Source organism: Lycium barbarum, chromosome 1, assembly GCF_019175385.1.
Source record: "Lycium barbarum isolate Lr01 chromosome 1, ASM1917538v2, whole genome shotgun sequence".
In the NCBI taxonomy this organism is placed as follows: domain Eukaryota; kingdom Viridiplantae; phylum Streptophyta; class Magnoliopsida; order Solanales; family Solanaceae; genus Lycium; species Lycium barbarum.
Genome location: NC_083337.1, coordinates 11,404,915 through 11,465,862, shown reverse-complemented (window position 1 = coordinate 11,465,862; position 60,948 = coordinate 11,404,915). Strand labels below are relative to the sequence as shown.

General features: G+C 38.2%; 5 protein-coding genes across 6 annotated transcripts; 2 read left to right on the top strand and 3 right to left on the bottom strand.

Moving 5' to 3' along the window:
* Positions 1-276: 276 nt before the first annotated feature.
* On the bottom strand, positions 277-949 carry LOC132609537 (uncharacterized). The gene is made up of 2 exons (XM_060323582.1): positions 770-949; positions 277-675 (listed from the first exon to the last, which is right to left on the bottom strand). Exons 1-2 carry the CDS (start codon positions 947-949, stop codon positions 277-279), a joined length of 579 nt encoding a protein of 192 aa, XP_060179565.1.
* A 6,546-nt stretch (positions 950-7,495) lies between these two features.
* Positions 7,496-11,278, top strand: LOC132628482 (uncharacterized). Its single transcript, XM_060344281.1, has 3 exons — positions 7,496-7,636; positions 9,049-9,724; positions 9,923-11,278. Exons 2-3 carry the CDS (start codon positions 9,050-9,052, stop codon positions 10,979-10,981), a joined length of 1,734 nt encoding a protein of 577 aa, XP_060200264.1. The 5' UTR covers positions 7,496-7,636; position 9,049; the 3' UTR covers positions 10,982-11,278.
* A 1,434-nt stretch (positions 11,279-12,712) lies between these two features.
* On the bottom strand, positions 12,713-23,262 carry LOC132631842 (polyadenylate-binding protein RBP45-like). 2 transcript variants are annotated; one of them, XM_060347557.1, is made up of 7 exons: positions 22,881-23,262; positions 20,235-20,703; positions 17,692-17,747; positions 17,487-17,617; positions 17,315-17,411; positions 17,044-17,223; positions 12,713-13,061 (listed from the first exon to the last, which is right to left on the bottom strand). In XM_060347557.1, exons 1-7 carry the CDS (start codon positions 23,169-23,171, stop codon positions 13,059-13,061), a joined length of 1,227 nt encoding a protein of 408 aa, XP_060203540.1. In that variant the 5' UTR covers positions 23,172-23,262; the 3' UTR covers positions 12,713-13,058. The 2 variants fall into 2 exon arrangements, with proteins under 2 accessions (XP_060203540.1, XP_060203531.1); XM_060347548.1 differs by having other exon boundaries at positions 17,044-17,226; positions 22,881-23,260.
* Positions 23,263-24,399: 1,137 nt separating this feature from the next.
* On the bottom strand, positions 24,400-29,822 carry LOC132631834 (tobamovirus multiplication protein 1-like). The gene is made up of 11 exons (XM_060347536.1): positions 29,540-29,822; positions 27,557-27,647; positions 27,421-27,473; positions 27,075-27,167; positions 26,926-26,997; positions 26,554-26,626; positions 26,406-26,451; positions 26,242-26,305; positions 25,509-25,562; positions 24,971-25,048; positions 24,400-24,886 (listed from the first exon to the last, which is right to left on the bottom strand). The coding sequence occupies exons 1-11, from the start codon at positions 29,669-29,671 to the stop codon at positions 24,794-24,796; spliced, it is 849 nt and encodes a 282-aa protein (XP_060203519.1). The 5' UTR covers positions 29,672-29,822; the 3' UTR covers positions 24,400-24,793.
* A 27,866-nt stretch (positions 29,823-57,688) lies between these two features.
* Positions 57,689-58,459, top strand: LOC132609524 (uncharacterized). The gene has a single exon (XM_060323559.1). The coding sequence runs from the start codon at positions 57,689-57,691 to the stop codon at positions 58,457-58,459; it is 771 nt and encodes a 256-aa protein (XP_060179542.1).
* Positions 58,460-60,948: the final 2,489 nt, after the last annotated feature.

Here is a 60,948-nt window from a genome sequence, read left to right as displayed (position 1 = left end):
GAGAAAGCCCTACATACCTCGTCGATGGAGTTATACATGTTTCCCGAGTCCTCGAACGCCTTACGAACGATTTCCTACATAATACGGACTATTCAAGATCAAAACCAAGGTCATAGCTTATAGACATCTTCATTTAGACATTTTGGTGAACGGAAAATATTTTATTTATTTGTCACCTACAGTCTATTACAAAGCTCTCCCTTTAGTTTTCTATTCATAGATTTGCTATCTCTTTCTCATTACTTTTCCTGTGCGCATGCTCCTTTTCCTGCAAGGTTAGGTAAGTAGTCTATCTATCCAACTCCTCTCTTTTTGACTCATCTTTTTTCCCATCAGCCAGCTTTTCCTCATTTTGCATTCTTGTTTGAGTTGTCGCATCCATCCTTCAATTGTTGGCACTTTCAGGTCCCAGACTGCTTTGTTTTGTGCTTTCCATATCCAATATACCAGTGTTGCTAGTGTGGCTGTAGCTATCCCCCTACACCTTCTTCCTTGTATGCTTCGTGCCACCCTTTTCCATATCCCTTGTATATCTATATGTTGCACCCCTGTACCTATCCACTCAAGAGTTGCTTTAAGACATTTCTTGGAGAAGTTGCACTCAAAAAATATGTGTTGGACGGTCTCCTCATGGTCTCCACACATAGCACATTTATCATCCGGGCTAATGCCAAGCTGGTACAATCGAGCTTTAGTCATTAGCCTTTGGTGCATGACTAGCCAGCTTACAAAGCTGTGCTTTGGCTGGTTATCTTTGTTCCATACCCACCTGCCCCATTGCCATGTTTCCCTCTCTCCCATTCACCATTTGTACCCACTTCCTATAGTGTATTTCCCTAGAGCTTTCAAACACCCATTCTGCACAAATCCTGGACCATAAATTTCTCTCATCTTGCATATCTTTTTCCAGTATGAGCAGCAGTCCACTGGTGGGGCATACTGCCACCATTCCTCTCTTTTTATGTATATATGGCTTACCCACTTCACCCAAAGAATGTCAAGCTTTCTGAGCAATGTTCCACACATATTTTACTATTGCTGCCTCATTCCATTTAACACAGTCAAGTATCCCCAGACCCCCTTCTTGTTTGGCTCGACACACCAAGTCCCATGCTACTAGTGGATTTTTGTTTGTAGCGGTCTTTCCATCCCATAGAAAGTTGCGGGATAGTGCCATTATTCCTTTGAGCACCTGCTTGGGGAGGATAAATATTGAGGACCAATAGCTGTGTATATGCATTAGAACTGAATTTATCAACAAAGCTCTGCCAGTGTATGAGAGGTGCCTGGTTCCCCAACATTTTATTTTTGCTGCCATCTTGTCCAGCAACATTTCGCAGTCGAGTTTAGATATCTTTTTTGCTGAGATTGGAACACCTAGGTAACTGAAAGGGAGGGACCCTTTTTGATACCCTGTCAATTCTACCAGGTCTGCTAGGCTTTGGTGTGGCATATTAGCACTGAAAATGTTTGATTTGCTTGCATTGGTGCATAATCCAGAGGTGTTGGAGAATGTTTTCAGTCCTCTAAGCATTAGTAGCACCGACTGGAAATCCCCTTTGCTAAACATTACTACATCATCGGCAAAACAGAGGTGGTTTAGCTTCATACTCTTACATTTTGTGTGGAATCCGAAGCCTTCCTGCTCAGCTACTATGTTCATTATCCTTGTGAAGTATTCCATACAAATGACAAAAAGTAGAGGCGAGATTGAGTCTCCCTGTCTTAATCCCTTTTTTCCTTGTATTTCCCCATAGAGTGCATCATTGATTGCTATTGTGTATTGGACCGAGGTTAGGCAGTTCATAATCCATTTTATGCATTTTTGTGGGAATTCTAGTGCATGCAGCATTTCTTTTACAAATCCCCATTCGACAGTGTCGTATGCCTTCTTGAGATCAATCTTGATCAAGCAGCTGCTGGTGGTCTGTTTTCTATTATATAATCTAACGAGGTCCTGGCATATCAGTATGTTTTGGACTATTGTTCGGCTTGCCACAAAGGCACTCTGATTTGCTGAGATGATGCTTGGGAGGGCTAGTTTCAATCTGTTTGAGAGTACCTTTGATATTACTTTGTAAGTTGTATTACAGCAGGCTATGGGCCTGTAGTCACCAACAGTTTTTGCATGTTCCGATTTTGGTATAAGAGTTAATACAGTGTTATTCCACACCTTGAGTATTTTCCATGTTTCAAAAAACTCTTTCACCCCTGCTATGAGATCTGTGCCTACTATGTCCCAGCAGTCCTTAAAAAATTGGCTCCCATAGCCATCTGGTCCTGGTGCCTTGTCACCTGCTATACCCCATAAGGCCTTTTTCACCTCGGACCCTGCTACCTCCCTTATTAGCATCTCTTTGTGATCTGCTCCAAGGACAGGCCCTTTTTTAACTGTGGCACTGCACACATGAGTTCTTTCAGCGTTTGAAGTACCTAATAGCGCAGTATAGAAGTCTAGAAATGCCTTAGCTACCTCGGGAGGGTCCGTCACAATCAGCCCACTGTTGTCTCTTATGTTGAACACTCTATTTTTATTCCTTCTTACTTTTAGCATATTATGGTAAAACGCTGTATTTAGATCCCCTTCTATCAGCCAGTGGAGCTTACTTTTCTGTTTAAGGAATTGAATCCTTGCTTGATGTAATTTGTGGTATGTTGTCGCTAACTGTATCTCTGTTCGAATTAAGTCTGCATTTGTAGGATTATGCTGCAGTGCAGTTTGGCATTCCTCCAGCTCTGTTTTTGCTTTGTATGCCTTGATTTCCACCTCATTGAAGTGTCTCTTATTTATGCTTCGGATGGTACCCTTCAATCTATTTAGTTTGCCCACCAGTTGGAACATTTTAGTTCCATCAATTCTTTTCGTCCAGTTCTCCCTTACTTTTTGTTGAAAGTCCGAGGCTTGACTCCACATATTATTGTTTTTTGGGTGCCATCTTCCCAGTTTAGCATTGCTGGGCAGTGATCCATAAGGCCTTCATTCCCAAAGTGAACCTCAGAGCTCGGGAGTGTAGTGAGGCAGTCTCCATTAACTAGGACCCTCTCTATTCTGCTATAAACCCTTTTATCATCCCTTTGTTTATTGTTCCAGGTGTAAAAAGCACCTGATGACCTCAGTTCAACCAAGGAGCAGACAGCCACACATTTTTTAAAATCCCTGATTTCAGCTGTTGTGACAGGACGTCCCACTCTTTCTTCTTTTTTTAGTACGCAGTTAAAGTCCCCCATAACAGCCCAGGCCCCTCGTATTGAGCCCTGAATTTGCTCTAGGTCTTGCCATATATCCCTGCGTAACGACTGGTCATTAAAACCATACACAATTGTTATACTAAACTTGTTTCTTGTACCCTTGTGCTCCACTTCACAGTGCATTAGTTGAGCCGTTGTCTTTAGAATGTTTACATTAAATATTAGATGTTTCCACAGTATCCAAATCCTCCCCCCTGGGTGATGGGACAAATTCGAGCTAAAAGCCCATCCAGTACAAAGATTAAGAGCTGCTTGAGTAGCTCATGGGCGTGAATTTATAGGCCCTTTTGTAGCATAATTTTCCCGTAAAACACTACCAAATTCTACTTTTCTACTTCTTCTCTTCAATATGATCCCATGAATATCACCACAACTCCAAACAACACAACAAAACCATATAAAACAGCCCAACAAATAAGCTAAGTTCATGAAAGTTTCATAAGAATATAGAAGAGCTTGTTCTATGGGTTTTTTCACCAATTTCTATGATCAATTACTTGTAGAAGTTCAAAGAGATCAAAAGGAAGTTAAAATATACCTTAGATCATGAAAATCACTTCAAACCCCAAGTTACTTCAAAGCAAGGTTTTCCTTCGAAAGGTGAAATAGTGAAGAAATCACAATTTCGAAATTGCCATGTTGTTCTTCATGTTAAAGTTGATAGATTTTCTCTTGGTTTTGATTGAGATTGATGGAGGATTCATTAGAGAGAGTTTGAGGGTTTTCCGGGTTGGGGATGGTGAGAAAACGGAAGAAAAATTCATGCAAGCTTGGGCAAATTTAAAGCCGCCGACTTAGCACACTGTTCCCACAGCAGTTTGCATCCCTGGACGGAAATGCGAATATCTCTCTAGTCTGATGTCGTATCGAAGAAGGTAAAATGCGCTAGAAACTAGACTCGTAGACCTACAATTTGATAGGTGGATCACCCTGTAACTCCAAGTAGATTGAGACAAAAGCTCTTCGACATCTGACCCAAATTTCAGTGAAATTTACAAACTTAACTTGCGACGCCCTTTGTCGACTTTCGTATTACAACTCGTTTGACTTCCAACTTAACAAGAGATCATTATACGATTCAAATACTTCATATCATTACTTTCTTAGCATGTGAAGCACTTCTATTCTCACCCAAAAGTACAAGTTATCATATTCCCAACTTGCCGACTTTTGACGAAACTCATGCTTCTTTGATTCATTCACCCTCCAAATCTTCCGCCACTTACTAATCTTATTTATAGACTCTTATAACCATTTATATTAATAAGCTCAATCCCTTTTAACCTCAAGATAATTTCTTTTGAACTTACGTCGACTAACTCATGTTGCGACTTTAACGTGCGAAAATCCTGGATGTAACACTATGTATCTTGAACTTGAACTTGGAAGTGGAATTCAAAATTGCAATAATAAGATTCAATAGAGCAAATTCTTGAACCTAAGTATCGAGGAACGTAATCACAATTAGGATTTGCATGATTAATTCTAGGGTTTATTATCTTGTTAATTTTAATTTCATATAGATATATGAATTAAGTAAACTTGAATAGACAAATAAGGACTCGAGAGATTCTTACGAGCAACATTGACAATCAATAAACCAGATAAATCAACTAGTCAGTTCAGGTGGATAACTCATTAGGATTTTTAGCTAATCCATAACCCTAGAGTATTCCCTCTAATTGAATAAACCCAAGTTTGACTATTCGTGTTTGTTCAAATGTTTGATTTTAATAGTTTCTTTTGATATTTTTTGCAATAGTAGTTAATCACTGACAACTTTGTAAAAATTGTTTGAATGAATAATTCGTATTAATTTAATTTTTAGTCAATTGTTGATAATAGGTCTCTGTTGGAAGGATACTCTACTTCATCATTTTATTACTTGTCGACTACGTATACTACATTTGGACCCAACACCAATCATGAAACCACCATCAACTACACTTTTGAACATCAATAACCAAGGCGAACCACTGTCACAGAGCCATCATCTCTGGTCACCACAACACAATGACCACTAGACACCATTATACAACTACTACCATCTGCTATCTCCACAACCAATCATCACCGCCAACCACCTCTACTGCATGCCAATTACCAATGCCAACCATTATTGCAGAGTCATCATCTTTGGTATTGACATAAGCATTTGTGTTTTGATGATTGACAAAGTAAATGAATAAAGATAGTAAACCAGCTTTAGAGACTGTTGAGATAAAGCGAATGAACTAGACACAGAAAAATGAACATTTCAAAAAATGATAGTCAAAGCTACTGAACCAGGTCTGGGGACATGATCTAGTCAAGAGAGTTACAGACAAACAAAATACCTAAACACATGAACCAGATCTGCAAACATTTTCCAACACAGAGACAAGTGCAGTGAATAGATCAGAGACATATACAAAACAAGAGAGAATAAATCAAGTGAAGGAACCAGGTCCGCAGATATGCGTGAGTAAGCCAGAGATTGTTGCAGGACAAAGATGAATGAAACAAGGTTATAGAAATGTTCCATCTCAGACAGTAAGAAGATTCAGAGGAAAAAAACTGGGAGCTTGAACCATGTACACGAACAAGTTCGAGCTTACAGTTCTACTGCGAGTAGGATTTGTATTTTATGGTAAAGTCTTGGTTGACAAGTTTACATGATTTCCTGCCATAATTATCAAGATACCTCAGACTCATACAAGGTCACTGAAGACGCGTGAATGCAAGAATTCCAAGTCAACTTAAATCTTAACTGTCATTATGGGCCTTACCTAGTAGGGATTGAGTTCAACCGACTTGAGACAAACCTAGAGCTATCAATATTCAAGTCATGCCATGAAGAAGATTTGCGCACCTACAAAGAGAGAAAATCAGAAGTTGACCAAAATCTATAATTGAGAGGGTTCTGATTACAGTAGTGCGACCCTGATACTGTGAAGAATATTAAAGAAGTTGTTCTACAGAGTTTATATTTTACAGTTCTTGAGTCTAGATTTGTGTATTAGGTTGTTTATCGAGGTGTACCTTTATCCGCTTTCATAGAAGCATAAATTATAAGTACAAATTGTTAGTCAAATTCAACTTCAAGTTAGGATAACATGGAGTGGGCTTACTAGTCTAGGGAGATCAATGAGATAGGAATTAGAGTTTAGTTCCTAGGTTACAGAGTTTGTAACTTGAATTTGCACTGGCTCACAGTTGTAGTGGAGTTTGAGAAAAATCCTACAGAGGTGTAGGTCGTGATTTTTTGGCCCTTGTGAGCCGGGTGGTTTCCACGTAAAATTGTCGTGTCCTTACTTTACTGTTCTTTGCTATTCCACAAACGCTAGTTTGGAACAGGTAGAGAAAGGTGTTCTATCCCATAGGCGAAAATCTGGTATTACTTAGGATAAAAAGTAGGCAATGCAACCTAACATTTGGTCATCACAGCACAATGACCACTAGACAACATTATACAACCACTATCATCTGCGACCTCCACAACCTCCACCAACCACCATTTCACAATCATTTTTGCTGGCAACCAGTGGCGTACGCAGGATTTTTTCTAAGCGGTGTCACAATTTAAAACGGGAACAAACAAATAAAACACTATAACGTCATATTAATAAAAGGACACAATGTAAATAGAACACACCTAACCAGGGAAGCATAAGTAACAAATATTTTCTTGTCACAAAAGCTTACATATGCTAAGCATATTGAACTAATGACCTAAGATTAAAACTAAGAGCCCTAACCAACTGATCTACGCTTTTTTTTATGTGCGTCATTTTGAAAATTATATTCTATTTTCATTTCTTACTTTCAATTATATATACATATTTAGTAAAAAAATTCGACGAAGCAGTGTCACGTGCCCCTCGGCATAAAGTAAATATGCCCCTACCGGCAACCACCATCATTAGTTGTTGTGGCCGCTAAATTTTCTTCATTAAACAAATCAATTTTTACAACATCATGCAAATTAAAATACTTTTGAATATTATGTGGATACAATATTTTGTTATTGTTTTCTTTGAGTTTAGTAATATTATTCATTAGTTCTTAAACAACCCTTCAAATACCGAGAAAACAATATTGATTATTTCATTTCATATTTAGAGATAATATCCTAATAAATAGTTGTATAGTCGTAACTGACATTTTGATCTTTAAAGTGAAAAACAAACCGGGCCTTTGTTTGTATCGCTACAATCCCAATAAAAGCTCGCCTTTATTTTATCTTTCCTCTCCCATTATTCACGGGCTCACCCAACTCACAAAAATTTTAATAAAAAAGAACCTCAAAAAACAAAGGAGAAAAGAAATTCCTTCTGAAAGCAAAAACATAAATTTTTAGATCTAGAAACGAATTTCTATCGCCATCAATTCTTTGTTAGATATACAGGTAATTCTCATTTTCTATATGGATTATACATTAATTTTTATTAGTAAAACAACTAAGGTGCACATGAACATTAATTCATGTATACAATGAATTGACGGATTAACATTCTTGATGCATGCAAACGTGTTAAACATGGCATGCAGATCTAATGTAAATTGAGTTGTTTTAGGAAAGAAATGGTAGAAATGTATCTTTGGGGTATGAATTTATAATCCTAGCACAAGGGTAACAATGGTTGTTTAAGGAAACTATTCCTTTTTTTATCTCATTTCTTTATTTTCTATTTTCAAGATATAATCGATGTGATTCTTTGTGAACGTCATATAGATTTTTTCGTTCAATAAATTCATTAGCCAACGTGAAGAAGATCCCTACTCTATCCCCCCTATATGCGAGACACTGGAAGTGGTGTTTGTTTTTCGATAGAACCAAGAACCCTACCCTATCCCTCCCTCACCTCTACCCCGATGTGTGAGACGCTGGAAGTGATGTTAGCTTTTCGATACAACCAAGAACCCTACCCTATTCACACACCCCTCGCCCGCCCCACCCCACCCTCGATGTGCGAGACGCTGGAAGTGGTGTCATCTTTTCGATAGAACCAAAGTCTTTCCACGACTGCTCATGAGATTATGACTAGTATATGGAAAAAAGTAAAAATCATGATTTGTATAATTCTAACATCTTTATCATAGAATTCAACAAGTATAATTATAAGTAACACATATCAAGATTTTACTTTATTTTGAGAACTAATTACTCATCCAAATCCTTCTGTTCTATTTGTGCACTTGAACTCTTTTGCAAATCAATTTTGTTTATCGGTTTGTGACATGCTTAAATTAAACCGGACTCCAATTAGCAATGCTACCAACTTGCTGCTTCTCATAAGATTGCGTGATCACTATTCATGAAAAGATTTTTTTTTTTTCTGGATAACTTGATTTTTCAACTAACGACCCTTAATCTTAATTTGAAAACGGGTTCAAAGAGGCGTAACAGATATTGAAATTTCATATAGTCGATCCCAACTAATTTGACACATGTTTTAGTCCATGGTCTACTTATAAAGGAGTTGATCAAGAATTCACTATTCCCAAATTCTTTCAATTTCTATGCGTTCTTTTCTTATCAACACAATAATTGTATTTACTTGAAATTTGCATTTTTCTTTATCTTATCTTTCTGTGAAAATAAGGATTGAAGGTGCAGTGTTGTCTCCACTAAAGATGATTTTTGTGAAGTATATACTATGCATCTTGATTTCCTTTATGTTTGTTCGTAAGCTTCGTCTTTTTTCTTTTAAATGTTATAGTCTATATATTGACAGTTTCATACTGGTCCTGAGTACAACAACATACTCAAGTTCTTGTAAAACATACTCAAGGTTATAATTTTGATATACTTCTCAGGATGAATGAGCAAGCTACACAAGATAATAATCCCAATGCTCAAACAATCCTTCCAGCAAAGCGAAGGCGTGGTCGCCCGCGCAAAGATGGAGGTGTTGCTAAAAGAGGCAATTTGCAGTCCACAATCATGACTCCTCCAGCACCCGAAAACATCAAGAAAGTTCAACAAAATGCTGTCGAAATGAACCAAAAAGATGGAGGCATTATTGGTAGCAACAACGTTGTAGGACAGATGGTTTCCGGTGTCGTTGACGGTTGTTTTGATGCAGGGTACTTCATCTCCGTTCGAGTTGGTAATAGTGGGACCACGCTCCGTGGATTAGTCTTCCAACCGGGGCGATTCGCTCCTATTACACCAGCAAATGATGTTGCCCCATCAGCCATAATGTATCACAGAAATCAAGTTGCTCAGCCAAATGTGGCACCAGGACAACATGCAATATCTTCTAAGCCAATGTCAAGTGGTCCATTTGTACCTAACAATAACCAATTTGCTCCTGTCATGGCGTCTCAACTTGGCACGATTCACGAGGCACGATGCAACTCGGGTTCTTCCTTGGGTGAAAAGTCCGTCTTGCAACCAAATCAAGATCAAAGAGTAGTCCAAATCCAATCCCACACGACTAGCCTTCCAGTGGAGAATCTTAGAATGGTTGAACAGAATGAAGTGATGCAGGTAATATGTCTTATCTTCCAGGTTACTAAGCCTCATTTGTTTGTACTTAATGAAATATCTTAATCTTTATTATTCAGATCTCAATCATTAAGTCTGTTTGCTTTCTAGGCCAAAACCTGAATTTCAGATCTTAGTCATTAAGTACGTTTGTTTTCTTAATTTTACAACCACTTAATGGGTGAAAAAATCATGCTGCAGACAAAACAAGAACGACTAGTCCAAATCCACCAATCCCACACGACCATTCCGGTGGAAAATCTTAGAATGGTTGAACAGGACGAAGTGATGCAGGTATTTGAAGTCGTGGACCCATCAGAAGGGACGACTAAAATGTTTGCAGAATCCATATTGGTTGAAGCGAAAGCTAGTGAAGGAACTACCAGCGATCAGGGACCTAATAAGGCTCAAAAACAACTCATGGGCTCTATGTATCAGTCTGACATTCTTTTTCAAAACAATCACAACAGCTCAGGTGGCGAAATCCATCATAATCCGGCTGCAGACAACCAACCGACTGAACTTGAGTCCAAGAACGATAAGCAACCAAATCCTGAGAAGTCGTATATGCAAACTTTACTTCAGCCGGGTGAGTTAGTTCAATGTGAAGCAAAGAAACTTGAGATTCACCGAGCTCCTATGAACGCGCAAACTCAACTCCACTCCTCCCAAGGACTTTCTCCAATGAATGCAGAGATTCAGATGAAAGAATGGACTCATAGTGGACAAGAAAACCAACAGAATCAGTTCAACCAAAGTACTCTATTTGCTGAACTTAACTCTGTTGGCCAAGAAACACAAGCTGCTGCAGAAACTCAGATATTTCAGCCAAGCAATGAGCTAAAAAGCCCATTTCTTGAACAGAATTATGTTCAGATGACTAATGAGAACCCGAATCCCGGGATCAACCAAGTACTGGTTACTGGTGAAACTCAAGCTGTGGCTCCAGAATCAATTAGGACTACTTCAGTGGACTTCATGATGGAAAATCTGAATTATCCAAAGAATGAGGAATCTCAAAATACTCATATTGGACCCGAAGTTGAGTTATCAAGAAATGCTGAAATGTCGAACGAAACTAAGGGTGCAAGTGATATTGGTGAGAAACTTGTGTTAGGTTCTCAATTAGCACCTCAGCAAGAAGAGGCAAAAACTGAAAATTCTGATCATTCAGCAAAAGTTGAAACTCAAAGTACAAGTTGTGATGGTGGCAACATCAACCTGGAAATTTTTCACCAAGGCAAACGAAACCAACCTTGAAGCTGCTCATAAGTATAATAGCAGCAATGGTTTGGATTTATTTTCTATAAGCAGCTGATAGTGTAGGGCCTTGACTTCAAGTTTTAGACTTATGGTGTTTTTTTACTTTTTATTTTGCAAGACTTTTGTGGAGTCACCGGACTTAATCATCCCAATTATGTATGCTTTCACCATCAATATGGCATGTCCCCTTTGTTGGCTGATAGAGACGGAATTAGGATTCGAAGTTTATGGATATTGATCGTGTTACCGAACCCATAGCTCGTTTTAGTTACTGGGTTTGCAATTAGATATTAAATACAATACTGGGTCTAAACAAAGCTACTCCGTACATAATACAATAAAGGGTCTAATAAAAGCTAATTCGTCGTCCGTACCTAGTATTATATCTCTGCCCCTACGGGAATAGCAGAGTTAAAGGTGACACCCTTATCGAGAAGGATTTTAACTTATACCTTGACAACGTAAACATTTTTTTACATTAGCATAACTTATATCCCAGCGTGAACTGGGGAGCTTACAAACCCGTCAAAATCTTGACGCGACGAATTCCACCTTCGACTATGTTTTTGATGGCGACACATGATCAGTGTGAATTCATGTGGTTAATCTCAATTTGTTTGGAATTGAAATATATTTGTGGTTGTTGTGTATTTTAACTTAGTATAGCAGGGAATGTGTCTTATCTTCTAGGTTACTAACTTCACTTGCTATAGACAGCTACATGTAATTATTCTCTAGGTGGCTTGATAGTGAAAAAATTATTTTACATTGTCCGCATATAGAGGATTAGAAGTTATACTTTATCAAAAAGAAAAAATAAGCAGAAGGAATAGAAGTTAAAAACAGGCTTTGGCAATTTCAGTGAGATTTTTACACTACACAATAGCTCAATAGTCATAATTAAAATAACTTTAATCTTTATCTTTGTACAAATTTTAGCCAGTATGTGGTGTATAATCCATGTATAGTCACTTTATCTTTTTACACATTTTAGCATAGTCACTGCATAATTTGTTATTATAAAGGGAAGGCGCCTGGCTAAAAACGTTAAGATCCTAATTTCAAATTCCAAACGTCTCTTTCAGTCTAATTTTCTTCTATCTTCTTTTATGTGCTTTATCTCCTTCCTGCTTCATTACCCTTGTTAAGTTCTTTGGCTCATGTTCTGTGACTATTGACCGTATAACACTGCTCCCAATAATTGTTCTCGTTCATTCTAATCATTGGAAAATCTTGTTTATATTACTAATTAGTTCAGAGATTTTATATGGATCTCGAGTATCTCAGCATTTATACCCACTTTATCATTTTTAGATTTATATGCTTGTTAATCCTACAGCATTTTGAAAATTTCTAAAATAATGTATAAAGGGAAAGAAAAGAAAAAAGAGTGACACCTTAAAAAGATTACATATTTAATTATTTATCATTGCATTTTTAGTTTTCATCATCCGGTGGAAATTTTCAAACCATTTTCCAGATTTTGTACAATAATTATTTTCAAACTACTGTTGATCCCGATTTTCCAAATGTAAGCATTTTAAACAAAATACAACATACCCGGTGAAATCCACAAAGTGAGGTCTAACATGTTAAACAGAATAGTACCACCTAAACACAAAATCGACTCAAAACTCCAGCAGCCAACCTTATTTCATCAAATGGAAATAAAACAGGCTTTTTCTGATTGAAAGAAATGGTAAACAAAACCATATCTAAAAATGAAAATTCGAAAGAAAAGCACCATAATATATCAAAATAAACATCTGACAAAACAAAACCATGGAAGTATTAAAAAGATGTCCTTGATCTCTCTGAGGTCTTTAACATAACTAGACCACACATAACCAAAATGGCCACATATGAAATAGGCCGAGAAAAAAGGAAATAGAAAAGAAGGCAACTACAGAAACAGACAGTTTGACCAGAACCATAAATATGTCTCCAAGAACTAACCTACAGATAACAAACTATACTACCTCCATATTCAACTGAAAAATCCAATTGTTCCGCGTTCCAACATCAATGCTTTTGCCATGTTAGGAAGCTCTCAGCAATTCCTTTGACCAGCAGATTACTGCAAAATATAAGTCAATTTCTAGCCGTGAGGAATCGATTGCAATATGATGAACGAATTGCTGCTGAGTAATTATTTTAAGCTCTACTTCTCTTAGCAACTCATTTTCTTCACCTAGTGTCACACCGGTTGAGAAATCGGATTGGAGAAATACAACAACATACCCAGTGAATCACACAACGTGGGGTCTGGGGAGGGTAGAGTGTACGCAGACCTTACCCCCACCTTAGGTAGGGAGGCTGTTTCCGGAAGACCCTCGGCTCAAGAAAAAGCATAAAAAAGGTCAGATACGGGCAAACAAATCAAAGCAATTATGAAAATGAAAACAATGAAAGTAAATAAGTCATTATAAACCAACAGATACTCCCAGAAATCAAGAGACAAGAAACTATAGAGCAACATAACTACTCGTGCGAAAGGATAAACGCGACTACCTACTAGCCTTCTACCCTAATATGAGTCCTCCATACCCTCCTATCTAAGGTCATGTCCTCGGTAAGCAGGAAATGCGCCATGTCCTGTCTAATCACTTCCCCCCAATACATCTTCGGCCTACCTCTACCTCTTCTGAAACCGTCACTGGCCAACCTCTCGCACCTCCGCACTGGGGCATTTGCATCTCTCCGCATCACATGCCCAAACCATCTCAATCCCGCTTCCCGCATCTTGTCTTCCACTGAGGCTATTCCAACCTTGTCTCGGATGACTTCATTCCTAATCCTATCGCTCCTAGTGTGCCCACACATCCATCGCAGCATTCTCATTTCCGCCACTTTCATTTTCTGAACATGAGATTTCTTGACTGGCCAACACTCCGCCCCATACAACATAGTTGGTATAACCACCACTTTGTAGAACTTGCCTTTAAGTTGCGGTGGCACCTTCTTGTCACACAACACTCCAGAGTCAAGCCTCCATTTCATCCACCCTGCACCAATACGGTGTGTGACGTCATCATCAATCTCCCCATTTCCTTGTATAATAGACCTAAGATACTTGAAACTATCTTTCTTCTGTATGACCTGAGTGCCAAGCTTCACTTCCACGTCAGCCTCATGCACTATATCACTGAACTTGCACTCCGAGTACTCTGTCTTGGTCCTACTCAACTTGAACCCTTTAGACTCCAGAGTTTGTCTCCAAACCTCCAGCTTAGCGTTAACCCCGCTGCGAGACTCGTCAATCAGGACTATGTCATCCGCAAATAACATACAGCATGGCACCTCACCCTGAATTTGCCGCGTCAATCCATCGATCACCAAGGAGAATAAAAATGGGCTAAGAGCTGATCCCTGGTGCAACCCTATCACCATTGGGAAGTGCTCTGAGTCTCCTCCCATAGTCCTTACCCTGGTCTTGGCCCCATCATACATGTCCTTGATCGCCCTAATGTACGCCACAGGTACACCTCTAGCCTCCAAGCATCTCCATAGAACCTCTCTCGACACTTTGTCGTATGCCTTTTCTAGGTCTATGAATACCATGTGCAAGTCCCTCTTCCTCTCCCTATATTGCTCCGCCAGTCTCCGTACAAGATGAATAGCTTCTGTAGTTGAGCGCCCCGGCATGAATCTGAACTGGTTCTTTGAGATAGACACGCCTCTCCTCACCCTCATCTCCACCACCCTTTACCACACTTTCATAGTGTGGCTTAGCAGCTTGATCCCTCTATAGTTGTTGCAACTTTGAATGTCGTCCTTGTTCTTGTACAATGGAATCATTGTACTGCATCGCCATTCTTCGGGCATCTTAGCCGTCTTAAAGATGACATTAAAGAGTCGAGTCAACCACTCTAAACCTGCCCTGCCTGCAGTCTTCCAAAATTCCCCAGGAATCTCATCGGGCCCGGTCGCTCTTCCCCTACTCATTCTACGAACAGCACCCTTAACTTCCTCAACCTTTATACTCCTACAATATCCAACATCACGACACCTCTCGGAGTACTCCAAATCTCCCAACACAATATCTCTGTCCCTTTCGTCGTTCAAGAGTTTGTGGAAGTATGACTGCCATCTCCGTCTAATGAGAGCGTCCTCCACTAGTACCCTGCCATCCTCGTCCTTGATGCACTTCACCTGATCCAAGTCACGCGCCCTCCTCTCCTTCACCTTGGCTAGTCTGTACAACTTCTTATCCCCGCCTTTGTCCTCTAGTTCTGCATACAGGCATTCAAAAGTTGTTGTCTTTGCCACCGTAACCGCTAACTTTGCCTCCTTCCTCGCCATCTTGTACAATTCCCTATTCATTCGCCTCTCCTCATCATCCTTGTTGTCTACCAACTTCGCATACGCCACCTTTTTTGCTTCCACCTTCTCTTGAACTCCTCCATTCCACCACCAGTCCCCTCGGTGCCGACCACGGCTACCCTTCGAGACCCCAGCACCTCTCTAGCTACTTCCCTAATGCAACTGGTCATCCTATCCCACATGTTGGTCGCCTCCCCACTACTCTCCCAGGCTCCCATAGCCCTCAACTTCTCCCCCATCTCCAGGGCACCCGTCATGGTCAAACTCCCCCATTTGATCCTAGGCTTGTCGGCCACGACCCTCTTTCTCTTCATCATCTTGATTTCCAAATCCATCACCAAGAGCTTATGCTGGGTCGTTAGATTCTCACTCGGAATCACCTTGCAGTCTTTACAAAGACCTTTATCGTCCTTCCTAAGGAGTAAAAAGTCTATCTGCGTCTTAGCCACCGAACTACGAAAGGTTACCAAGTGCTCCTCCTTCTTCGGGAAACTCGAATTGGCTACCACCAGCCCAAAGGCTTTTGCAAAACCCAACAGCGCAACTCCTCCTCCGTTCCTGTCCCCGAAACCACAACCTCCATGCACATCGTCATATCCCCCTGAAATTGACCCAATGTGCCCATTGAAATCTCCTCCGATGAATAGCTTCTCAGTGGACGGTATACCTCCCATCATCTCGTCCAAATCCTCCCAAAAACGTCTTTTCTCCTCCTAGCCCAAGCCCGCTTGCGACGCGTAAGCACTAATAATGTGCAAAATAAACCCTCCAACGACCAGCTTAATCGTCATCAACCTATCACTGACCCTCTTAACCCCTACAACCTGTTCTCGTAAGTCATTATCTACTAAAATGCCTACCCCATTCCTATCCCTCGACCTACCTGAGAACCATAACTTATACTCATCCACATTTTTAGCCCTGGATCCTACCCATTTAGTCTCCTGGACACAAGCTATATTAATCCTCCTCTTCTTAAGAATCTTAACTAGTTCGATTTACTTCCCCGTTAGAGTCCCAATATTCCAAGACCCTACTCGCAGACTAGAGACTCCCTTAACCCACCTACCCCCTCTAACCCTCACCCCCGTCCGAGAGCATGACCCTAGTCCACCATCGTCTACCAAAGCCAGTAAAGCAAATATAAACTACTCGACCAGGCAGGAATCAATACCAAAACACAAGTTAGCAATAATCTAGATGAAAGTGTAACTAGTACGACAAGAACGAAACAAGTAATGCAAGAATGCAAATTAGCTGCAAGGATAAAAGACAGAGAATTAAAAAAATAAAAATAAAAAAAACCGGAAGTACCAACTCCAGTTAGACAGAACCTGCTCACGCCGGAATCACTGTTCACGCAGGAAACATTGTTCACGCTGGAAACACTGTTCACGGCGGGAAGCTCGAATCTGTCAGACCAGAGAGAAGGAGAGAAGGAAGGAGAGGAGAGAAGAGAAAAGAAGAGAAGGAAGATAGGAGAAGAAGAGTGGGGGTGGAGGTGGGTATAGGGCTGTCACAAACCCTAGGAGAGAGAAAACTTACCTAGGGAGGCCACCGGGAGGTTGCTGGCCGGAGTTGGGGGGTGAGGGTGGGGGTAGGCGAGGGAGTTGGGGGATGGGAAGAAGACCGTTAGGTTTGGTTGGTTTTCCGAGAGAGAGAGAGAGAGAGTAAATACAAACTATGATAAAACAAACAACCTATATTGCCAAAAGCTCAAAGGTTTTGGCAAATACCTGGGGCTGTTGCGGCATTTGTTGCTGTTGATGTGGAGGTTGTGCATAATTTCCATACCCTGCATAGCCCGCATAGTACATATTTGGATCCTGAGTAGGTTGGGCATAACCATAGGCTTCATATCCTTGTGTATACCCATAATAACCACCACCACTCCACTGGTTCGGATCACCTTGAGACTGCTGAAAAGTTGAATATATTATTTATATCAGATTCCACACAACGGATACCGCAGAAATCAGAGAAGAACATTTAGGCAAAACTAATAACCTGCTTGTTTGAAGGACTACGACCCCATGAAAGGCGGATGCTTTGTCCACCCAGCTGAGTTCCACTTAAAGCTCGTAAAGCTTCCTCAGCGCAACTTCTGCCAATATAATGGCCAGCATGTTAGTTTTCTTATCATTGAATTTGACCAAGTTCAAAAGGCATGTTACTGTACCTATCAGCGAATTGAACAAAACCACAACGTTTGCCTAATGGTATTTTTACATGAAGCAATTGCCCGTAGTTTCCAAAAACCTGCCTCAGGTGATCATCTGTTACATTGGCATCCAAGTTCCCAACGAAAATCTGCAATTAAAGCTGTTTAATATGAGTATGTTTGAGAGAGACCATTGAATGCTGATATAAAGAAATGTACTAACAGTCGTATTAGTAGGGTCATCCTCATTTTGAGTTCCAGTACTTTGATATGAAGAAGCTGCAAACGAAAGAGCAATGGTGAGGGGTACGGTGGAAAGCGTTAATGATCCGTGCAACAGAAGATATATTATACTACATCAAAGCAAAAATAAACATAGCTGGAAAACAAAAGTAAAAACAAAATTCCCCATAAAACAGTAAAATCAGGAGCACCCACAAATCTGAAATTTCAGAATTTGCAGCACCCACAAATCCAAAAGAACAGTTATGCATGGGATTGATGATATGTCATGTGTGATTGTCCTTTGACATGTACAAAGGCCAAGAATCAGGAACAATTATTGCAACCAAATTTTGACAAAGGATAATAATTTAATAACTCCCTTAGGCCCAATAAAGCAAAATGCATCAGACTGCAGTGCAACACACATGCTGGACATGTATTTAGTTCACACAAAAGGTCAAGCATGTCTACTACTTCAACATGTTCTCACTGTCGCCAAACTTGTGAGTACTCAACTCTGCATTCCAGATTAAGCACGCAAGGCCTGATTGTCTGGAAAATAAGTTAAAAATAGCATCTCAACTTTCTCAAGTATATGTTCAATTTTTCCTTGGGGGTGGGGGGTGGGGTTGGGGATGAAAGAGAAATTGTATAAAGATGAAGATCACTATTGGTAGGGTAATAGAAGTATTGTTCACAATGCAACATTTTAGAAAATAAAAGAGCAGAATAAAAAGACATCTTAGATTTGGAAGAATAAAGCACCCTACAAGGTGGATCCTCTCACTTGGTTTAGTGGTATGAGATGCTTGCCTAACAGGAAACAGATTAGAAAAGAGAGGGCAATCACATGCATTAGGATATCAAGATGCCAATCATCTTTTCATCCACTGCAGATCAACTTATTAGCTGTCGACCATTTGAATATATGTGAGCTGAAGTTGTGCAGGAAAGGAAACCCAGACAACTGTTCTTATGCTGAGACACAAGAGGCCTCAACATCTGAAGCCCCTTTGTCTTACTGTCCCTGCAGCAATATGCTGGAGAATTTCTAGGGAGAGAAACCAGAGATTTTCAAAGGGAAACAAGAAAGCATAGTTAGACTAAAGTTCAAATGTATTTCTGCAGTAGCTTTTTGTTCCCCTAGACACTTGTCAAAAAAGAAAGACATTCTAGAAATGTATTTAGACCGTATTAAGTGCTGCATTTTTCTGAGCAATATCCGCACGAGTTTTTTAATCAATGACCCAATCTGCTCAGAAATATCAGATATTATCCTGACTATGATACTTTTAGCTCTTCAATATATGTCCATATAACAGAAGACAGAAATCAAGGTCAAATTTTTCATAAGCCATAATCTTTTGAACCATCTTTCAGTCGTTTTTACGTCAAAGCACAATAAATTAAGGATCTAAGGCATTATTGAAGCACAATGATTTGCAATCCATTCAAAGAACAATTGCGGTCAATCTAGAGATACTGGAAATGTATCCTAACACCACACTTGATATCTTTTTAAGGCTCTGGATGACTTGTTATCTAATGAACTTCAAAAGATCTATTCAAAAACAAGAGAAGAAATATTGAGATATTTACAGATCACATACAAATTATACACACTTGAATGTCAATGTATTTAAAAACTCCGGCAGAAACAAACTATACGATGTATCGTGTATCAGAAAGTGAGATGATGGATTAGCTTGTAATTGTAAGAAGAAACTTCCCCACCCCCACACACACCTTTGTGAGGGGATTTCTCAAAGACAAATTCATGAGGCAAATGAAGCAGATAAAGGGCCAGTATCTTAAGTTGACAATTGAGACTAACAGAGAGCTTAGAGGCACACTGAAGATCAAAGTGACACTGGTGGCTGATTAAATCATATAAAATAAACAAGAATAAAATGGTTGAATAGTAAAGATAAAGTAATCTGAAGAAACAAGAGCGGAGTAAAGTGAAAAACTGGAGCTGTTAAAAATTAACACCGAAAGGATCTGATAGAGGAAATTTAACCACATTTAGGTAGACTGACTTACGTAACACCATGCCCTAAAAGGTATTCATTTCAGCTGAAACAAGCTCCAGGCCACTAAATGATAGAGCCTGCCTCCCATTTACCCTGCTTCGAGACAACCGGAGTTTTATGAGATTTAATATTTCAGAGAGAAGTTTTTAGTACTCGAAGGAAATGACATCATAAGCTGGTGCTTCTCTTCAAAAACTCAAGAGCATAACGGAAGGAAAGCAAAACAAAAAGGCACCGCTTATCTGAGTGAGGCAAAAACAGATAACTCGTGATCCCTGATAGCATCCTCAAGCTATATAAATTGAGACCAGAACAGACAACTTGTGATGCCCAAATAAACCAATAGCATCTCAATCTATCTAAATTCAAACCTCGAGCTCTTTATGACAAATCACCACAAAATCAAAGATTTCAAACTCTAGGAATAACACAAGTATAAAACTGCAAGCTAGATGAAATGCATTGTTCTTAACTACTCGAGAACATTAAAACATGAAAGTGGATATACCTTGCATCGGACCACCAGCATTCTTCTTGTTAGCTGCAGGACCAATGCGCATGGCCCTAGTGGAGCAAAACTTTCCATTCATCTCAGTCATAGCACGTATTTGCTCACTCTCATCCCCAAATCTAACAAACCCATAACCCTTTGTGTGCCCTGTTGCCCTATCGGTTACTACCTTAGCACCCTTGATTGAGGGATAATTAGCCCTGAATGTCTCCTGAAGCATGTAATCAGTGACATCAGCTGCCAAGTCTCCGACAAATATTGTGTATTCAGGAGTATTATCTGTACGTTTTTCACCCGAACCGAGTGATGCCCAGTTGAGCCTAAAATTTTGCTCAATATTAGGCATCAAGCTGCCATTGTATGCTTGTAGATTCCTTTCTGCAGCTGCATGACTATTAAACTCAATAAAGCCGTAACCCTCTGATTGTTGAGTTTGCTTGTTACGGATAACTTTAGCAGAGACCACCTACATAAACAGCTAAGAGTTAATTCTTTCTCACTCCACCAGAAGCAAAGGGGAAAAGCAGAGAAAAGGAGAAGAAGAACATTGTTAGTAGTTTCACTCATATGCACACTAGAGCAGAAGAAGAGAGTAAATTATGTATATGCTTACACGCAAGCACATAAAAGCTATGTTGCTCAGACTCTTCAAAAATATCAACTGGTGCGTGTCAGACACTCCAAAAGTAGTGCACTTTTGGAGAATCCGACACGGGTGCGGCAACGGAAGTGAAGAGTCATAAAAGTATCTATTACAGACTCAAGCACAAATATAGAGCACAAGTTGCATCTCCGGATTCTCAAAATCTCAAATGTAGTGGCAAGACATTCAGAAAAACAAATTTTGGTAAGATACACCCCTCAATCCCCATGGGAATCCACATAGGCTGTGTAACAGTAAGTATACCCATCAATTATTGATTCAAAGATACCAAATCAATGATAGGATTAGCACCATACAAATAATTTGAAGCTCAACATTTTGTCTCATAACACCATACCCCAGAACAGATAGGACTGGCCTTCTCAGAAAATTAATAACAATTGGTTACCAAAAAATGTGCACTCATGGTTAGAGGAAAATATTATAAAGGTACTACTTTACAGCTCACAATAAGCTCTGCTTAAATTAATATATGGGAAATGCCTCTTCACTTGTCTTAAAGTTAACTGTTTTGTACCAAAAACATACTACAAGTCACTGCATATAATCTCCATTTTTTGAAGTGGTACAGGATCCTGCATATGAACACCATTGGAAAAGTATTCACTTTCCTGAAATAAAAATACAGAACACTCTGTAGAAATCAATCGAAAGCATATGACCACAGTCCACAGCAAAACCCTAAAAATTCTCAGAAAAAGAAAAAGATCCAATCTTCCCCCTTAAGATTTAGTTTTTCACAATAAATAACAAGAAAATGTCTTCTCCATAGATGTTCAGTTGCTTATATTTTCTGATATAGCCTACACAAACAGCTAAAATCTACCTATGTGCAAAGCATAGCCCGTCGCAAGCTCGAGTAAGAGAAGAGTCACTACAAGTGGACGCCAGAGTAAAAATAGTCTAACTATGATAAAACCTAAGGGGTTCTTTGGTAGTTGGTTTGGAGGTCAGATATTAAATCCTGCATAAATAATACCACGTTTCGTAGCTGGTCAGGACTCGGGAGGTAAGTTATTCATGTATAATACGGCGTTTGTTTTGCAATTTAGAAGCCTGCATAACTAAAACATGTACTACAAGTTATGAGGGAATCTATGTATTACTCTATGCAGGATCGAACGTGGAATAACTCATACATGAATAGCTAATCCCTACTTAAAATAATAAGTAGGATCCCTCATAAATAATCCATTTATTACTAATGGATGCACAACTCTAACCAGCGACCAAACGACCCCTACATGAATACACAGAGGATTCATATAGTCTGCCAGCTAGTTTGCATTGAGGCACAGTTTCTAAACCCGATATACTTATCTGAATGTCTTAACTAAATCATTAGAAAACATATAAACCTGCCATTATACGTGCATATATAGGCTAATAATAAAAAGATGACAACAATGTACTCCCTCCGTTTCAATCTTTTTGTCTTTCTTTCCTTTTTTGGTTTAATTCCAATTTTCCACATGGTATGTTTAAGACCACAAGATTAAAGGGCATTTTGATACATTCTACATATCTTTAATTTAAGACCAAAATTCAAAAGTCTTTTAAACTCCGTGCCAAGTCAAAACCACACAAACAAATTGAACGGAAGGAGTATAATAATCCCTCCATTTCAATTTACGTGAACCTATTTCTTTTTTAGTCGGTGCCAAAAAGAATGACCTCTTTCCATAGATGGAAACAATTTACCATTATGCAATGATATAGCCACACAAATTACAAGTGCCTTATTTTACACCACAGGTTCAAAAGTCTTTTCTCTATTTTCTGTGTACAGTCAAATGGGTTCACATAAATTGAAACGGAGTGAGTATATATTTTCTAAAATTGGTATAATACTATATGCTGACACCCACGCTCCGTCGAATGTTCAGTGAAGTGTTGTTATAGAGAGGTCTGACCGTACCTATATAACCTAATAACGAAAAGTGAGCAACAATGTAGTATATGAGGAAGTTAGTTAATACCTCTCCAGTTTGAGCGAAGCAGTTATAGAGGTATTGTTCATCCATCCAAAACTGTAGATCTCCAATCCAAAGTGTCCTGACCTCATCAGCACTTGTCGGCTGAGCCGCCGCCGCCGCCGTGTACTGAGACTGTTGTTGTTGCTGCTGCTGTAGTGGTACACCGCCTTGTTGCGGGTAGTAATAACCACCGGACTGCGGCGGCGGAACCTGATATTGCGGCTGCCATTGCTGTTGGTATTGTGGCTGGGCAGCCATTGGTGGTGGAATTATTGAGGTTGGTGGTGGTTGCATTGTGTGTTGAAACCCTAGCGGAACACGAGAGAGTATGTGGATGATGTGAGAGAGCGACTGAAAGGAGTGGGGGGATCAGATATTTTTTGTAGTAATAAGTGATAATGATGCGACTGAAAGGGTACTATGGGTATACGTGGATACGCAACGTGTTAGTCTTAACCGTATAAAATTTTAAACCTTCTAAATTTAGATATACATAAAAAATTCTTGCAACAATTTAAGGGGTCATTTGGTTGCTCGTCAGAGTAATGCAGCTATTAATAATACAAGAATTAGTTATGAGGGAATATTATTCTATACAAATATTAGTTATATAGGGTTTATTTATTTCACCTTGTATTACGCATAAAATAATACATAAATTACATCATAACTTATACATCTATTAATTGTGGGGATTTCTAAATTCCAAACTAGATATTGTATTAATGATATACATAAATAACTTAATACCTCCTAACAAACTAAGAAACGTGTTATTACTTATGCAGGATTTAATATCTGCATAACTCACTTCCATAATGACTCCTAAAGATTGATTGATTCACGAACTGATTAAGTGGGAATTATATGCATAGATTGTCTATGTGACAGATAATAACGTATGAATTGCTATTCGATGAATAATGTTATACAATTAGATATTTTTATTCACCGATTATTAATAAACGCAATCTTATTTTATATTTATTTTGCATAAAATGAGTGTATTAATTCCATCATAAATTGAGATGGTAGTTTATTAATGTCAAATGTTACTCTGGATTAGTCATGCTCAATAAAATATATAATCTAAAGTCAAATCTTAATAAGAAAAGTCTTAAACTAAATTGAGTAAACTTATATGTTTGTAGTTGAATTTTGTTCTATTAATGTTCCACGCAATCAATGCCACAAACTTTAGCACTACGCTAATCCCAATGGCGTAAGCTTGTATAGATTCACCAAGACCTGGATATCTAGTTCAAGAGAAATCAAACCTAAGAGAAAACATCTACCATTCAAAGATTGTGATAGGGTAATAAGTACTCCTCCATCTTTATATATATATATATATATATATATATATATATATATATCGGGTTCGAGCCCTGAAAATTGAGTCGCTTTAGGCGGTGGGTGTGTTCACAAAGGACTAGATTAGAAAGCAAAACGGAACTGACAACAATCAAGCAAAATGGAACTGACAACAACAATCTGAAATGAGTATCAAAGTCACTTGAGGGATACCATAATTATCACTAGGTTAATTGTGATGACATATACAAAGGGATCCTATAGTATAAGACATGCAGCAAGGCACTAACAATGACACGGTACAAGAGATGAAACCAAGGGCAAAACCAAGCTCATGGAATTGATGAGAATAATTATCCTGATTTTCTTTGTTCAATTAATATACAAAATTCTAAAACTTCCGTCTTCAAACCTCAAAAACACAAAGAAATAGAAATGTAAGCATCTCTGCAACTGGCAAAAAGAATTAAGATATTCCGCGCCTTCCACGATTTATACTCCTGGATCGTTTTCTGCAGGTCCATACCTCCTTCAGAACTCAGCTAACTTCAATTGCTGCAACCATCGGAAGTTGTAGGATCGAAGATACATGTCCGCTGCAGCTAACGGATGGGGTGGTATTGAGCAGATACTCTTTTTGGGGGCAATTTGCGCAGGATGTACAGCACAAGAGCTGAAGGAAGAATTTCCACGAGCTGCCACAAGAAAAAATGTCATCTTAGAGAGAGAGAGTGGGGGGGTCGGTGTCCAAGGAGCATGGAAAAGGAAACAATGTGTACCATGTAGTATATCAGATTTAGAACTGGATGGTCCAAGACATCTAGTGATGCATCAGCATCAAAAGCCGATAAAACAACCTGCAGTGAGAAAGATTAGCAGCAACAATGAAGCTCCAGCCGGTGGCATAGGGACTAACAACCATGGGCGATTTGAAAGATAACTTGATCGTAGAACTGTTACTAAGGGATTAAGGTCAAGTGACTCTAAAGCTAAAAGCAACAGTTGGTATTAAACCTAATCCTTTTCTGTATCAAATATCTTGGCCTTTATGTGATAAGTGTGTTTTTTTCCTATATCCGGAGGTGAGAGTGGAGGCAAGAGTGGGAATAACTCAGATCTTGTTATATTAAATTAGCTACAACATTTAATGTCTGACTTGCAAAAGCAATCAAATTAAACCTTGGTGCCTTGTGCGAGCTGAGAGAGTTGTCTTGATGCACGAGTATACAAATTTAAATGACACTAAGAGACCATAAAATGAGCAAAAACTAAAAGGCTAACAGTAGGAGAGAAACGGAGATGGAAAAAGAGCCTCACCACAAAGCATCTAATGAGGAAACAAGTGAAACAAATGGCAGTTACAGATCCAACCTGTAATCAAACGCAAATGTCATGTCCATGTGAACCATCATAGAGTAAGAGATTTTGAGACCTACCACACATTATCTATAATGTTTATGCATGCATTCAACTCTAATATAAGTGAGACTTCACGCCTGATAAAAGCGCATCAAATAAGCAAGAGAATAGTTCAATTATTAGAAGTAGAACATTTTTTAGAATAAGCAGGTTGACCAAGAAGATGTTTCAATGAAGTCAGTAGGTGTAGAAATATTATGCGTGCTTTTCATGCTCCAATGCCGTTGCAAGTTATAGGCATTCCATTAGGTAACAAATCATGACAAGAATCTTATCTTTTCTAAGAATCTAATTGAATTTCTTGTATTTATCAAATTTAGTTATTTGATTGTTCATCTGTAGAGGAACCCCAAAAATGAAAGTACTTAAAAGTGGATACATTTTGACATATACTTTAAATAATATGGCTGTTAATTATAGCAAGTTAGCATTTTTGTTATAGCTAAAAGGTCCCAGAAGAGAATGAGCAAATTTTTCATGCATGCATTTTGCCCACCGGTGGGTATAGGGAGAATTTTGTTTTATAGAAAAAAATAAAAAATTGACATGCATTTACCGCCCTAGACCAATCCAAGGAACAGAAACAAGCTCTTTCCACGTAGTAAGAAGAAAAATGGGTGAAAGCGCAAACCTCGTGAAGCTTCTTTCTTCTTCCTTTAGATTCGATGGGGAAGCGTCTCAGCATAGAAAATAACCTGATGATAGTAAAATGATGAAGTCCACAAGAAGAAGTATACAAAATCAGTTGTTTCGCTTCAGAAGATAAATGCACCAAGAAATAAGCAGTTAATTCACCTTCCTCCATACAGCAAAAAGCCTAATGCAGCTATAAATGACACAACTGCACCGAATATAATGAAATGATAGATTCATGAGAAAGTCTTAAACTCTGAAAACAGTTCTAACTTTCAGCATATATGAGAAAATGAATACAAAGACTCACCTGCTATAAATATCTTCCCAATGAATTCCGCAAAGCTATTGTCGTTTATCCAGAGGTAAACCCAGATACAAGCCTGATGCAAAACCATTTTTTCAGTTATATATGCTGAGATAGATGTCTAACAGAATCGAGTTACGCGTTGTATGTGATGCAAGGGAGTTTTATTAGGATATTCACCAAAAAATCAAGAATAACGAACTACTTATTATGTATATTATATGTATATTTGTGTATACATATGTATATTACTTAATATACAAAAGCTATTACATTTTACGGCTATTATCCTTTTGAGCCGTCCAAAAATGTAATTATCCCCTTTTTTATATCCAAAGACTACTAGCAAATGAGGAGGTGAAGTATGTAGCAAACCTGTATGAAGTATATTGCACCATTTACTGAAATATAAAAGGTTCTCAGCTTATCTGTTGGTAAACTTCTAGCCTGCTCATTTATACAAGGACAACAGTTAGAATCAACAGGTCAATATTACGCTTGCAGGATGCAACAAATTCACTTGCCTGGTGATATATCTCAGCCCAAAATAGAACAAGGAGTGTATATGCTGAGAAAAAAAGTATGCCCGGTAGATCCAATAATACCAAAGTCAACACCTGGTTTAGCATGGAGTAAATGTTAACGTTAATCGCCAAACAGTTATGAAGCAGCTCATGTCAAACATAATTTTTGACAGTATATTGCTGTTAGACTATAAGATTAGTCAGTAACCGGGATATTAACTTCAGAAGCAACAAAATTAACAGGTAAGAAACCTGGGAGGAAATGAATATAAAACAGGAAATATATTCAAGTAAAAATACATTCTCAAATGCTATTGTAACAAAACATGAACACAGCAAAACTTACCTTGGGATGGAACAGAAACACTTGTTTGTGAAACCCAAAGACAATTGCACGAACTGAGAAAAGTAGAATTACATTTAAAAATTAATCACTGACGCAAAAAGTTTAAGAGTAGTTACTTATGCTAATTCTGTCTTACCTCCATTTACGACAAAGTTCATGAGGTGGAAAACCTTTTGTGTTGTCCAACCAAATTCAGGTACTCTCAACTGTATTCTAATTAATTGAATCTGCACATGGTCAACACAGACACACAAAGTAGGTAAAAAACATCCATTAACTAATGGCATGCAACTAATAAAACTAGTCGTGGTACATGAGAACTCTATGCTCATCAGAAAAAATTTAAACCCCATAAACACACACAAAGCGATTCCACTATAGACCAATCACAAACCTCAGAAAAAGCTAAACATTTTGATAATGTGATTATATCAGACAACTTTCCGATAATATTGAGAAAATTACTTGTTCACAGATAATTTGGAAAATAGCTAGCAAAAGCAACCATTTGCCACAAAACCATGTAGAGGCGGATCAAGCATTTTGAGTTTATGGGTTCTGGATTCTAGAAAAGGCAGTTTATTGGGTTCTGGATAAATTAATTACACATGTTAAGTGAATTTTTTAACACAAATTACAGGGTTTCAGCCAAAACTACTGGTTCTGCCGAACCCGTAGCTAGAACTCCAGCTCTGCCTCTGGTTTAACCATGTGAAAGTTGTGCAAAAAACAAAGGATAGTGTAAGGGGTGAAAAGGATGAAAAATTAGAAATGCTGACCTTAATTATTGCATCTCAATAACCATAAAGTTAACAATGTAATCTAACCTAGATATCCCCATACCTTGTAAATTAACCATGTCAACACGTTTGAATCAGTTTAAGGCATTGACTAGAAGCACCAAAAGCTTTCTAGTTTCCTTACTTGGAACCCCTCAAGTACACTATATAAGTTCTAGTTTTCATATACTCCTAAAAGGATTTTCAAGAAAATGAATAATAATAGTAACAAATAACAACAGTAAGGTAAACAAGTAAAATTAAAACCAATACTCAGTTTCCACAGTATCTCAAGACTTTAGCCACCAAACATCATTATTTGCAGCAAGAATTGAACTGTATATCATCAACTAAACAGCAATTCAATCATAAAGATGTTATCTTTTCAACTCCTCAACTTTACTAAGATTGCCGGAATACAGAAATAACTAAGTTTTGACAATTACCACATCCAATTTAAATCCATAATTACAAAATACATTCTTTTTTTGTTAATCATAATACATAGAGAAATAGAGACAGTAATAATTACAACAAAAAAATTAAACAACAAACAACAAAATCAAAACCAAAAAGTTAAACCCCATCTGCAGCAAGTATAGAACTTTACATCATCAACTAAACAGCAATTCAATCATAAAGATGTTCTCTTTTCAACTCCCCAACTTTACTAAGGGCCCATTTGGCCATGGATAATTTTCATTTTTGCCCGGAACTGTATTCCAGAATCATGTTTGTTACAATTTTCCAGGAAGTAGAATTCTGGAAGTCGAAAAACTCCAAATACCTGTTTTCAGATTTTTCACTCCAAATCACTCCCCAAAATTTCAACACTTTTCCAAGTTGTACTCATGTCCAGACACAGCTCCAATATCCAAATACTTTATTTCAAATTTCACAATTTTTTTTTATGTCCAAACGCCCACTAAGATTGGTAAATTCAGAAAAAGACTAAGTTTTGACAATTACCACATCCAATTTTCATTCATAATTCAAAAATACAATTCTTTAAAAATTCCCACCATGCCAACATGTTAAAACCATTAAGCCATGGACTAGAATCATCAAAAGATATCTAAGTTCTACTTTTCATATACTCCTAGAAGGATTTTCAAGAAAATGAATAGTAACAGTAACAGCAGTAAAGTAAACAACAAAATTAAAACCAAGACTTTAGCCACCAAACATCCTTAGACTAGATAGTTATTCAAGATTGGTAAATTCAGAAAAAGACTAAGTTTTGACAATTACTCACATCCAATTTAAATTCATAGTTCAATATCAATTAACTTTTGTAATCATAATAAACAAGAGAAAGAGAGACAGATAGTAATAATTACAAGGGCAACAGAAGAGACAAGAGCAAAAGCAGCACAAAGAGAGTAAAAAATCCCATCTTGCCATTCAACTGATTCATTGATTTCATCCCACCACTTTGATTGCAGACTCAATTCAAGTTGAATTCTTGTCATTTCAACTAAAAGTGTATCCCTTTTTTCTCTTTCCTTGAATTCCCACAAAGTCAAAAAAAGAAGAATTTGAATACAAAGTTACTAAAAAGATTGAAACCCCACGAGAGAGGCTCCCCCCATCTCAATTATTTGCATGAGAGCGATTTGACTTTGACACGAAATTTAAAAAAGAAATAAATATTTTTAAAGTTTGTTGTCAAAGATGAGCTATAAATATTTGCATGGTCATAAATTATTTCATTAAAAATAAAATTGATATTTTAATTTTAAATTGTTACTAAATATAAAAAGATATTTATTCCGGTTAGTTTTTAAATTTTGGTTCAAATCAAGAAAGATTTAATTTTAATTTTTAGATTTATCCTTCTTAATTATTAAGTGATCAAATCTCAATAGCTATCTAGTTAGGGATATTTTAGTCAAATTAATTATTTTTACCTAAAAAGCACTTTTTCCGAATTAAAAATTGTCTACTTAGTTTTTTTTACTTGGGTAAAAAAGAGTGTCTATCTATCAAATAAAAAAAAAAAGATTTACACATATTAAATATTATGTGATCAAATTTTAATATTTATTTAATTAGAAATAATTGAATTAAATTATTTATTTTTATTTAGAAATTAATATTTTTTTAAAGAGTGAGCAAATGGCTAGATAGACCTTCTGTTTTTAATCAGCGGGAGTATCATTTTTTAATGGCAAATTGAAATTGGGGAGATTTTAGAGAGGAACATGTTGGAGTGCTATGGTTGAAATTATGATATGACAACTAAAAAAGAACAATATGGACGTCTGGACAGAAGAGTGGGGTGGGGGTGAGAGTGGGGGTGGGGTCCAAGGGGAAAAAGGTATGGTGGGAAAAGGAAGAATGGAGGTTCAAAGTCTTTTGAGGTTTCATGAGTTGGTTCTGGATTTTTGGTGTGATTGAAAATTACAACATGGAAGTCTTTTGTTTAGCTGTTTTTTAAATTATTATTTCAAAATGGCTTGATGTAGTAGTACCTTATTGAAATTGTCATCATCATAATTACAACTGTGCATGTCTTCTTGAAATTCACTAATTATAAAAACATGTCCTTTTAAGGTTGAAAAGGTGAAAAATGTAAAAAGGATTTTTATTTAATCTTCCAATATCTGGTATCCATGTAGAATTAGAATTTATTGACCATTTTGTGACCTTATTTAAGAAAAATAATTACTGTCATGGAGTTTGAAATAATTAGTTAGTCTTTTGAGGATTCATGAGTTGGTTCTGGATTTTTGGTGATTTGTAAATTACAGCTTGGGAGTAAGGGTGTCAATCGGTTCCAACCGGAACCGGACCGGGAACCGGTTAGGAAACCGGCCGGTTCCGGTTCTAAAATCGGAACCGCCTAACCGGTTCCGGTTTACCGGTTTTAAAGTCCAAACCGGAACCGGTCCGGTTTGGATTGCTTAAAATTTTTATTTTTTTTGTTTTTTGTATTATATATATATATATATTATAGTATTTATTTGTATATTGTAGGTATATTTACATATGTTATACAACTTTATAATTAAAGTTTAAATATTTACTGACTAACAGCCTAACAGCAAGTCAGCAATACAGAATAGTGCTTTTCGTACACATATATATGTATAACTTACATATACTTATATGTACTATATATATATGTACTATATACTATATATAGGTATAGCTTAATATATATATATATATATATATAGGTATAACTTAATATATATACTATATATACAATATATACTTAATATATATACTATATATATTTATATAATATATATACTTATATACTATATATACTTATATATGTGTATAACTTAATATATATAATATACTTGTATATATGTACTATATATACTTGTATATATGTACTATATACTGTATATACTATATATACTTATATATGTGTATAACTTAATATATATAATATACTTGTATATATGTACTATATATACTTGTATATATGTACTATATACTGTATATACTATATATACTTATATATGTGTATAACTTAATATATATAATATACTTGTATATATGTACTATATATACTTGTATATATGTACTATATACTGTATATACTATATATACTTATATATGTGTATAACTTAATATATATAATATACTTGTATATATGTACTATATATACTTGTATATATGTACTATATACTGTATATACTATATATACTTAATATATATAGTATATATACTATATATACTTATATATATGTACTATATACTTGTATATATGTACTATATACTATATATACTTACTTGTATATATGTACTATATATACTTATATACTATATATACTATTTTTTCTATATATACTTATATATGTTTAAGTATACTATATAATTTAATATACTTATAAGTATATTCTTAGTATATTTTAGGTATATTCCTAACTTAATAAAAGTAAAAATATGAACACAAGTAAATAGAAGAAAGCTCAATGAGCCATATATTTTATTCATTCTTGGATAACATTTATTTGCAAGTTGTATTTTTTTTAACTTGCAAATAATACATGAGTTATACAAAAATAGTAGAATAATAAAATCACCAATTTTGAACCATTTCGTTAATTTCCCCCACATCATATTCGGTCATGGAAATATCTTCAAAGTCTTCCATTTGGTCCGGTCCACTAGCTATCAAATCTTCAATTTCTTCCTCTTCGCCTTGCTCCGCTTATGAGTTTTGGTTGCGTCGCTCCGATCTAATCCAATCTCGAATGCACACTAGTACTTGCAAGCTAAAGCCGGATAATGAATGTCTATGGTCTCTAATTTGTTGTCTTCCTTGGCTAAATGCGCTCTCCGAAGCCACGGTTGATACTTGAACCGTAAGGATATCTCGAGCCATTCTTGAAAGTACCGGATAGCTTGCCTTGTACTTCTTCCACCATGCTAAGACGTCCAAGTCATCCTTGATATCCACATTTGGCTGCATCAAATAAAAGTTATATTCATCAAAGTTTGCAGTAGAAGAAGAAGTTGGCTGTGAATGTAAAACTTTTAAACCCGACAAGCCCTTTTTGCTACTCTGAGAAGTAGTAGGGCGTGGAGCAACAGGTGTAGCACGTTCTTCCAAACTAGAATAATGAGTAAAAACTTTTCTAAACTCATCATCAATAGCGAGATCGACTTCAGCTAAAGATGGTTGAACTCCCTCTTCAATTTCTAAAAATGTATAAATTTGACTAACCAAATTTTTAGTATAAGACACTTTTAAACAAGGATTTAAAAGGGAACCCAATATAAATAAAGTTGGGATGGGGAAAAAATACTTCTTAAATTTGATTATCATTTCAAAAATAGTCACTTGATAATCGGGTTTATATTTATACTCTTGTAAAACTCTAGCTATTTCCGCTAAGTAGGCTAAAATTTCGGTTACCGTGGGATAGAATTGTCTAGAAAAAGCAAGAGTTGCATTATAAAATTTTTCTAAGAGTTCAATACATTCTTTAACATCTTCCCTATGGGATTTTCGGGGGGTTGTGTTTCATCATCATCAAAGTCTTCATTAAAAGTGTCGGTAAAATGTTGTTGCATTGCCTCATGACTTAAAAGTGGATTATTTCTACCAACATCAATACCTAAATTAGGTGTTTCTTCTACAAATGTTTCCTCATTAAGCGCACCCCTAACAGTACGACTACTACTACCGGCACCACGTCTAAATCTCTTTGACATTATTAAATAGAATTAATTTAAATCACAAGAAAATAAATCACAAGAAAATAAATTACAACAAATTAAATTGCGTAAATTAAATTGCGTAAATTAAATTGCGAAAAATAAATTGCTAGAATTAAATTGCGAAAAATAAAGATAGAGTTGGAACGAAGGTACCAAATTGCCGGATTAATTTCCAACAAAGTGAAGGCGGCTAGAATTGCAAATCCACCAAAGCTACTTCGAATTGTTGCAAAATCACCAACTTCACCAACAATATTATAATTGCAAAATTAATAATTGAAAGTTGAAAATATAATAAGACTTTGTGGCTAATTATTGCAAAGTAACTATAATTGAGAGATTGAGATTTGAGAGAAAGATGAAGAAGAGTGAATTGATGTGAATTAAAATGAAAATGAAGAAGGGTTTATATAGGGGTGGGGATGGGTTAAAGTGTTAAAAAAAAAAATTTGGGGGCCAAAAATTAAAAATCTGACCGTTTGGCAACGGCCATTTTTGCAAATGGACCGTTGCCAACGATCCATTTAAGGCCCAACGGCTCTTTCATTTTTTTTTTATTTTTTTTTTTAATTTTCACCGGTTAACCGGTTAAACCGGTCCGGTTCCAATTTCCAGAATATTAGAACCGGACCGATAAACCATTACACGGTTAACCGGAACCGGTTAACCGGTTCTACCGGTTCCGGTTTAACCGGTTCGATTACCGGTTAAAACCGGTAATGGCAAACCGGTTGCCAAGCTTACTTGGGAGTCTTTTGTTTATCTGTTTTATAAATTATCACAACATGACTTGGTGTAGTAGTACGATATTGAAATTGTCATCATCATAATTACATGTGCATGTCTTCTTGAAATTCACTAATTAATTAGAAAAACAGTCTTTTTTAGATCGAAAGGGTGAAAAATGTAAAAAGGACCTTTTTCTTCATTGTATTGGGAGAAAGCTTGGGGTCTTTGGTAGGCGGAAAAATTTATCTCGAAATTATAGTTTTGAAATTAATTTATTCCATATGAGAGGCAGGATAAAATTATTCCAAGCTTGACTAAATTTATCCCTAACTTCAACTAAAATATAATGGGTGAAATTATCCTTTTCGTATATTTATAGGTATTTATTTCACTAATTATACTTATTTTAATACGTATATATTTTATTCATTATTAAAATAATGATACCTATTTTTAAACTTTATTGTTATTTTACTCATAGGGTCTTTTCATGAAACATTCATAAAGTTTCAAACTTCAGCACATTAAGCTAGAGGTTTACTTGTTTCGTATTTTAGTTAGGGATTTTTCCGTTCACTCATTTCACGTTAAAAAGTAACTATTTTTAGTTGGTCGATCAAAAATTGGTTATCCCGCCTATTTTTTTTTTTTTTAGTATAATTATTCAAACTTTTATGTCAAAGTCGTTATTATATGTACGTGTTAATCAAAGGTCTATACTTATTGGGACCAATTCCTAGCCAGCTGACCCGTATGTTCTATCATGGTATTAAATTAATTATTACTGTATTTATCGTGAAGCCCAAGAGAATCAATGTCAATGCACATTGTCAAGTCTTTATCCATCACAAGTATCATGCATAAATCTATAGAACATCAATTTCGATCTTTTGAAACTATTAAACTTCTATGTCTTCAACTTTTTACTATAGCCAAAACAAATGTTACTTCCTCCGTCCCAAAATAGGTATCTCGCATCTCGAAAAGCCAACTTGACTTTCAAAGTTAAATTGATTATATATGAATTTGATATTTAAAATTAAAAATTAAATATTCAAAAATTATATAAAAAATAATAGAAGTTGTAATTTTTCTCATATCAATTTGGGAAGAGATTACATTTTAAAATATTGGTCAAGGTTAAAAAAATCTAACTCTTGAACAAGGAAAGGTGACAAATATTTTGAAACAAAAAAGGTATTTATTAATTAAAGGCTTCACTTTGATATATCCTTTATCGTATTATTTTAGTTTATATTTCTTAAAATTCAATTGTTTGATGTGATACAAAACATCGCATGAGAATAAATATTTTTCGTTACGTAATTTCTCCTGTCCACTATTACTGTGAAACTTGAAACAATATTTCACAAAGATTCACATATTTCTTCTAAGTGTTTGCAGCGATTGAAAATGGATGATTATGTAAATTATATTTTTTCTGGCAAAATAATTTATAACGAGAACGCCCGCTTTGGAGGATTTTTTGCAGCCAACAAGATAGAGTTCTAAGTTATATTTTCTAAAGGAAATTAATTACTCAAAATATATTATTAGCAAAAATAGAAGATGGGCTAATGATTTCACCGATCACGAAGTGCAAGACTGAGATCTCACAAGTCACCTCGTACTTTCCAACCTTAGTTGCAAATAAAATAAATTCCTATTTAAATTGTATTCTTGTTGTCAAATGTTAGTAAGCTGGCTTAAATCCGATTACCAATAGCTGAAATTTATTATGTTTACGTCAAATATTCTTTAGAAACACTTGATAAAAAATATTTACATCGATTTAATATATATAAGATATAGAGTTAACGGTCAAAAACACACCTGAATTCTCATTTTTTCGCGAGTTTCACACTCCAACTCATTTATTTCCTTTTCCTACTTGAACTATCTCCATCTATTTATTAAAACACATAGATGTCATCGGCATCTATGTGTGAGGTCATCAACATAAAACAAGTTTGAAAAACTTGAACCATCAGGGCAGATTTTGATAGGATTTCATAGACCAATATCAACTTGGTGATTGATGTATATTGAGAGAAGCTCCATGCATATTATGAAAATGTAGGGTGACATAAGGTCTTCTTGTCGAATGCCCCTCGTTGGAGAGAAAAAATCAATTTTGGATCCATTCACTAGAATAGAGATAGTGGAAGTAGGGATGCATCTCATAATGCATTTAGTGATTTTAGAAGGAAATATAAAGAAAAAAAGGGCACCATATGGTGAACGACCATTCAAGCTTGTCAAAAGTCTTTTCAAGATCAATCTTAATCATAAGATTAGTACCAGCCTTTGTATTGGAATTTCTTAGATAATTCATAACCTCCTGGATGATGATGACGATATTATCACTAGGTCTTGCACCCTTGAGAGAACCAGCTTGATAAAGCCCTATTAAGCCATCTGAGAAAAGGTTTGATGCGGTTAACGATTAACTTCGATGATGACTTAATAAATAGTGTTACATAGACCAATCGACCTAATCTTTTTTAGATGGTCTGCATTATGGATTTTAGGAATCAGACATAAGTAAGTTCAGTTAAGGTTGGGGAGGAATAGTGAGGGCGGTGAAAATGTTGTGACATAACTCCCTAACAGACTTTCCCACAACGTTTCAATATATTTGATTTAAAAAGGGGTGAAAAATGTTTGAGGCTTGAAAGAGAAAATAGCTTTAATAATCTCTTGGTCCTGAAGAGGTTCATCTAGAGTAGAAAGGTTAACATTATTGAATGTGGTAGTGGTATTATTACTTAACATATTAGAATTAGTATGATGGATCGTGAATTTTTTTTGGGAAGTGATCAATGAGTGTAATCCTTAAGGGTGCGATGGTCGGTAATCTATTCCCCATTATCATTAATTCCCTATAACTAATCTTTGGCACGTGTAATCTGTTAGCAATAGTAACAAATGCATTTGGGGCACCTCAAATGTGCTCGAGGAATGCTGCTAGGCCTAAAGCAGAGTTCACCATGTGGCTACAAATTCAACAAAGGCTGCTTACAACAGATAGGCTCACAAGGTGGGGAATTGAAGTGGATACAAAATGTGTTTTCTGCAAAATCCAGGATGAAACTGTAAGAGAATGTTTTCCTTGATTATTCTCTTCCCTTGAATGGGTTGATATACATGATTTACAACCTAATTGTAGGCTACAAATTAGGAACTAATTTGATTAAATAATTCTAACATATGCTATCCTAAAATAGAAGATTACAAAATATATTTGACTAAATAATTACATAATCTACACACCCCCGCAGTCGAAGCGGGAGGTTTACGAACGATTAGACTGTCCCGAAAATCATCAAATAGTACGCACGGAAGACCTTTGGTGAAGATGTCAGCAATCTGATAACGGGACGGAACATGTAGGACACGAACTTCGCCTCGTCTAACCTTTTCACGAACAAAGTGAATGTCCATTTCAATATGCTTGGTACGTTGATGTTGTACCGGATTTCCAGACAAGTAAATGGCACTCACATTATCACAATAGACCAAAGTTGCTTTACGAATAGGACAATTAAGTTCAAGCAACAGATTACGAATCCAACAAGACTCAGAGACAACATTAGCAACCCCTCGGTATTCTGCTTCAGCACTTGACTTAGATAGAGTAGGTTGGCGCTTGGAAGACCAAGAAATCAAGTTATCCCCAAGATAGACACAATAACCCGATGTGGAGTGTCGAGTCTCTGGACATCCTCCCCAATCAGCATCTATATATGATAGTAGTGACTCGAGAGAGGACTTGTATAAATGTGTGCCAAAGTCAATCGTACCTCGAATGTAACGCAAAATGCGTTTTAATGCTTCCATATGCTGGACTTTGGGGTCATGCATAAACAAGAAAACCTGTTGGATGGCGTATGATATGTCAAGCCGAGTGAATGTCAAGTATTGCAAAGCACCTGCCAGACGACGATACTTCGTAGGATCCTCATACGGGGCGCTTGAAGAAGCGCTGAGTTTGCCTTTTGTGTCAACAGGAGTGGGCCAAGGCTTACACTGTGACATGCCTGCCCGGTCAAGAATATCCTCTGCATAAGAACTCTGAGACATAAAGAGACTATTTTTGTCTCGGGAGACAGCAATTCCCAAAAAATAGCTCAACGGACCCAAGTCTTTCATTGCAAATTCCGTAGCTAACTTGGACATAATACCGAGTCTAAGAGAGTCTGAAGATGCAGTTAGAATAATATCATCCACATATAACAAAATGTAAGCAATATCTTTTCCACGACAATAAGTGAAGAGAGAGTTGTCAGATGTACTATGAGAGAAACCAATGGTTGCCACATATTCAGCAAAACGCTGATACCAAGCCCGTGGTGCCTGTTTCAAACCATAAAGAAACTTACGCAAGAGACAGACATGATCAGGACGAGATGGATCCCGGAATCCCAGAGGCTGATACATATAGACGGTCTCATTCAAATTGTCATGTAAGAAAGCATTCTTTACATCAAGCTGGTGAATGGGCCAAGAGTGAGATAAAGCAATAGTAAGAACCACACGGATAGTTGCCGGCTTGACCACCGGACTGAAAGTCTCGTCACAATCAACACCTTCCCGTTGAGACCTGCCATCACCTACAAGACGGGCTTTATGCCTCTCAAAAGAACCATCAGATTTCTTTTTATGCCGAAAAATCCATAAAGACCGAATAATATTAGCATTTGGAGGACGAGGGACCAACTCCCAAGTCTTACTATCAATAAGAGCATTATATTCATCTTGCATAGCATTTTTCCAATTCGGGTCATTAAGTGCACCAACGGGATTTCGAGGAATGGGTGAGATGGAATTGTTGGTGACACTTAAGGCTTGATTATGGTATTTCAAGTTCGGCTTAAAAATTCTATATTGACTACGTGTAGTCATGTGATGGACGGGTGGGGGGCTGGCAGGGAGGGTGCTGCTTCCTTGGTGGGGCAACGTGGGAAAGGGAGGGGTCGGCAGCGGGGGGACTGCCGTGGGGGCCGTGGCAGTGGGCTGAAGGGGCTGGCGGGCAGCTGGGGCAGTGGAGGTGGACTGCTGGGCAGTCGACGATGACGGAGAGGCGGTGGGGGGGGGGGTCGGGTGGTGGGTTGCACGAGAGAGAGAGGGTTGCATTGGCGGAGCAGTGGCCCGATAATGCAACAATTGAATTCTCAATGGGGAATTATCATCATCCAAAAATTCATATGAGGTAGGAGATGGAGTATTTATTTGTGAAAATGGAAAGGAATTTTCATCAAACCACACATGTAAGAGAATTCATGTAAGAGAATGTTTTCCTTGATTATTCTCTTCCCTTGAATGGGTTGATATACATGATTTACAGCCTAATTGTAGGCTACAAATTAGGAACTAATTTGACTAAATAATTCTAACATATGCTATCCTAAAATAGAAGATTACAAAATATATTTGACTAAATAATTACATAATCTAACAGAAACAACTGATCATATCTTCAGGCAGTGTGATTTTGCCAAGAAAGTGTGGAATAGGTTGCTGGAATGGCTACAAAAGTAAGTACCAGATGCTGTGAACTGGGAGCAATTTAAGCAATATGTCATTTCCAATTCAAAAGGCAAAGCCCAAACAGCTCAAATCTTCAAGATGGTCTATGCAGAGTTTGTACATGGGATATGGATCGAAAGAAACATGAGGGTGTTTGAAAAAAAGAGTAGAAACTGGGAGAATTTGGCTAGAGAAATAGTAGTAGTATGTAATGTTAGGGCCTCAGATAGAATCAGGACTGCTGTAGCTAGATTAACATTTTAATTTTTGCAATAGGGCCTTGGTTAGAAGAGTTGATGTACTGAGATTACAGGCTGTGATAGCATTGTTATGATTATGTATTTCTGCACTGGTGATCAATAAAACAAGTTAGTTACCAAAAAAAAAAGTGCTCGAGGTCCAGACCTGCAAATTGTTGGCCTGTTTAAGCTGAAACCGTTTGTTTCTAGAGTCTGGAACCAAAATGGCCCAATAAAAAACCAAGTGAACCAAAATACCCAAAAACAAAATGGTGACATAACTACCTTTTAACGCAGTAACTTACTGTGTTAAAGGACTTAACCGTAACGGCGGGGTTAAGTCCTTTAACGCAGTAATTTACTACGTTAAAGGGGTCCCCCCCCCCCCCCCCCCCTTTTGGGTTAACTCCTCTTTCTTTACACTTTTAACGTACTTTAGTCATATATTAATCATGCTTCGGGACTCCGAAACTTCAATATTTTATATAGAACCCTACTTATTTTTGTGCGATTAATAAGGTAGGCTCAATACATCAAGGATAAGCAAAACTTCAGATTGTCGTTTTAGTGGTTGAAAAGTGCTCGAACTCCATTTTTGTTTGAAGACTTGGTGTCATCAGCTTTAAGTTCTTTATGTTTTAGGATTTAGATTTAAGCGTGCTATGTTTTAGTCAAAATTGCAGCATTCATACCAATCTCAAAATAATTAAATTGCATCATTCATAACAATATGAAAATACTTAAACTTATTCATTAATAACAAACCCAAACTTGTTAAAATACAATCATCAAAGAAAGAAAAAAAACTTAAAAAACATTCATCAATTCATGCCCTTGAGTTGATCTTCCGCCACCACCGCGAGATGTGCCACCACCACTAGATCTGCCATCACCACTAGATCTGCCACCACCACGAAAGTTTCCTCCGCCACGAGAGGTACTTTCACCGCGAGATGTAGTTTGACTACCATGCCGTAAGGGACACTTGCGCTTATCATGACCAACATAATTGCAAAATGAGCATTTTCGAGTGTGTCTCCCTGGTGGAACATCCATTTCATTATGAATACGGAAGTATGCTTTCTTTTTAAATTTACAGATAAATGCTTTATTTGCAACCATGGAAAATGGATCCGGTGGCCAATAACTATCACTACCAAGTGGGTAGAATCTTCCAGCATACGTTTTTGCATAATTTTCAAATGTATATTCCTCAGCCATGTACGTGGAGGCGTTCTTTCCCATTGCGATAAAACACTTAAAGGCATGAGAACATGACATGTAATATGATTGCCACTTGCTACATGTACATGTTCTTGGAATCTCACAAATTGTGTAGACGTTACCTCCTTTACCTTGGTGCACACTTGTTATGAGTTCAAATATGCGTTCTGCATAGTTGTACTCCATCTGTTCGTGTTGCTGAGCCTTAAATTTGTGATACTCGAACACTTTTGATGTTTTTGGCATCCATCTTATACCGTTTGCCACAAGTGCTTTGGCCTCTTTTGATCTATTGATGAACCACTCCACAACCTGCTTAAAACTCATTCTCACTATTGCGGTGACGGGTAGTCCCCGTGCAGATTTCAACAAGCCATTGAATGACTCAGAGCTGTTTGTTGTCAGCATCCCTCATTGCCTACCTTCATCCTGGTGTAATGTCCATTTGTCTTTATCAATTACATTCAACCAGTGAAAGGCTTCCTCATCCGCCCGCCTAATAATCTCCATCTGCAGGTGAAACTTCTTTTCCTGATGCTCTATTGCAGCCGCCCATATGCAATGGCAAAGTGCTGGGCTTCGATATGCCTTTTGAAAGTTTGCTTTCAAATGCCTTAAACAATAACAATGGTAGGTAAAGGGTGGCTGCCACCCATGCAAATTAAACATATTGTGTAATATGCCAACATTTCTGTCTGATATAACACATATTCCCATACGATCCTTAATAACATGTTGCCTTAAGTAGTTCAAAAACATACCCCGCGTACTAATGCTCTCATTAGCTGCAATTACAAAAGCTAGAGGGAATATAGGTCCATTTGCCTCCATTCCAACTGCAATTAGCAGCTTTATGTCGTATACCCCGTACACATGTGTTCCATCTATTGATATTACAGGACGATAATGAGCAAAACCATCAATGCGTGATTTGAATGCCCAAAACACAAACTCAAAAATATTACTGGGCAAACTAGGCTTCGATTTGAGCTTCCATTTAACAATAGTACCAGGATCGAAGTGTTGTAGAGCCGCCATGTATCTCGGCAACTTCTTGAAAGAGCCCTCCCAATTGCTGTAAACTATCTCATGTGCACGCCTACGCCCAAGATATGCCTTCCACCTAGTAACAGTTTTGCGATATACTTTCAGGACGGCTGTAATACAATCTTTAATAGGGTACCTGGATAAGTTGAAATATCAGCATATAGCAACGGGGAACATCGTATTAACATCAAAATTAAAATAAACTTAGGCGAAGGGGATACCTTGGGCTTTTTCTAATGTCGCCAACTAAAACACGAGCAATCATATTGGTACCTAGATTGCAATGATCATCTGGGAGGTCACCCATATCACAAGTGTGCTTTGTGTAAAACTTTGAAATAGCCCACATTTTTTCAGCAGTCTTATTACCACGGAGCATTCATAGGCAACCTTGATTTTTCGCTTGCAGACCAATCGCCAAAGTTTTCGAGTGGAATCATCAACTTTGAACCCCCCTCATCCCCTGGATGCAATAAATCTTAACAACCCTTGGCAATGATTTTTTCGAGTTGAAAACCATTTTTGTTTTCAATATGAACCTTTTGTTCTACAAGATCCACTGTCTTTTTCCACAAAGTTCGCCGAATATGATCATCATCCCTAGTAAAGACAAAGGCATCTGGGAGATCTTGAAGATGTCAAGATAGGGGATCTTATCGGCATGCCACTGAACCGGGGTCGACTTTTGCTGTTGAAATTGGCTTTGCAGCTGAACTGGGGTCGACTCTTGCTGTTCAAATGGTTGCTGTGAATTCAGTTCTTCCTGGTATACCAGACTGTTCATCATGTCTTGCAACAGTTCTACTTGATATTGAGGATTAGTTCCAACCTCAACCTCATCCTCTCTTTTTTCATCTTCACTTTCCTCCTCATTAGGTAGTTTCTTGCTATCACTCGATGATGTCACTATATAATTCGGATAATCCGGACCATCCATAGCAGGTCTTTGCCTATAATTTGGTTGCAACCACCACATTCTCCCTACATAAGCAAGTAGAGTATTTTAACTGCTACACATCAAATAATACTATTGATGTTAAAAAAAATAGACGTACCGATAGTAATCAACTGCACCGAAACTTGAGGAAGGACCATCATTTTGAGTAGTTGGATAGGCTGAGGATGTTCCAACATGATTCATCCATCCCGATTGAGAGGACTGTTTAATATGATCCATATCAGGTGTATAACCCCTAACAAATATAATCAATATCATTAGTAGCATTCAAGTAATAAACATATGCTACTACACATAATAATAATGAATATTTACCACTGCCCATCAAATTGCTGACTAAAACTTTCCAGAGGCATTTGACTCCTCAAAATGCCTTCATAAGTACTCATGTCAGGGTAATTGTTTTCACAAGTAGGTTCCGCTTCAGTGACTTCATCCTGAATTCTAGACGGGGCTTCCCGACGAGGTCTATTTCGGGCTTTCCGAGGAGTTGTAGCCATGACTTTAAGTCGATTAGTGGGGACCTTCTCTACGTACATTTCAAAGATGTTTAAAGTTATACATTCCCTATAATCATAAGGCGCCTTCAAATAATCCATCAAAGAAACATCGTCTTGAATGTACCACTGTCCATAACTAGTTACACCTTGCGGCGTAAATGATATTGGATATCTTCCAATTATATTTAAATCAAAATCACTGTTATACCCCATTTAAACGGGTTAACGTAGGAGTATAACATATTGATGATTCCTATTTTTGTTTATTTTAAGGAGTCGCCACCTAATTAGTTTAATGGTGAATTAGGGCACCTAATTATTAACTAAGGTAAAGCTAACTAAACCTCCATTAATGGTCTGCTTAATTAGCGTGATTCTAGGTAAGGGTTCTAGATTATCCTAAAGGGAAGGGGTTAGGCATCCTTTAGAATCCATGAATTATGGTTACCGTCCAAACTTAGGTTAATTAAGGCTAAAGATGCAAAATATAGCTTGTAAATGTTGCTAAGGTTTTAAAGGAAAATATAATAATGCTATTCAAAATAATACTTATAAATGTTGTTAAGGCTTTAAGTAGAAATACAATAATGCTATTTGAAGTAAGATTTATAGAAGATATAATGATTTGCATAAAATAATACTTTAAATGCTATTTAAGCTAAGATTTATAAATGTTGCCAAGGTCTTAAATGAAAATGCGATTTGCAGAAAATATAATAGTTTGTATATAAGTAATAGCTTTTAAGAGAAGACTTAGCAAATTTACACTCTGGATAAAATTATGTTATGTGAATATGACGATGCAAACAAAATCTAACTTTATTTTTTTATAAATATGATGCAAAAGGACGTGAGTTTCTTTCTCCTTTTTATTATTTAACTATACTCGGCTAAAAAATGCATAATTGGGTGACTCTTAAAAAATGTTCATAATATGTATTTGAACTTATATTTGCATATATCTGAAAATATATTGCATTACATGTTGGTGAATTCTAGAAAATTGTTTGTAGCGTGGAACTATAGAGCAAGAACAGATATAGAACATACATTTTAATTTTTGAAATATTATAAAGACGTGCTCTTGAAAATCAACCATTCCAACAAAATAAATATTATAGATACTAGTTTAATATAAAAAGAAGAAAATGAATCTTATGGAATTAATTATTAGTTTTCCTTAAATTAACTACCCATTATTAAAACTAAACCCTGCTAAATTCGCTAAGGTTCATCTAAATTAAGAAAATAAAACAAAATAAAGAGTTAGTCGTGCAAGGCAGATTAAAAATACACAACAAAATAAGATAGAGAAAAAAATATATCGGATCTGGCCCATTTTTTGGCCCAACTATGCGGACTGTCCTACTATTGGGCTTTGGCCCAGAATTCTATTCTTTTTTTTTAATATATATGCTGCGGACAGGTGGGCTGGACACGAGAAGAGAGATTGCGTTGGGCTTTTAGCCCAACACCGAATACGGGAGAAGAACGTGTCCCTCGGACTCGTATAAGCTTCATAGGACCTTTATGTGTACTAGTTGCTAAAAGGACAGCATGCGTACCATGTTGAAGGTGAAAAAACTGCAAAGGGAGAAAAGACTGGATGCAGTTGTAGACCGGAACCTGATTAAGAACTACGAGATAGATGAAGTGGAGATGATGATTCAGGTGGATTGTTATGCACTTAGGCATCACCAGAGGACCGTCCAGCAATGTCGGAGGTGGTGAGGATGCTGGAAGGAGAAGGGCTTGCCGAGAGATGGGAAGAGTGGCAGCATGTTGAAGTCAACCGTAGGCAAGAATATGGTAGACTTCAGAGACGATTTGATTGGGGAGAAGATTCTATCTTTAATCAGGCTGCCATTGAGCTATCTGGTGGAAGATGATAGTCTCCTGATCATATATCTATACTATTTTAAAAGCATGAATATCAATGTTGGTTGACCAAAATATCCTTTAAATATTGAATGACTTTTATACCCTTAATAAGCTCTAATCCTATTTCTTTTCTATAATATTAATGTACAAAAATGTAAAAATACTTCATTAGTTGTATAATCCAAAGCAAAATATATAATGGTGTATTCTTATCTTTTAAAAAAACTAATACGTAACATAACAATTTCTGTGATTCCTGTTAATCAAATTGTAATCTGTTTACATACACTAAAGGACAATATGTTTATTTCGAGCCCACAGAAAAATTGTGTTTCCTTAAAGGATTTAATCCTCGCACAGTTGCCAAAGGTTTGGATTAATTCTTCCCAAGATAGAACGAAATTCTATTCTGCAATACTGGCAATGGAAATTGCAGAATTTCAGTGAACTCAACGAATGGTAGCAATCACACGACACTTACTGGTTTTTGTTTTTGGAAAGAATGCAGTATGAGGGGAAATAAAAATGCGATTTTCAGAAAGAATTTTTTTTTCCAGTTTTTCGTTTTCAATGTGTGAAAATGAGGCGAAGCCTCTGAAAATTTATGGCTTGCTATTTTGATCTGAACAGGTGTGAAAGTGCCTGTTCGGTGAAGGAGATGACCATTGGGAAAAATTATTTCCGCGAATTTAATTAATATCAGGATTGGAAATATTAAGTAACGAAAATGAAAATAAAATAAATTTGGTCCAAAAAGATTATCAATCAAATCATTTGACCAAATCTGAAGCCGAAGCCGAAGCCGAGCCGAGCGACGACGATGGCGCGAGGGGTGGTCCTCTTCTCAACCCTTTATGAGCTAGATAATATGTTTCTTAATATAAGCACACACATAACACTTTCAACCACCATTGTGGGTGAAGTGCTCACTTGAAAGGTTGTTTTTCAAACTTTCATTTCCTTCCACTTTTGTTTCCCTCCATTTCCCAATTCATACTTCACCTTTAAAGTCCCTCACTTAATGCATTTGTGGACTTTAAACTCAACAATCCCCCACATGAATGGGGAATGGCTATGTATGCAACATGCCAAAAAAAAAACTTGTGTGATTACATGTAAGGATTAACCGCATCTGGGTAAGTAGGTTTCCCTTTGAACTTTCCATAGTGAACATACATCGGATATACTCGATCAATCGGTAGATTTGATATCTTTGAACCATCAATCTTTAATGTATATCTAGACAACATATGTCACACACTTAACCCTTAAACCATTCTTGGTTCTCATTGTTGTGTTCATTTCAGACTTGAACACCGCCTGGTTTCATGAGTGTGTAGAGAACTGACCTTACTCTAATTCTCCTTGAAGCGGCTTGCACTTCACGCTCACATAGGTGATTCCTAAACGTGTCATCCTGTAGATACACAATTTGATATACTTCGTATCAAACTTAGAAACCATTAAAAAGCCTTTGCGCTTTATCCTTGTTCCTGAACATTGTCTTATCATGAGAATGGATTGAGTTTGACGACAATGTTGAACCGTCATTCATAACTTTGTTTGATCTCCTTGAACCTAGATCTTGGGATTTCCAGTCAGCTAGGTGGAGTTACCATGATTATGACTTGTTCTTGGCCATAATCCCATTCCCTTTGATGATTTATCAACCGCCTCTCTAGTTAGGCGTTTCGTAAGTGGATCCGACACATTATCCTTTGACTTTACATAGTCAATTGTGATAATTCCACTAGAGAGTAATTGTCTAACGGTATTATGTCTTCGTCGTATGTGACGAGATTTTCTGTTATACATGACACTTCCAGCCCTTCCTATTGCAGCTTGACTATCATAATGTATGCATATAGGTGCCACTGGTTTAGGCCAAAACGGAATATCTTCCAAGAAATTTCATAGCCATTCCGCTTTCTCACCAGCTTTATCCAAAGCTATAAATTCTGACTCCATTGTAGAGCAAGCGATACATGTCTGCTTGGATGATTTTCAGGACACTGCTCCTCCTCCAATGGTGAAAACATATCCGCTTCTAGATTTAACTTCAGATGATCCGGTGATCCAATTTGCATCACTATATCCTTCAATTACTGCAGGATATTTATTATAGTGCAAAGCATAGTCTTGGGTGTATTGTAAATACCCCAAAACTCTTTTCATTGCCATCCAATGAGTTTGGTCAGGATTACTTGTGTACCGACTCAATTTACTTATTGCACAAGCTATATCTGGTTGTGTACAGTTCATAATGTACATCAAACTTCCCAACACTCGAGCATAGTCTAACTGAGACTTGCTTTGACCTTGGTTCTTTGTAAGAGCAAGGTTCATGTCAATTGGAGTCTTTGCAATGTTAAACTCCAGATACTTGAATTTTTCAAGTACCATCTTAACATAGTGAGTTTGTGACAATGCTAGACCTTGTGGAGTTCTATGGATCTTAATTCCTAGTATTAAATCAGCAACTCCTAAGTCATTCATATCAAACGTACTAGCAAGCATACGCTTAGTAGCATTTATGTCAGAAATGTCTTTGCTCATTATCAACATATCATCAACATACAGGCAAACAATGACTAAGTGATTTGGAACGTTCTTAACGTAAACATATTTATCACATTCATTAATTTTAAATCCATTTACCAACAATGTTTGGTCAAATTTTGCATGCCATTGTTGGGTGCTTGCTTAAGTCCATAAAGTGACTTAACAGGTCGACACACCTTCTTCTCTTTTTTCGGGAGTTATGAACCCTTCGGGTTGATCCATATAGATTTCTTCCTCTAACTCTCCATTCAAAAAGGCTGCTTTCACGTCCATTTGATGGATATGGAGTCCGCACACCGCAACCAACGCTATCAACACCCGAATGGATGTTATCCTTGTTACTGGTGAGTATGTATTAAAATAATCAAGACCTTCTCGTTATCTGAATCCTTTGACAACGAGTCTTGCCTTATATTTATCAATAGTGCCATCTTCTTTTATTTCCTTCTTGAAAATCCATTTGGAGCCTAAAGGTTTGTTTCTCAGAGGAAGATCAACCAATTCCCAAGTATGATTGTTTAATATGGATTCTATTTCACTATTGATTGCCTCTTTCCAATATTGTGCTTCGGAGGAAGACATTGCTTCTGTGAAAGTTTGAGGCTCATTCTCTACTAAGAATGTCAAAAAGTCTGGACCAAAGGAAGTCGATGTTCTTTGACGTTTGCTACGTCTTGGATTCTCTTCGTTAGGCATATTTTCCTTTGTTTCTTCCCGAGGTCGTTTAGGTCTTTCACTAGACGACTCACATTCTATTTTATACTGATAAATAGTATCAAAAAATTCAGCATTATCAGATTCCATTACCGTATTAACATGAATGTCGGGATTTTCTGATTTATGAACTAGAAAACGATACGCTCTACTATTAGTGGCGTATCCTATAAAAACACAATCAATGGTTTTTGGTCCAATTTTTACCCTTTTGGGTTTAGGAATTTGCACCTTGGCTAAACACCCCCACACTTTGAAATATTTTAAGCTAGGATTTTTACCTTTCCATTGTTCATATGGAATGGACTTTGTTTTGCTATGGGGCAATCGATTGAGTATTCGGCTTGCTGTAAGGATAGCTTCGCCCCACAAGTTTTGCGATAAACTAGAACTTATCAATAAGGCATTCATCATTTCCTTCAATGTTCGATTCTTTCTTTCTGCAATTCCATTGGATTGTGGGGTGTATGGGGCAGTAGTTTGATGAATATTTTCATATTCTAAGCATATTTCTTCAAAGGGAGATTCATATTCTCCACCACTATCACTTCTAATCATCTTGATTTTCTTGTTCAGTTGTATTTCGACTTCATTTTTGTATTGTTTAAATACATTAATAGCTTCATCTTTGCTATTAAGTAAATACACATAGCAATATCGAGTGCTATCGTCAATAAAAGTTATAGAGTACTTTTTCCCACCGCATGATGGTGTTGACTTCATATCACAAATGTCGGTATGAATTAAGTCTAAAGGATTGGAATTCCTTTCAATAGACTTATAAGGGTGCTTAGCATACTTGGATTCAACACATACTTGACATTTGGACTTATTGCATTCAAACTTAGGAAGTATTTTCAAGTTAATCATTTTTCGCAATGTTTTATAATTAACATGTCCCAAACGTGCATGCCATAAACTATTTGACTCAAGTAAATAAGATGAAGGAGAAATTTTATTCATATCAACTAAGATTACATTGAGTTTGAAAAGGCCCTCAGTGAGGTATCCCTTTCCAACATACATATCGTTTTTACTAACAACAACCTTATCAGAAACAAAAACATATTTAAATCCATTCTTAACTAGTAGTGAAGTTGAGACTAAGTTCTTCCGCATTTCTGGAACATGAAGGACATTCTTGAGCATCACAATCTTTCCGGACATCATCTTCAATGCAATGTTGCCTGTTCCCTCGATTTTGGCAGTAGCAGAATTGGCCATGAAGATCGTCTCATTGGGGCCAACTGCATCATAGGAAGAAAAGAATTCCTTGTTAGAACACACGTGGCGAGTAGCGCCCGAGTCTATCCACTATTCTCGCGGGTTACCTACCAAGTTGCATTCGGAAAACATGGCACATAGATTATCCACTTCATTATTCATTTCAGCCATATTGGCTTGACCTTTCTTCTTCTCCTTATCTTTTTTCGGAGCACTACAGTTTGAAGCCATGTGTCCAAGTTTACCACAATTGTAACCACTTCCTTTGAATTTCTTCTTGCTTGAAACATTCTTCCCTCCAGAAGTCCGCTTCCTTTTCTTTGAACTTGTAGTGGCAGTTTCAACGATGTTTGCCCCCATTATTGCTTGTTTGCCATTGGCCTTCTTCTCAGCAGATCTGTTGTCTTCCTCAATTCTAAGTCGGACGATTAGATCTTCTAATGTCATTTCCTTACGTTTGTGCTTTAAGTAGTTTTTAAAATCCTTCCACAAAGGCAGCAATTTTTCAAGAAAGGCCGCTACCTGGAAAGCTCCATTGACTACCATTCCTTCCGCAAGCAGATCATGTGTAATCACTTGAAGTTCCTGGACCTGTGACATGACAGATTTATTATCTACCATTTTAAAGTCCAAGAATTTCGCAGCAACAAACTTTTTCAACCCAACATCCTCGGTCTTATATTTCTTGTCCAAAACATTCTAAAATTCCTTAGACGTCTTACAGCTGCTATAGACATTATATAGACCATCATCCAGCCCATTGAGAATATAGTTTTACATAGAAAATCAGAATGATTCCATGCCCCTGTCACGATGAAACGCTCGTTGTCCAGAGTCTCTTCTGGTAGAACAGGAACTTCCTCAGTAATAAATTTTTGCAGACTGAGGGTTGTTAAGTAGAAGAACATTTTCTGTTGCCAGCGTTTAAAGTCTATGCCAGAAAACTTTCCGAGCTTCTCTGCCGCGACCATTGCAGGGACAGTTGTGGTGCGACTGGAAGAGGCGACAGTCGTTGCACCAGAACCAGTAGCGTTCTCGGCAGTGATATCAACCATTTTCTGTTTGACAACAAAACAGAACCAGAATTAATAAATAGAACGCACAAGGTAATAATGTCGATGAAGTTTTTATATTCTTCTAATCTATCACACAAAGTAATAATCTCGATGAAATTTTTATATCTTCAAATCGAGTAGATTATTGGAGTAGAAAATCCGAGGATTTTAGTCTCCAAACAAAACAGAATATTAGATGAAACAGAAGTATAATTATTAAATTCTTTAAGTTTGTGATTCCTGTTAATCAAATTGTAATTTGTTTATATAAACTAAAGAACAATATATTTATTTCGAGCCCACAGAAAAATTGTGTTTCCTTAGAGAATTTAATCCCAGCACAGTTGCCAAAGGTTTGGATTAATTCTTCCCAGGATAGAACGAAATTCTATTCTGCAATATCGACAATGGAAATTGCAGAATTTCAGCGAACTCAACGAATGGTAGCAATCACACGACACTTACTGGTTTTTGTTTTTGGAAAGAATGCAGTATGAGGGGAAAGAAAAATGCAATTTTCAGAAAGCAAATTTATAGCCTGCTATTTTGATCTGAACAAGTGTGAAGTGAAAGTGCGTGTTCGGTGAAGGAGATGACCGTTGGAAAAAATAATTCCGCAAATTTAATTAATATCAGGATTGGAAATATTAAGTAACGAAAATGGAAATAAAATAAATTTGGTCCAAAAAGATTATCAATCAAATCATTTGACCAAATCCAAATCCGAGCCGAGCGACAACGACAGCGCGAGGGGTGGTCCTCTTCTCAACCCTTTATGAGCTAGAGAATATGTTGCTTAATATAAGCACACACATAACACTTTCAACCACCAATGTGGGAGAAGTGTTCACTTGAAAGGTTGTTTTTCAAACTTTCATTTCCCTCCATTTTTCAATTTTTACTTCACCTTTAAAGTCCCTCACTTAATGCATTTGTAGACTTTAAACTCAACAATTTCAATCCCAATAATAATCAAATTCTTGGACTTATTTCATTCTTAAAAAAACAAAAAAATTCTAATCCTATTCATAATCAAACTCTCCCGTAGGACATATATTTTATATATCTTAGTTCTTTTTTCTCGTGCAATGCTAAAAAGTATATTTTTATTTTTAATCTCTACGTACCTAGAGTACACAAGTTATTACGCATAAAAAGAGCTACAAACGTACATACATTAAATATATTTATTTGTATTATATATTTCTAAGACACAATGGTTCAACTATACCAGGATCCTTGAAGGTGCATCTAAGATAAGAGGCGTGATACCTTGATAGGTTATCGAATGTGTGTTATTTCTATTTTAATAGTTTGTAAGGATTAAATATTTTTCACTATGTATTGTAAACTTGAAAAGTTATTTAAAATTGGGAATGTTAAATTGTCTAATAACATCTTTTACCTCACTATTAAAGTTAATGTCTAATAATATTTTTGTAATATGATGTAATTACAAGTAATATTACCTAACATTTTTTATGTGATAAATTGATAGGGAATAATGTGCAACGCACATTCGTAGAGACTAGTTATACTAAAAGTGGGAAGCCCCTAAGTATAAAGTTAGTTTACCAAAATACCCTTTAAAAGTTAAATGATCAATTTACCCTCTACCTAAAAATAAAATTACCTCCTGTAAAATGAGTTATTTGAACTATTTAATTCCAGCTAAGCTTATCACTGTGTCGGTTTCGCTGGATCAATGTACATAGGACTTTAATTGGCTGTTAATTTGAGATCCTATTAAATGGTGATTATGGCTCCAGTGAACGTGAGAATTGGAAAGGATTTAACCACAATATAAGTCTTATTCCCTTCTAAGCTAAAGACTCCCAAGTGTCCAATAGACTTTTGATTTTCATTGTTTTCATGATCCATTAAGAAAGTCTGCCGTTACCAAATTAAATTACTAATTAATTATCTTATATGCTCAAGAAGATTATCAGACCGTCAAGTAAATTCTGGTTATATGTGTTTACCCCGAATTTGGATAATCAATTAAATTTGTGAGTGAGTATAAGTTATGTGGTTAAGTCTCGATCTACTTGATAAAAGAAAGATATAAATATAGATATGATATGAAGAGAGCAATGATAATCGGTGGTTTGCTATATACTCGTATGCTTACTAATGTATGAGTGTTACTTGATTGAAGAAATATAAGAAATAAACACAATAAGTGTGACCGAAATCAGGTATTTGAGAGAGAGATTTTGTATATATATTGCTACTACAAAGTGTTCTTGATATGAGGAAGCCAACCCTCTCAAAGGAGGCTAATGCCCCTTATTTATAGTGCTGCCAGTTGCGTCCAAATGCACACGCAAGTGTACGTGGTCGTACAAGTAATAAAGTGATTAAATAAATCGGATGTCGAACCCACAGAGACTTATGACCAATATTTCACGAAAATAAACTATTGCTTACTATCTATGCAAGTGAAGAATAAAAGTGTTGGTTCTTTTATAACTAAATGCTATAATGTAATTAACTAATAATGTATCCAGAAATTGTGCTTAGAACGTAAATGAGAATGGCTTTTATCAAGATTTTTAGAAGTATTCCAGGGTCGTGGTTGGTTCACCAATCCTATTGAGTCAGTCAAGTATCACACCTTAGCAACTTTGTTCACAATAGCTAATTAACCGGATTGTTAATCTCGTAGTATTCTTCCGAACCACTACTCGCCGATTCAAGATAATTCTCCTCCTATATTCCTATGGTATTGACCTATCAAGAATGCAATAAGAGCACGATATATAATTGATTGTGGTAACTAAGTATATTCCTATCCTAGTCACAAATCCTAGCCCAACTTTAGGGATGTTCAGATCACAATCTCATTACTTCTTATTCTTCAAATTAACAACGTCTTTCCTAAGCATGTATATCAATGAGTAAATAGAACTCAACTGTTGCGCAGACAATCAAGAAATTAAACACAGAAGTAACGAAGCAATTGCATACGAACAAGCTACTAAGGTTGAAATACTTGTCAAACGTCAATATTCATGGCTATGCCACAACCCCAGAATTTAAGTGTTTAGTTACACATGATTCGATAATGGAAACAAGAATTCATGAGTAACATAGGGTCTTTTGATGTAAAGAAAAATAATAGAAGAGGAATAAAACCTAGAGAGAGTTTCACAAGTCTCAAAATTCGTCCCAGCCGTCATTCTAATGTTAAAAACGGCTATTTATATGCTAGGGTAAATATGGGATAAGTTGGCCCAATCCTGATCTGAATAGGACAACTGACGCTGCTTGTGCGCTGGCTGTGCGTCGCATGGCCAGCGCATGATCTCTTTTATGTTCTTCTTGTGTGGCGCATAGCCAACGCATGGTCTGTCTGAGAGTCAGGAAGGGTGTTCTTGTGCACTGGCTTTGCGGCGCATGGCCAACGCATGAGACCCTTCAGTGGTCGGATTTTGCCTTCAAGTGCTGGAACTTCCTTCGCAACGTTCAATCGACGTACACAGCCTCAGAATCACTCAAAACTGCCTGGAATAACCTTCGTTGGTCCTTGTTGTACCTATTCATAGAAACATACCAACATAAGCTCATAAACAACAATTCGCATTCAAAACTGCGATGAAAGTGCTAAGAAGTCAAGTGTAAATGACACTAAATCTAGATATTTGTGCCAAATATCACTGTCCCATGGCTTCATACAACATAAGAAATAATAAAATAAAGTAAAAGTTCTGAGTTGGATTAGGTAGACCGTACGGTCTGACACCCGTACGATTGGCAGTTGAACACAGCATGACGTCATTGACGCGTGGCAACCGCGCAACGGATCTTCCGGACCACCGGCCACGGTCAAATGGACATACGGCCTCGAACAACCGGTCATGGAAGAACCGGACCAAATGACGCCCTTCCTTTACTCCGGTCCAAGCTTTTCCCCGGTTCAGAATGAGAGCCTTCATACACGTTCCCGTCCCTTTCTTCTTCGGTCTCACCGGTTTAACGTATACCCAATTTTTACCGTATACATATAGTCCCCATACGTCTCGGATCATAGTTTTCTAGGAGTGACGGGGAGTGGGTGAATCAAGAAATCGTCGACTCCGTTTGTCCGTGGTTACCTTCTTATTTTGGCGGGAACGGCTGCGTCACGTCTTCTTTCCATCTGCCACGTGTCATATCTCGGATGGTCCGCTCTGACAACCGCCGCACGCACGTCGTTTCAAGTCATTCCTCATTAATTATGGGACATGTGGCGCCTCCCGATTGGCCGAAAACCGCAACCGCCTAAACCCCATAACTATAAAACGTCCACTAACCATTCATTTTTCCATTTGAACACCTTTCAAATCTTCAACTCATTTCCTCTTTGCCTTGGGTTTTTTCACTCCATTTCTTCGTCTTCATCATATCTGTTCACCTTCTATACCAAGTTTCTTGCTGATTCACCGCTTACTCTACGCAAAAGGAAGCAACTTTGCTCTTCCCTTACACTAATCTGTTGCTGCTCATTGTTGATTCTCGTCTTCTGGCTTCTCCTGTATCGTCTGTTCCTTTATTACCCTTCGTTTTCTTTAACTCCTCTTTCGAATCCATTCAATTTCTTCTTTTCATATTTCCAAATGTCTGAAACAACTTCCCATGATATTCCCTCGGTTTCGTCTTAAGGAACCGAGGCTGCATCCCCTTCTAAGGCAAAGGGCTCCTTCGAGCTCATGGCCTCAGATATCATACTGGCCAAAACCAATTTCAACAAAGACTTAGAGGTCGAAAAACCTTCCTCCGTATCCGACAGAGGGTATGACGTGAGACGATACCCTTCCTCCATTAAAAAGGATAGGCTTGACCTTGTCCGGTCCGACTACGGATGGGATAATCGCCCGGTCCGAGTTTTTTTCCCTGGGCCTAATGAGTCAGTCACCGACCATCGGGAGGGTTTTTTGTATGTCTATACTTGTCCCTTCACTCTCAAGCTCGATCCTCTGGTAGATCCGGTCATTTTGGACATATGCCGGACCTACGACGTGACCTTGGCACAATTGCTCCGATCGTTTGGAGGGTCATAGCATGCCTCCGGTTGTTAGCCAACAATGCCGGGAAGGATCTCACGCTGGCCCACCTGATACGCCTATACTCCCCGAGGCTGTTCCGGGGTGGCGTAATAAAACTCGCCAAGTGTAGCCGGAATCCATTTTCCTCCAAAATGGACGAAGACAGAGACAAGGGCTGGCTGGAGCGATATGTCTGAGTGAGGACCGAAGACATCATCCCGGCCGATTACATGCCTTTCCCAGAGAAGTGGAACAACAAGCGTAAGCCTGAACCCTTAAGTGATTGCTTTTGTACGTTTCGTTAAATTTTGATCCCACTTTCTCACCGTTTTTCTTGTAAATACCAGCCAATGGGCATATTCCTCCGGTCTTTCGGGACCTGAGCGAATGGGTCACTGCACTTCTCAGCCAACATGTTCACGATAACCGGACGTGGGGCCACCTGTCATGTGGTCGATGGATCGCCCAGAACCATGGTAGTATTTTGCTTCTTCCTGTGTTCACTGCACCTTCTGCTATCCGTATTCATTGCGTCTTTTGACTTTCAGGTTTACCCAAAGGCTCGGTGGATCCCAGGCCGGAGTCTGCTGTTGAACCCACTAAATCGGCACCCAAGTTTGACTCAGCGGGTGCATCTCGTGCCCTTGCTGCTGCTGCCGCCAAAAGGAAAAGGCCCTCGGATAAAGGGCAACAATCGAAGAAGAGGGCGAGGAGCGTCACTCGGACCTCACGGGATGAAACAGAGGCCGACATTATTGTTCGGAGAATCGCTGCCGATGCTCCCGTGGCTCCTATCCCCGGGGAGGCTATCGCCGTTCCACCCCTTCCTTCTGCTGGTGAAGGACTTTTGGTTTCGGTTTCTCACACACGTGCGGAAGAAATTCTTTCCCCAGTTCCTCTAAGGTCGATTGACTTCGTCGACATTTCAGGTGAAACTTCTTCCGAGGAAGCTCCCCTGCAAAGGACAAGAAGGCCCGGGGAGGCGTCCGCTGTTGAAGTCGGTCAAAGGACTGAGCCGGTCCCGGAGATCGAAGTCCCCATTGACGTTGATCTGACGCCCGAGCATGAGCCTGCTGCAACTACGGAGCTCCCGAGCTTTGCCGAAGATATTGAGGCTGCTCCAAGTTCCTCTACTCCGGCTCCGAGGCTTGATGAGTTCGATGATATATTCTCGGGCACCCCTCCCGCTACCAGCAAAGCTGCGGGATTCGAGCATCTCCCTATCCCTCGGGCCACGAGGTTGGCCAGCCGGTCCTCCGAATCTGGGGCCAGGGACAGCTTGGTGCGTATTTTTCCGGCCCCTAGCGTGGAGCCGAGGAGAACAAAATTGGTCGTGGTCACCGTCCCCAAAGACTGCAGCTTCCTTTCTCGCCCAGTGGGCGTAGCGAGCTACCTGAGGCCTCTTGTCTCAGATTCGGACAAGCGGAAGATGACCGGGGTCTCCTGGCAATGCCTCATCAACGAGGGTATGCATGCGGGCAACCGGGTAAGATTTTTAGCCGTCTCTGCACATCTTTACTGAGAATTTTAACCTTGCCTCGTTCAAGTTTTTAACTTACTTTCTTCTGCAGAGTGTGGTGCTCGTCAACGAGGCCTTCGTCCGCGCCCAGCAAGAGATGAACGATCTTAAGGGCCAATTGGATGCCCAGGGTCGGGAAACAGAGAAGTATCTGTACCTTCTTCAGGAGAAGGAGGAGGAGTTGAACCGAGCAGTTGCTCTTTCCAATCTTCGGCCCGAGCTTGACGCAGCGAAGGCCGAGAATCGTCAGCTGAGGAGTGAACTGGCCGCCATGACCGAATACAATCGGAGCCTCGAAGCTGAGAAGATCAGCCTTAGCAGGGATAACACCCACATTTCCTCGAGGCTCGGCGAGCTTGAAACCACCTTCTCCCAACTCTGGGAGGAGCTGGATTCGGTGAAGTCGGATGCTGCGAGCTTGGCCGAGAGGAATCGGCTACTCGAATATGAGAGTACCCGATATCAAGAGCGTGCAAGGGTGTTCGAAGTGAAAGCGGAGAGCAGGGGCCGGATGTGTGATGATCTGAAGAACGAACTTAAGGAAACGACCGATGCAAATGACACCCTCCAGGCCGAGCTTCAATCGGCCATCCAAATGGAGAATGTTCTTGGAGAGGCTCGAGATGCTCTAGCGGCGAAGTTATCCCGGGTCGAGGCTGATTTGGACGAAGCTTGGAAGAGCGTGGAAGCCGTCGAGGCTCAGTCTACTATTGTTGCTGAGTACGAGAAATGGAAATCTCGGAGGATCACTCTTGAGCAAGCCGAGGCTAAAAGGATCGAGGGAGAGGATAAGGATGCTCTCGGTTTTGACTCCGATGACTCTGAGCGGACAATGTCCGAACGTTCTGGCTCCAGCCATTCCGGGTAGAGTAGGGCTTGTACTTAGCTTTTATCTTTATTTTATTTTTTGCCTTTGTAGGACTTTGGTTTTTTGATGTAAAAACACCCCTTGTATAAATGAAAAACGAATCTCTCTTGTTTCTTCGTTTGAATGTTCAATATTATTTTTGTCCGAATTGTTGGTCCGTTTTAAGGACAAGCCGACTCGTAGTCATTTAGTTCACTGTGCCCGTAGGACTTACCTAATGCTTTGTGAACTTAGACGCCTCCGAATCACGATAGGCATTTCCTTAGGGCCGGTATTTTTTGGCAACATTTTAGGGCCGGTGTTCATTCGGGCACCCGAATCTCAGCCTTGGCTGAATTTTGACGTAACAGCCCCCGTTTGGGGAGGTTAGAAAATTTTAGCTTGGATCGTTGTGATCTCGCTGCCTTAGTTCGAATTTTTTAACGATTTTGGCTCGGTTCGCTATGACCTTGTCGCCTTTGTAGAATTTCGACCATAATGCCCGGTATAGGGTGTGTGAATGAAGTAGTGCCGAAATATGGCGGTTATCACCGAGGTAAAGTCTTTTAACAGTAAGATAACCGAGATATTGCTTATCCAAACTTTCGATAATTTTTAATTGCAAAGTATTTGTGTACATGAGGATTTTGTTTCCTTCTGCTTTTGCCGTAGCAAGTACTAAATAGACACGATTCATTTTGATCGTTTGGTCCTTATACTGAAACCTATAGCAGAAGGTCCGACCTTCCTTTTGCCGTAGCAAACACTCGGTGGACACGATTCATTTTGATCGTTTGGTCCTTACATAGGAACCTAACATTTTTGGCCCGGTTTGGTTTGCTGGGGGCGGCCTCCGGAGTGGGTGTGTTAGTCCCCTAGCTCTTAGCCGGGCTGCAAGATCGGGTGAGTGCTATTAAGTCCCCATTCGTTGGGTATGACCCCGACAGTCCGGATGTTTGTCCTTTATCTTCGTCAAGTAACACGTTGTACTTGTTGCCTCATTAAAAACCTTGTCGGAAAACCCATTTTGGGACAAAACCGTACTAAGGAAAAGTGTGCAACACGTGTTTTCAGATTTAGATTCTTTTCTTTGCTCGGTACTCGGTTTCCTGCAAAAACGAAAGGTCAAAAATAGAGAAACATGGGGTGTCTTTACCTCAGCAGTAGTATCTTTTCAGATGAGCCACATTCCAGTTATTGCGCAGCCGTTTCCCATCCATGGACTCCAGCTAGTATGATCCTTTACCCGTTACTTCGGCTATCTTGTAGGGTCCTTCCCAGTTCGGGCCCAGTTTTCCTTCGTTGGGATTCTTGGTGTTCAAGGTAACTTTTCGGAGCACCAAGTCCCCAACTTGGAAATGACAAAAATTGGCTCTCCGATTGTAGTACCTTTCCACCCTTTGTTTCTGGGCGGCAATACGGACCAATGCGTTTTCGCGAAGCTCGTCCGTGAGGTTGATTCTTACAGCCATGGCCTCCTCGTTTGACTCCTCGGTCGTATATCAGAACCGGAGGGTCGGTTCACCAACTTCTACTGGGATAAGAGCTTCAGCCCCGTAGACCAACGAGAAAAGAGTCTCCCCAATGCTTGATTTCGATGTGGTTCTGTAAGCCCACAATACCTCCGGTAATATTTCTCTCCAATGATGCTTTGATGCTTCAAGTCTTTTCCTCAGGTTTTGGATTATTGTCTTATTCGTGGATTCCGCTTGTCCGTTTGCACACGGGTAATACGGAGTTGATACAATTTTCTTGATCTTCAACCCTTCGAGGAATTTGTTAACTTTGCCGCCTACGAACTGGGGCCCGTTATCACAAGTTATCTCAGCGGGGATGCCAAAGCGACAGATGATGTGATCCCATATGAAGTCGATGACCTCCTTTTCTCTGATTTTTTCCAAGGCCTGCACTTCAACCCATTTGGAGAAATAATCAATCATGAACAAAATAAAACGGGCCTTACCTGGTGCCCATGGTAACGGACCGACGATGTCCATCCCCCATTTCATGAAAGGCCAGGGTGACACCACCAAATGCAACAACTCGCCGGGCTGATGAATCATCGGAGCATGCCTCTGACACCCGTCGCATTTACGGACAAAATTCTTCAAGTCTTCCTCCATCCGGTTCGAATAATAACCGGCCCTGATAATCTTTCGGACCAAAGCATCAGCACCGGAGTGATTGCCGCAGGTTCCTTCGTGCACCTCTATCATTACATACTCCGTCTCTCCGGGACCCAAACACTTGGCCAGGGGTCCGAAGAAGGACCGCCAATACAATTGGCCGTCTACCAGGCAGAAACGCGCCGCTTTGGTCCTTAGTGATCGTGATTCTTTTGGGTCATTCGGGAGCTTCCCATCACGGAAGTAGTCAGTGTATTTGTTGCGCCAATCCCAAGTGAAGCCCATTGTGTTTATTTCGGCGTGTCCGCTTTCTATTACCGTGTTTAACAAGTGCACCGTTGCCCGGGGGTTGATTTTCTCCCCTTCGACCGAGGATCCCAAATT

Coding starts and splice junctions, on each gene's coding strand:
- LOC132628482 (XM_060344281.1), top strand. CDS start 9,050: ATGAATGAGCAAGCTACACAAGATAATAATCCCAATGCTCAAACAATC. Junction 9,725..9,922: donor AACAGAATGAAGTGATGCAG/GTAATATGTCTT, acceptor ATCATGCTGCAG/ACAAAACAAGAACGACTAGT.
- LOC132609524 (XM_060323559.1), top strand. CDS start 57,689: ATGAACGATCTTAAGGGCCAATTGGATGCCCAGGGTCGGGAAACAGAG.
- LOC132631834 (XM_060347536.1), bottom strand. CDS start 29,671: ATGACAAGAATTCAACTTGAATTGAGTCTGCAATCAAAGTGGTGGGAT. Junction 27,474..27,556: donor GAACTTTGTCGTAAATGGAG/GTAAGACAGAAT, acceptor TACTTTTCTCAG/TTCGTGCAATTGTCTTTGGG. Junction 25,563..26,241: donor GAAGAAAGAAGCTTCACGAG/GTTTGCGCTTTC, acceptor GTTTGATTACAG/GTTGGATCTGTAACTGCCAT.
- LOC132631842 (XM_060347548.1), bottom strand. CDS start 23,171: ATGCAACCACCACCAACCTCAATAATTCCACCACCAATGGCTGCCCAG. Junction 20,704..22,880: donor GCTTCGCTCAAACTGGAGAG/GTATTAACTAAC, acceptor CTGTTTATGTAG/GTGGTCTCTGCTAAAGTTAT. Junction 17,412..17,486: donor TTTGTTCAATTCGCTGATAG/GTACAGTAACAT, acceptor TTATATTGGCAG/AAGTTGCGCTGAGGAAGCTT.
- LOC132609537 (XM_060323582.1), bottom strand. CDS start 949: ATGGTGGCAGTATGCCCCACCAGTGGACTGCTGCTCATACTGGAAAAA. Junction 676..769: donor GAAACATGGCAATGGGGCAG/GTGGGTATGGAA, acceptor CGATTGTACCAG/CTTGGCATTAGCCCGGATGA.